General features: G+C 40.6%; 6 non-coding genes across 6 annotated transcripts; all 6 read left to right on the top strand.

The window, feature by feature from the left end:
* Positions 1-5032: 5032 nt before the first annotated feature.
* On the top strand, positions 5033-5106 carry TRNAT-UGU (transfer RNA threonine (anticodon UGU)). Its single transcript has one exon. It is a non-coding gene; the product is annotated as a tRNA-Thr (tRNA).
* A 29446-nt stretch (positions 5107-34552) lies between these two features.
* TRNAT-UGU (transfer RNA threonine (anticodon UGU)) lies at positions 34553-34626 on the top strand. The gene has a single exon. It is a non-coding gene; the product is annotated as a tRNA-Thr (tRNA).
* A 1525-nt stretch (positions 34627-36151) lies between these two features.
* Positions 36152-36225, top strand: TRNAT-UGU (transfer RNA threonine (anticodon UGU)). The gene has a single exon. It is a non-coding gene; the product is annotated as a tRNA-Thr (tRNA).
* Positions 36226-37546: 1321 nt separating this feature from the next.
* On the top strand, positions 37547-37620 carry TRNAT-UGU (transfer RNA threonine (anticodon UGU)). Its single transcript has one exon. It is a non-coding gene; the product is annotated as a tRNA-Thr (tRNA).
* A 5663-nt stretch (positions 37621-43283) lies between these two features.
* Positions 43284-43357, top strand: TRNAT-UGU (transfer RNA threonine (anticodon UGU)). Its single transcript has one exon. It is a non-coding gene; the product is annotated as a tRNA-Thr (tRNA).
* Positions 43358-60172: 16815 nt separating this feature from the next.
* TRNAT-UGU (transfer RNA threonine (anticodon UGU)) lies at positions 60173-60246 on the top strand. Its single transcript has one exon. It is a non-coding gene; the product is annotated as a tRNA-Thr (tRNA).
* The last annotated feature ends 11843 nt before the right edge of the window (positions 60247-72089 follow it).

Raw genomic sequence — 72089 nt, forward strand, 5'->3', positions numbered from 1 at the left:
TTTATAAAAGTTACAGCAGTGTTTTTTTTTACTATTCCACAAATTTCTCATTGTCCTTTTAAATAATGCTCTTCTAAATTTACTTGGTCTCTCAATTGCCAAGACTGAGAGTGACATCTTATTCCATGATTATGCTTTGCATGGAATACTACTCAAGCTTAATGTTGTTTTGCTCAGTTAACCACTTGAAATTATTAATTAGTGATTAAATACTCCCTGGCTTTCCCGCCCTCTTTGTCAGCTCGTGGTGCTGTGGCTTAGTTGATTATAGCGCCTGTCTTGTAAACAGAAGATCCTGAGTTCATATCTCAGCTCTGCCTTCTTTTCTGAGTAAAGATTTTAAACCTCAAAATGTGGACATCAATTGTGTACAAAATCGATCTCTGCGATAGTGCAATAGTGGGATTAAGAATCTTCTTTAAGTGCTAAAAAGGAAGAAAATGGGATGAAGCTTTAAAAAAGTTACAGCAGTGTTTTTTTTTTACTATTCTACAAATTTCTCATTGTCCTTTTAAATAATGCTCTTCTAAATTTACTTGGTCTCTCAATTGCCAAGACTGAGAGTGACATCTTATTCCATGATTATGCTTTGCATGGAATACTACTCAAGCTTAATGTTGTTTTGCTCAGTTAACCACTTGAAATTATTAATTAGTGATTAAATACACCCTGGCTTTCCTGTACTCTTTGTCAGCTTGTGGTGCTGTGGCTTACTTGGTTAAAGCTCCTGTCTTGTAAACAGAAAATCCTGAGTTCAAATCTCAGCACTGCCTTCTTTTCCGAGTAAAGCTTTTAAACCTCAAAATGTGGACTTCAATTGTGTACATCGATCTCTGCGATAGTGCAATGGTGGGATTAAGAATCTTCTCTAAGTGCTAAAAAGGAAGAAAATGGGATGAAGCTTTAAAAAAGTTACAGCAGTGTTTTTTTTTTACTATTCCACAAATTTCTCATTGTCCTTTTAAATAATGCTCTTCTATATTTACTTGGTCTCTCAATTGCCAAGACTGAGAGTGACATCTTATTCCATGATTATGCTTTGTATGGAATACTACTCAAGCTTAATGTTGTTTTGCTCAGTTAACCACTTGAAATTATTAATTAGTGATTAAATACTCCATGGCTTTCCTGTCCTCTTTTTCAGCTTGTGGTGCTGTGGCTTAGTTGGTTAAAGCTCCTGTCTTGTAAACAGAAAATCCTGAGCTCAAATCTCAGCACTGCCTTCTTTTCCGAGTAAAGCTTTTAAACCTCAAAATGTGGACTTCAATTTCGTACAACATCGATCTCTGCGATAGTACAATAGTGGGATTAAGAATCTGCTCTAAGTGCTAAAAAGGAAGAAAATGGGATGAAGCTTTAAAAAAGTTACAGCAGTCTTTTTTTTTTAGTATTCCACAAATTTCTCATTGTCCTTTTAAATAATGCTCTTCTAAATTTACTTGGTCTCTCAATTGCCAAGACTGAGAGTGACATCCTATTCCATGATTATGCTTTGCATGGAATACTACTCAAGCTTAATGTTGTTTTGCTCAGTTAACCACTTGAAATTATTAATTAGTGATTAAATCCTCCCTGGCTTTCCTGTCCTCCTTGTCAGATTGTGGTGCTGTGGTTAAGTTGGTTAAAACACCTGTCTTATAAACAGAAGATTCTGAGTTCAAATCTCAGCACTGCCTTCATTTCCGAGTAAAGCTTTTAAACCTCAAAATGTGGACTCCAATTGTGTACAAAATCGATCTCTACGATAGTGCAAGAGTGGGATTAAGAATCTGCTCTAAGTGTTAAAAGGAAGAAAATGAGATGAAGCTTAAAAAAAGTTACAGCAGTGTTTTTTTTTTTACTATTCCACAAATTTCTCATTGTCCTTTTAAATAATGCTCTTCTAAATTTACTTGGTCTCTCAATTGCCAAGACTGAGAGTGACATCTTATTCCATGATTATGCTTTGCATGGAATACTACTCAAGCTTAATGTTGTTTTGCTCAGTTAACTACTTGAAATTATTAATTAGTGATTAAATACTCCCTGGCTTTCCTGTCCTCTTTGTCAGCTCGTGGTGCTGTGGCTTAGTTGGTTAAAGCGCCTGTCTTGTAAACAGAAGATCCTGAGTTCATATCTCAGCTCTGCCTTCTTTTCCAAGTAAAGCTTTTAAACCTCAAAATGTGGATTTCACTTGTGTACTAGATCAACCTCTACGATAATGCAATAGTGAGATTAAGAATCTGCTGTAAGTGCTAAAAAGGAAGAAATATGGGATGAAGCTTTAAAAAAGTTACAGCAGTGGTTTTTTTTTACTATTCTACTAATTTCTCATTGTCCTTTTAAATAATGCTCTTCAAAAATTACTTGGTTTCTCAATTGCCAAGACTGAGAGCGACATCTTATTCCATGATTATGCTTTGCATGGAATACTACTCAAGCTTAATGTTGTTTTACTCAGTTAACCACCTGAAATTTTTAATTAGTGATTAAATCCTCACTGGCTTTAGTGTCCCACTCATCAGCTTGCGGTGCTGTGGCTGAGTTGGTTAAAGCTTCTGTCTTGTAAAAAGGAGATGCTGAGTTCAAATTTCAGCACTGCCTTCTTTTCTGAGTAAAGCTTTTAAACCTCAAAATGTGGACTTCAGTTGTGTACAACATCGATCTCTGCGATAATGCAATAGTGGGATTAAGAATCTGCTCTAAGTGCTAAAAAGTAAGAAAATGGGATGAAGCTTTAAAAAAGTTACAGCAGTGTTTTTTTTTTACTATCCAACAAATTTCTCATTGACCTTTTAAACAATTCTCTTCAAAATTTACTTGGTCTCTCAATTGCCAAGACTGAGAGTCACATTTTTTTCCATGATTATGCTTTGCATGGAACACTACTCAAGCTTAATGTTGTTTTGCTCAGTTAACCACTTGAAATTATTAATTAGTGATTAAATCCTCCCTGGCTTTCCTGTCCTCCTTGTCAGCTTGCGGTGCTGTGGCTGAGTTGGTTAAAGCTTCTGTCTTGTAAACAGAAAATCGTGAGTTCAAATCTCAGCACTGCCTTCATTTCCAAGTAAAGCTTTTAAACCTCAAAATGTGGACTTCAATTGTGTACAACATCGATCTCTACGATAGTGCAATAGTGGGATTAAGAATCTGCTCTAAGTGCTAAAAGGAAGAAAATGAGATAAAGCTTTAAAAAAGTTACAGCAGTGTTTATTTTATACTATTCCACAAATTTCTCATTGTCCTTTTAAATAATGCTCTTCAAAATTTACTTGGTCTCTCAATTGCCAAGACTGAGAGCGACATCTTATTCCATGATTATGCTTTGCATGGAATACTACTCAAGCTTAATGTTGTTTTGCTCAGTTAACCACTTGAAATTATTAATTAGTGATTAAATCCTCTCTGACTTTCCTGTCCTTCTTGTCAGCTTGTGGTGCTGTGGCTTACTTGGTTAAAGCGCTTGTCTTGTAAAGAGAAGATCCTGAGTTCAAATCTCAGCACTGCCTTCTTTTCCGAGTAACGCTTTTAAACCTCAAAATGTGGACTTCACTTGTGTACTAGATCGATCTCTACTATAGTGCAATAGTGAGATTAAGAATCTGCTCTAAGTGCTAAAAGGGAAGAAAGATGGGATGAAGCTTTAAAAAAGTTACAGCAGTTGTTTTTTTTTACTATTCTACAAATTTCTCATTGTCCTTTTAATTAATGCTCTTCAAAAATTACTTGGTTTCTCAATTGCCAAGACTGAGAGCAACATCTTATTCCATGATTATGCTTTGCATGGAATACTACTCAAGCTTAATGTTGTTTTGCTTAGTTAACCACTTGAAATTATTAACTAGTGATTAAGTCCTCCCTGGCTTTCCTGTCCTCATTAAAATCTTGTGGTGCTGTGGCTTAGTTGGAAAAAGTGCCTGTCTTATAAAAAGGAGATCCTGAGTTCAAATCTCAACAGTGCTGTCTTCTCAGGATGAAGCTCTTAATCCTTAAAACGTGAACTCGCTTGTGTACAACATCAAATTTTCCTTTCCCAAGTTTCCACCATAGTGCAATAGTGGGATTAAGATTCTGCTATAAGTGATAAAAAGGAAGAAAGATGGGATGAAGCTTTAAAAAAGTTACAGCAGTGTTTTTTTTTTACTATTCTACTAATTTCTCATTGTCCTTTTAAATAATGCTCTTCAAAAATTTCTTGGTTTCTCAATTGCCAAGACTGAGAGCGACATCTTATTCCATGATTATGCTTTGCAAGGAATACTACACAAGCTTAATGTTGTTTTGCTCAGTTAACCACTTGAAATTATTGATTAGTGATTAAATCCTACCTGGCTTCACTGTCCTCCTCATCAGCTTGTGGTGTTGTGGCTTAGTTGGTTATAGCAGCTTGTCTTGTCAAATAATGTCCTTTTAAATAATGCTCTTCAAAAATTTCTTGGTTTCTCAATTGCCAAGACTGAGAGCGACATCTTATTCCATGATTATGCTTTGCAAGGAATACTACACAAGCTTAATGTTGTTTTGCTCAGTTAACCACTTGAAATTATTGATTAGTGATTAAATCCTACCTGGCTTCACTGTCCTCCTCATCAGCTCTTGGTTCTGTGGCTTAGTTGGTTATAGCAGCTTGTCATGTAAACAGGAGATTCTGAGTTCAAATCTCAGCACTGCCTTCTTTTCCGAGTAAAGCTTTTAAAGCTGAAAATGTTTACTTCAATTGTGTACAACATCGATCTCTACGACAGCGCAATAGTGGGATTAAGATTCTGCTATAAGTGCTAAAAAGGAAGAAAGATGGGATGAAGCTTGAAAAAAGTTACAGCAGTGTTTTTTTTTTACTATTCTACAAATTTGTCATTGTCCTTTTAAATAATGCTCTTCAAAAATTACTTGGTTTCTCAAGTGCCAAGACTGAGAGTGACATGTTATTCCATGATTATGCTTTGCATGGAATACTACTCAAGCTTAATGTTGTTTTGCTCAGTTAACCACTTGAAATTTTTAATTAGCGATTAAATACTCACTGGCTTTCCTATCCTCCTCATCAGCTTGTGGTGCTGTGGCTTAGTTGGTTAAAGCACCTGTCTTGTAAACAGGAGATTCTGAGTTCAAATCTCAGCAGTGCGATCTGTTCCAAATAAAGCTTTTAAACATCAAAATGTTGACTTCGATTGTGTACAACATCGATCTTTACGATAGTGCAATAGTGGGATTAAGAATCTGCTCTAAGTGCTAAAAAGGAAGAAAGATGGGATGAAGCTTTAAAAAAGTTACAGCAGTGTTTTTTTTTTACTATTCTACAAATTTGTCATTTTCCTTTTAAATAATGCTCTTCAAAAATTGCTTGGTTTCTCAATTGCCAAGACTGAGAGTGACATCTTATTCCATGATTATGCTTTGCATGGAATAGTACTCAAGCTTAATGTTGCTTTGCTCAGCTAATCACTTGAAATTATTAATTAGTAACTAAATCCTTCATGGCTTTCCTGTCCCCTTCATCAGAGTGTGGTGCTGTGGCTTAGTTGGTTAAAGCCCCTGTCTCGTTAAAAGGAGATCCTGACTTCAAACCTCAGCAGTGCCGTCTGTTCCAAATAAAGCTATTAAACCTTAAAATGTGGACTTCGATTGTGTACAACATCGATCTCTACGATAGTGCAATAGTGGTATTAACAATCTTCTCTAAGTGCTAAAAAGGAAGAAAGACGGGATGAAGCTTTAAAAAAGTTACAGCAGTGTTTTTTTTTTACTATTCTACAAATTTCTCATTGTCCTTTTAAATAATGCTCTTCAAAAATTACTGGGTTTCTCAATTGCCAAGACTGAGAGCGACATCTTATTCCATGTTTATGCTTTGCAGGGAATACTACTCAAGCTTAATGTTGTTTTGCTCAGTTAACCACTTGAAATTATTAATTAGTAGTGTTGAGCGAACATGCTCGACACTGCTCGGTACTCGCCCGAGCATCACGCTACTCGGGATGTTCGGCGAGCACCGAGCATTTCCGGGTTACTCGGGCGGGAGCTCGGGTCTCCGCCCTGCATGTTTGGTGATCTTTACAGAGCCAATGAACATGCAGGGATTGCCAGCCAGTTACTGTAATGCCGCTGCCATGTTGTTTGTGGGCATTACAGTGATTGGCTGGCCGCACAGCGTCACCTCCCAGACGATCAGCCCGTCATGATTGGTGTGTGTGGGTGTCTGTGCGTGTGTCTGCGAGTGTGTGCGATGTCTGCGGGTGTGTGCGATGTCTGCGGGTATGAGCGGTGTCTGTGCGATGTGTGCGGGTGTGCGCGGTGTCTGTGCGATGTCTGCGGGTGTGTGCGGTGTCTGTGCGATGTCTACGAGTGTGTGCGGTGTCTGTGCGATGTGTGCGGGATGTGTGCTGGTGTGTGCGTGCAGGAAGACATAGGCCGATGTGACACTACTACTCCCATCGGCCTATGTCTGTCCCCCGTCCACTCGTGGCAGCAGGATCAGCTCGATGGGAGCAGTAGTTCCCATCAGCCTGATCCTGCTATATAAATTGCCCTACTGTGTCCCCAATAAATTTTAAATACATGTCATTGGTGGCCAGTGGTTACCTACAATAAATTAGTTCATACATTACCTGTTCCCGCCGATCGCCACCTAAAAAAAAGTAAAAAATAAAAAACTACACCTATACTCACCTTGACACCTAATTCCCCAAAACCATCGATCTCCTGTAATAAAATCTAAAATAATAAACCGCAACCTTATCCTTACCCCTCCGTAGTAGTCCACGAGTGTCCCACGATGATCTCCAGTTTAGAGCAGCCACATAGAATGTGACCGCCCTTTACTGCTGCCGCCGCTAGAATGACGGGGCCGTAAAGCAGCCCCGTCAATGCATAAGAGGGTTCGCCAGAGTTCAGGCAGCGCTGCTCCGGTTAGCTCCTTTACGGCCCTGCTGTATCGTGAGAAATTCCCACGGTACAGCAGTGCCGTAAAGGAGGTCTCCGGAGCTGCGCTGCCTGAATGCACTCCGGTGACCTCAGTCAGTGGCTCCCGCTGCCGGGAGCGGACGTGTTCCCGGCAGCATGAGCTTACAGCAGCCATGCACAGCTGTCACCATCTCCAGATGTGACAGCTGTGCATGGGAGATCAGCGCAGGAACGTGGACAGGTAACTATTTTTTTTTAGTAAACTAAGAATTAAATAAAATGGTGTGTTTTATTTCAAATAAATAATTTTTTTCTGGGTGAAGTGTGTTTTTTCTTTTTAACACTTTGTAGGTTAGCAATGGGGGTGTCTTATAGACGCCCATCATTACTAACCTGGGCTTCATGGCAGCTGGCGCTGACATGAACCCCAACCCTATTACCCCCTGCCACCGCACCAGGGCAGCGTGGATGAGCGAGGCTAAGTGCCAGAGTTGGCGCATCCTATGGATGCGCCATTTCTGGGACGGCTGACGGCTGGTGTTTCTAGCCTGGGAGGGGGCCAATATTCATGGCACCCTTCCTGGGCTATTAATATCAGCCCCCAGCTGTCTGCCTAGCCTTTGCTAGCTATTAAATAGGGGGTACACCACATCATTTTTTTTGGGGGTTCCCCCATTTTAATAGCTAGTAAAGGCTAGGTATTCAGCTGGGGGCTCATATTAGTAGTCTGGGAAGCTCGGTGGGTATTACCCCCTTCCCAGGCTTCAAACATCTACCCCAGCCGTCTGCTTAACCTCCGCTAGAGCCTAAAATTATGGGGGATCCCCACGCCAATTTTTTTTTAAATAAATCCTTTATTTTAACACTAAATTATATTTGAGGAGTTAATAAAGATGCAGTCCCTAAATTATTATTTATTTTTTAATTAATTTTTCCCAAAAATTTTGACGTGGGCTTTGCCATATTTTTGTATGCCAGCCAGGTACAACATCCAGCTTCTATGAACGTGCCATTTTCCGGGGTGGCTGCGGACTGCAATTTGCACTGGGGGGGCAGAAAGCTTGGGCCTCCCTGCGCTATAGATTCCATCCCCCAGCTGCCTAGTTGTACCTGGCTGGACACACAAATAGGGAGAAATCCCACGTATTTTTTTTTTTAATTATTTCATGAAATTCATGAAATAATAAAGAAAAAAAGGGCTTCCCTATATTGTTGTGTCCGGCCAGGTACAAATAGGCAGCTGGTGGTTGCGCGCAGCCCGTTCCTACCTGCTGTACCTGGCTGGACACAAATATAGTGCGAAGCCCCAAGTCAATTTTTTTTTAATTATTTCAGGAAATTCATGAAATAATTAAAAAAAAATTGATGTGGGGCTTCGCCCTATATTTGTGTCCAGCCAGGTACAGCAGGCAGGAACGGGCTGCGCCCAACCACCAGCTGCCTATTTGTACCTGGCCGGACGCAACAATATAGGGAAGCCCTTTTTTTAAAAAATTATTTCATGAAATAATTAAAAAAAAATTGACGTGGGGCTTCGCACTATATTTGTGTCCAGCCAGGTACAGCAGGCAGGAACGGGCTGCCCCCAACCACCAGCTGCCTATTTGTACCTGGCCGGACACAACAATATAGGGAAGGCCTTTTTTTCTTAATTATTTCATGAATTTCATGAAATAATTAAAAAAAAAATACGTGGGGCTTCGCCCTTTTTTTGTGTCCAGCCAGAAACAACTAGGCAGCTGGGGGCTGGAATCCGCAGCACAGGGAGGCCCAAGCTTTCTGGGCCCCACCCGCTGCAAATTGCAGTCCGCTGCCACCCCGGAAAATGGCGCGTTCATAGAAGCGCCATCTTCTGGCGCTGTACCCAACTCATCCAGGGCCCTGGTGTGGTGGCTCACTGGGTAATAAAGGGGTTAAGGCCAGCTTGGCATTATCAGCTGGCCCTAAGCCCGAAATTCTTGGGGTCACGCCAATATTAGACATGACCACCATGAATTTCTAATAAAGTATTTAAAAAAAACACAACACCCAGAAAAAAGTCCTTTAATTGAAATAAACACACAATTCTTTATTGTTCTAAATTAAACTATACTTACCATCACGCCCATTCCAGCTGAAGCCAACAATCTCCTGCAATAAAAGAAAAATAATAAAGCAACCTCATCCTTACCTTTCCATGGTTCCCACGACAGCTTCAGCTCTGCTACAACAAGATGACAGGCTGGACCGCAGCAGAACGCTGCCATCCAGCCTGTCATCCCGCAGACACTGAGAAGCGCAGGATTGCTTGCGCTCCTCAGTGTCTCTCTGTGACGGCATAAAGATGAGCCGAGGTCATGTCCAATGAACTCGGCTCACCTCATGCACGTCACTGACAACGTGGAAAAATTCTCCTGCACTTAGCTCTTCAGCGTGAGAATTTTCCCACGCTGTCAGTGACGTGAATGAGGTGAGGTCATGTCCAATGAACTCAGCTCACCTCATGCACATCACTGACAGCGTGGGAAAATTCTCACGCTGAAGTGCTGAGTGCAGGAGAATTTTCCCACGCTGTCAGTGACGTGCATGAGGTGAGCCGAGTTCAATGGACATGACCTCGGCTCATCTTTATGCCGTCACAGAGAGACACTGAGGAGCGCAAGCAAGCCTGCACTTCTCAGTGTCTGCGGGATGACAGGCTGGGTGGCAGCGTTCTGCTGCGGTCCAGCCTGTCATCTCGATGTAGCAGAGCTGGAGCTGTCCTGGGAACAATGGAAAGGTAAGGATGATGTTGCTTTATTATTTTTGTTTTATTGCAGGAGATCGTTGGCTTCAGCTGGAATGGGCGTGATGGTAAGTAGAGTTTAATTTAGAACAATAAAGAATTGTGTCTTTATTTCAATTAAAGGACTTTATTCTGGGTGTTTGTGTTTTTTTTTTAACTTTGACTATGGGGTTAGTAATGGGGGTGTCTTATAGACGCCTCTCCATTACTAACCTGGGCTTGATGTCAGCTGGCATTATAAGCTGACATCAACCCCAACCCTATTTCCCCACTGATACCGCTACAGGGCAGTGGGAAGAGCGAGGCTAAGTGCCAGAATTAGCACATCCTATGGATGCGCCATTTCTGGGGCGGCTGACGGCTGGTGTTTCTAGCCTGGGAGGGGGCCAATATTCATGGCACCCTTCCTGGGCTATTAATAGCAGCCCCCAGCTGTCTGCCTAGCCTTTGCTAGCTATTAAGTTAGGGGGGACCCCACGTCATTTTTTTGAGGGGGTCCCCCATTTTAATAGCTAGTAAAGGCTAGGTATTCAGCTGGGGGCTGATATTAGTAGCCTGGGAAGCTCCGTGGGTATTACCCCCTTCCCAGGCTTCAAACATCTGCCCCAGCCGTCTGCTTAACCTCCGCTAGAGACTAAAATTAAGGGGAACCCCACGCCAATTTTTTTTTAAATAAATCCTTTATTTTAACACTAAATGACAAGTACAGTAATCAACACTGTCACTGTACTTCATATATATGTGACTGACATGTTTCTATCTATATAATCTATGTGTGATTCTCTATTCCTTATATTCTAAATTGTCGGGTACAGATGCTGAATTGCCGGCCGGCTTTTTTAAAGAGACGGTGCATGAAAACACTATTATATTTTTAAAGAAATCCTTTACACTAAATGACAAGTACAGTAAGAAACACTGTCACTGTACTTCTTATATATGTGACTGACATGTTTCAATCTATCTAATCTATGTGTGAAGCTCTATTCTGTCTGTTATAAATTGTCGGGTACCGCAGCTGAATTGCCGGCCGGCTTTTTTAAAGAGACAGTGCATGAAAACACAATTATTTTTTTAAATAAATCCTTTACACTAAATGACAAGTACAGTAAGCAACACTGTCACTGTACTTCATATATATGTGACTGACATGTTTCTATATTTCTAATCTATGTGTGAAGCTCTATTCTTTCTGTTGTAAATTGTCGGGTAACGGTGTATGCCGCTGATGAATTGCCGGCTTTTCGCGTAATACATTCTACATTATTCTTAGTTGTTTTACTTCATGTAGAATTAACCTACAAGGAAAGAAAGGGTTTATTTTCATTCCGATATTTGTGTCCCATTGACTTGCATTGGTTTCCTGTATCGGAATCGGCGATATCCGATACTTTTTGGGCATCGGTCCGATCCAATCCGATATGATATTTCCTGATATCGGAAGGTATCGCTCAACACTATCCTTAACATATTTCACAGGAAAGCACTTTCACTTTCGTTTTTGAACGTTTTATTTTGAGCCTGTAAAAGTGTATTAATACCTCTGACCACGTTGTTGAAAGCAGTGACCTGGGGGTCAGAAATGCTTCCAGGGGCAATCCCCATGCTGTCCCCATGTCATTTGAGCACTGTCACTATCATTTTGGGCACTTGTTAGGCTTTTAAAAGACTGCTGGGGGAGCCGCCGCAAAAATGCTTGAGTCTCCCATAGACTAACATTGGGCTGGTTGTTCGGGTCGAGCACCCGAGTATCACGGCGAGCTCGGCCCGAACTTCGAGCACCCGAGCATTTTAGTGCTCGATCAACACTATTAATTAGTGATTAAATCCTCCCTGGTTTTCCTGTCCTCATCAAAATCTTGTGGTGCTGTGGCTTAGTTGGTTAAAGTGACTGTCTTGTAAAAAGGAGATCCTGAGTTCAAATCTCAGCAGTGCTATCTTCTCAGGATGAAGCTTTTAATCCTCAAAAAGTGAACTCGCTTGTGTACAACATCAAATTTTCCTTTCCCAAGTTTCCACGAAAGTGCAATAGTGGGATTAAGATTCTGCTCTAAGTGCTAAAAAGGAAGAAAGATGGGATGAAGCTTGAAAAAAGTTAAAGCAGTGGTTTTTTTTATGATTCTACAAATTTCTCATTTTCCTTTTAAATAATGCTCTTCAAAAATTACTTGGTTTCTCAATTGCCAAGACTGAGAGCGACATCTTATTCCATGATTATGCTTTGCATGGAATACTACACAAGCTTAATGTTGTTTTGCTCAGTTAACCACTTGAAATTATTGATTAGTGATTAAATCCTCCCTGGCTTCTCTGTCCTCCTCATCAGCTTGTGGTGCTGTGGCTTAGTTGGTTATAGCAGCCTGTCTTGTAAACAGGAGATCCTGAGTTCAAATCTCAGCGCTGCCTTCTTTTCCGAGTAAAGCTTTTAAAACTGAAAATGTTGACTTCAATTGTGTACAACATCGATCTCTACGATAGTGGAATAGAGGGATTAAGAATATGCTCTAAGTGCTAAAAAGGAAGAAAGATGGGATGAAACTTTAAAAAAGTTACAGAAGTGTTTTTTTTTTAACTATTCTACAAATTTCTCAATGTCCTTTTAAATAATGCTATTCAAAAAATTACTTGGTTTCTCAATTGCCAAGACTGAGAGTGACATCTTATTCAGTGATTATGCTTTGCATGGAATGGAACTCAAGCTTAATGTTGCTTTGCTCCGTTAAGCACTAGAAATTTTTAATTAGTGATTAAATCCTCACTGGCTTTCCTGTCCTCCTCATCAGCTTGTGGTGCTGTGGCTTAGTTGGTTAAAGCGCCTGTCTTGTAAACAGGAGATGCTGAGTTCAAATCTCAGTACTGCCTTCTTTTTCGAGTAAAGCTTTTAAACCTCAAAATGTGGACTTCAATTGTGTACAACATCGATCTCTACGATAGTGCAATAGTGGGATAAAGAATCTGCTCTTAGTGCTAAAAAGGAAGGAAGATGAGATGAAGCTTTAAAAAAGTTACAGAAGTGTTTTTTTTTAACTATTCTACAAATTTCTCATTGTCCTTTTAAATAATGCTCTTCAAAAATTACTTGGTTTCTCAATTGCCAAGACTGAGAGCGACATCTTATTCCATGATTATGCTTTGCATGGAATACTACTCAAGCTTAATGTTGTTTTGCTCAGTTAACCACATGAAATTTTTAATTAGTGATTAAATCCTCACTGGCTTTCCTGCCCTCCTCATCAGGTTGTGATGCTGTGGCTTAGATGGTTAAAGCACCTGTCTTGTAAACAAGAGATCCTGAGTTTAAATTTCAGGGCTGCCTTCTTTTCCGAGTAAAGCTTTTAAATCTCAAAATGTGGACTTCAATTGTGTACAACATCGATCTCTACGATAGTGCAATAGTGGGATTAAGAATCTGCTCTAAGTGCTAAAAAGGAAGAAAGACGGGATGAAGCTTTAAAAAGGTTACAGCAGTGTTTTTTTTTTTTACTATTCTACAAATTTCTCATTGTCATTTTAAATAATGCTCTTCAAAAATTACTTGGTTTCTCAATTGCCAAGACTGAGAGCGACATCTTATTCCATGATTATGCTTTGCAGGGAATACTACTCAAGCTTAATGTTGTTTTGCTCAGTTAACCACTTGAAATTATTAATTAGTAGTGTTGAGCGAACATGCTCGACACTGCTCGGAACTCGCCCGAGCATCACGCTACTCGGGATGTTCGGCGAGCACCGAGAATTTCCGGGTTACTCGGGCGGGAGCTCGGGTCTCCGCCCTGCATGTTTTGTGCTCTTTACAGAGCCAATGAGCATGCAGGAATTGCCAGCCAGTCACTGTAATGCCGCAGCTATGTTGTTTGTGGGCATTACAGTGATTGGCTGGCCGCACAGCGTCACCTCCCAGACGATCAGCCCGTCATGATTGGTGTGTGTGGGTGTCTGTGCGTGTGTCTGCGAGTGTGTGCGATGTCTGCGGGTGTGTGTGGTGTCTGCGGGTGTGTGCGATGTCTGCGGGTATGTGCGGTGTCTGTGCGATGTGTGCGGGTGTGCGCAGTGTCTGTGCGATGTCTGCGGGTTTGTGCGGTGTCTGTGCGATGTCTGCGAATGTGTGCGGTGTCTGTGCGATGTGTGCGGGATGTGTGCGGGTGTGTGCATGCAGGCAGACATAGGCCGATGTGACACTACTACTCCCATCGGCCTATGTCTGTCCCCCGTCCACTCGTGGCAGCAGGATCAGCTCGATGGGAGCAGTAGTTCCCATCAGCCTGATCCTGCTATATAAATTGCCCTACTGTGTCCCCAATAAATTTTAAATACATGTCATTGGTGGCCAATGGTTACCTACAATAAATTAGTTCATACATTACCTGTTCCCGCCGATCGCCACCTAAAATAAAGTAAAAAATATAAAACTACACTTATACTCACCTAGACACCTAATTCCCCGAAGCCATCGATCTCCTGTAATAAAATCTAAAATAATAAACCACAACCTTATCCTTACCCCTCCGTAGTAGTCCACGAGTGTCCCACGATGATCTCCAGTTTAGAGCAGCCACATAGAATGTGACCGCTCTGAACCGCTGCCGCCGCTAGAATGACGGGGCCGTAAAGCAGCCCCGTCACTGCATAAGCGGGTTCGCCGGAGTTCAGGCAGCGCTGCTCCAGTTAGCTCCTTTACAGCCCTGCTGTATCGTGAGAAATTCCCATGGTACAGCAGTGACGTAAAGGAGGTCTCCGGAGCTGCACTGCCTGAATGCACTCCGGTGACCTCAGTCAGTGGCTCCCGCTGCCGGGAGCGGACGTGTTCCCGGCAGCGTGAGCATACAGCAGCCATGCACAGCTGTCACTATCTCCAGATGTGACAGCTGTGCATGGGAGATCAGCGCTGGAACGTGGACAGGTAATTATTTTTTTTTTGTAAACTAAGAATTAAATAAAATGGTGTGTTTTATTTCAAATAAATAATTTTTTTCTGGGTGAAGTGTGTTTTTTCTTTTTAACACTTTGTAGGTTAGTAATGGGGGTGTCTTATAGACGCCCATCATTACTAACCTGGGCTTCATGGCAGCTGGCGCTGACATGAACCCCAACCCTATTACCTCCTGCCACCGCACCAGGGCAGCGTGGATGAGCGAGGCTAAGTGCCAGAGTTGGCGCATCCTATGGATGCGCCATTTCTGGGGCGGCTGACGGCAGGTGTTTCTAGCCTGGGAGGGGGTCAATATTCATGGGACCCTTCCTGGGCTATTAATATCAGCCCCCAGCTGTCTGCCTAGCCTTTGCTAGCTATTAAATAGGGGGTACCCCACGTCATTTTTTGGGGGGTTTCCCCCATTTTAATAGCTAGCAAAGGCTAGGTATTCAGCTGGGGGCTCATATTAGTAGTCTGGGAAGCTCCGTGGGTATTACCCCCTTCCCAGGCTTCAAACATCTGCCCCAGCCGTCTGCTTAACCTCCGCTAGAGCCTAAAATTATGGGGGATCCCCATGCCAATTTTTTTAAATAAATCCTTTATTTTAACACTAAATAACATTTGAGGAGTTAATAAAGATGCAGTCCCTAAATTATTATTTATTTTTTAATTAATTTTTCCCAAAAATTTTGACGTGGGCTTTGCCATATTTTTGTATGCCAGCCAGGTACAACATCCAGCTTCTATGAATGCGCCATTTTCCGGGGTGGCTGCGGACTGCAATTTGCACCGGGGGGGCAGAAATCTTGGGCCTCCCTGCGCTGTAGATTCCATACCCCAGCTGCCTAGTTGTACCTGGCTGGACACACAAATAGGGAGAAGTCCCACGTATTTTTTTTTTAAATTATTTCATGAAATTCATGAAATAATAAAGAAAAAAAGGGCTTCCCTATATTGTTGTGTTCGGCCAGGTACAAATATGCAGCTGGTGGTTGGGCGCAGACCATTCCTACCTGCTGTACCTGGCTGGACACAAATATAGTGCGAAGCCCCAAGTCAATTTTTTTTTAATTATTTCAGGAAATTCATGAAATAATAAAAAAAAAATTGATGTGGGGCTTTGCCCTATATTTGTGTCCAGCCAGGTACAGCAGGCAGGAACGGGCTTCGCCCAACCTCCAGCTGCCTATTTGTACCTGGCCGGACGCAACAATATAGGGAAGCCCTTTTTTTCAAAAGTTATTTCATGAAATAATTTAAAAAAAATTGACGTGTGGCTTCGTACTATATTTGTGTCCAGCCAGGTACAGCAGGCAGGAACGGGCTGCCCCCAACCACCAGCTGCCTATTTGTACCTGGCCGGACACAACAATATAGGGATGGCCTTTTTTTCTTAATTATTTCATAAATTTCATGAAATAATTAAAAAAAAAAATACGTGGGGCTTCGCCCTATTTTTGTGTCCAGCCAGGTACAACTAGGCAGCTGGGGGCTGGAATACGCAGCGCAGGGAGGCCCAAGCTTTCTGGGCCCCACCCGCTGCAAATTGCAGTCCGCTGCCACCACGGAAAATGGCGCGTTCATAGAAGCGCCATCTTCTGGCGCTGTACCCAACTCATCCAGGGCCTTGGTGCGGTGGCTCACTGGGTAATAAAGGGGTTAAGGCCAGCTTGGCATTATCAGCTGGCCCTAAGCACGAAATTCATGGGGTCACGCCAATATTAGACATGACCACCATGAATTTCTAGTAAAGTATTTAAAAAAAACACAACACCCAGAAAAAAGTTCTTTAATTGAATTAAACAAACAATTCTTTATTGTTCTAAATTAAACTATACTTACCATCACGCCCATTCCAGCTGAAGCCAACAATCTCCTGCAATAAAAGAAAAATAATAAAGCAACCTCATCCTTACCTTTCCATGGTTCCCACGACAGCTTCAGCTCTGCTACAACAAGATGACAGGCTGGACCGCAGCAGAACGCTGCCATCCAGCCTGTCATCCCGCAGACACTGAGAAGCGCAGGATTGCTTGCGCTCCTCAGTGTCTCTCTGTGATGGCATAAAGATGAGCCAAGGTCATGTCCAATGAACTCGGCTCACCTCATGCACGTCACTGACAGCGTGGAAAAATTCTACTGCACTTAGCGCTTCAGCGTGAGAATTTTCCCACGCTGTCAGTGACGTGAATGAGTTGAGGTCATGTCCAATGAACTCAGCTCACCTCATGCACGTCACTGACAGCGTGGGAAAATTCTCACGCTGAAGTGCTGAGTGCAGGAGAATTTTCCCACGCTGTCAGTGACGTGCATGAGGTGAGCCGAGTTCATTGGACATGACCTCGGCTCATCTTTATGCCGTCACAGAGAGACACTGAGGAGCGCAAGCAAGCCTGCACTTCTCAGTGTCTGCGGGATGACAGGCTGGATGGCAGTGTTCTGCTGCGGTCCAGCCTGTCATCTCGATGTAGCAGAGCTGGAGCTGTCCTGGGAACCATGGAAAGCTAAGGATGATGTTGCTTTATTATTTTTGTTTTATTGCAGGAGATCGTTGGCTTCAGCTGGAATGGGAGTGATGGTAAGTAGAGTTTAATTTAGAACAATAAAGAATTGTGTCTTTATTTCAATTAAAGGACTTTATTCTGGGTGTTTGTGGTTTTTTTTTAACTTTGACTATGGGGTTAGTAATGGGGGTGTCTTATAGACGCCTCTCCATTACTAACCTGGGCTTGATGTCAGCTGTCATTATAAGCTGACATCAACCCCAACCCTATTTCCCCACTGTTACCACTACAGGGCAGTGGGAAGAGCGAGGCTAAGTGCCAGAATTGGCACATCCTATGGATGCGCCATTTCTGGGGCGGCTGACGGCTGGTGTTTCTAGCCTGGGAGGGGGCCAATATTCATGGCACCCTTCCTGGGCTATTAATAGCAGCCCCCAGCTGTCTGCCTAGCCTTTGCTAGCTATTAAATTAGGGGGGACCCCACGTCATTTTTTTGAGGGGGTCCCCCATTTTAATAGCTAGTAAAGGCTAGGTATTCAGCTGGGGGCTGATATTAGTAGCCTGGGAAGCTCCGTGGGTATTACCCCCTTCCCAGGCTTCAAACATCTGCCCCAGCCGTCTGCTTAACCTCCGCTAGAGACTAAAATTAACGCTAACCCCACGCCAATTTTTTTTTAAATAAATTCTTTATTCTAACACTAAATGACAAGTACAGTAATCAACATTGTCACTGTACTTCATATATATGTGACTGACATGTTTCTATCTATATAATCTTTGTGTGATTCTCTATTCCTTATATTCTAAATTGTCGGGTACAGATGCTGAATTGCCGGCCGGCTTTTTTAAAGAGACGGTGCATGAAAACACTATTATATTTTTAAAGAAATCCTTTACACTAAATGACAAGTACAGTAAGCAACACTGTCACTGTACTTCTTATATATGTGACTGACATGTTTCTATATTTCTAATCTATGTGTGAAGCTCTATTCTTTCTGTTGTAAATTGTCGGGTAACGGTGTATGCCGCTGATGAATTGCCGGCTTTTCGCGTAATACATTCTACATTATTCTTAGTTGTTTTACTTCATGTAGAATTAACCTACAAGGAAAGAAAGGGTTTATTTTCATTCCGATATTTGTGTCCCATTGACTTGCATTGGTTTCCTGTATCGGAATCGGCGATATCCGATACTTTTTGGGTATCGGTCCGATCCAATCCGATACGATATTTCCTGATATCGGAAGGTATCACTCAACACTATACTTAACATATTTCACAGGAAAGCACTTTCACTTTCGTTTTTGAATGTTTTATTTTGAGCCTGTAAAAGTGTATTAATAACTCTGACCACGTTGTTGACAGCAGTGACCTGGGGGTCAGAAATGCTTCCAGGGGCGATCCCCATGCTGTCCCCATGTCATTTGAGCACCGTCACTATCGTTTTGGGCACTTGTTAGGCTTTTAAAAGACTGCCGGGGGAGCCGCCGCAAAAATGCTCGAGTCTCCCATAGACTAACATTGGGCTCGTTGCTCGGGTCGAGCACCCGAGTATCACGGCGAGCTCGGCCCGAGCTTCGAGCACCAGAGCATTTTAGTGCTCGCTAAACACTATTAATTAGTGATTAAATCCTCCCTGGTTTTCCTGACCTCATCAAAATCTTGTGGTGCTGTGGCTTAGTTGGTTAAAGTGCCTTTCTTGTAAAAAGGAGATCCTGAGTTCAAATTTCAGCAGTGCTATCTTCTCAGGATGAAGCTTTAATCCTCAAAACGTGAACTCGCTTGTGTACAACATCAAATTTTCCTTTCCCAAGTTTCCACGATAGTGCAATAGTGAGATTAAGATTCTGATCTAAGTGATAAAATGGAAGAAAGATGGGATGAAGCTTGAAAAAAGTTACAGCAGTGGTTTTTTTTTACGATTCTACAAATTTCTCATTTTCCTTTTAAATAATGCTCTTCAAAAATTACTTGGTTTCTCAATTGCCAAGACTGAGAGCGACATCTTATTCCATGATTATGCTTTGCATGGAATACTACACAAGCTTAATATTGTTTTGCTCAGTTAACCACTTGAAATTATTGATTAGTGATTAAATCCTAGTTGGTTATAGCAGCCTGTCTTGTAAACAGGAGATCCTGAGTTCAAATCTCAGCACTGCCTTCTTTTCCAAGAACAGCTTTTAAAACTGAAAATGTTGACTTCAATTGTGTACAACATCGATCTCTACGATAGTGCAATAGAGGGATTAAGAATCTGCTCTAAGTGCTAAAAAGGAAGAAAGATGGGATGAAGCTTTAAAAAATTTACAGCAGTGTTTTTTTTTTAACTATTCTACAAATTTCTCATTGTCCTTTTAAATAATGCTATTCAAAAAATTGCTTGGTTTCTCAATTGCCAAGACTGAGAGTGACATCTTATTCAGCGATTATGCTCTGCATGGAATGGAACTCAAGCTTAATGTTGCTTTGCTCCGTTAAGCACTAGAAATTTTTAATTAGTGATTAAATCCTCACTGGCTTTCCTGTCCTCCTCATCAGCTTGTGATACTGTTGCTTAGTTGGTTAAAGCACCTGTCTTGTAAACAGGAGATCCTGAGTTCAAATCTCAGCAGTGCCATCTTTTCCAAATAAAGCTTTTTAACTTCAAAATGTGGACTTAGATTGTATACAACATCGATCTCTACAATAGTGGGATTAAGAATCTGCTCTAAGTGCTAAAACGGAAGAAAGATGGGATGAAGCTTTAAAAAAGTTACAGCAGTGTTTTTTTTTTACTATTCTACAAATTTGTCATTGTCCTTTTAAATAATGCTCTTCAAAAATGACTTGGTTTCTCAAGTGCCAAGACTGAGAGCGACATGTTATTTCATGATTATGCTTTGCAGGGATTACTACTCAAGCTTAATGTTGTTTTGCTCAGTTAACCACTTGAAATTTTTAATTAGTGATTAAATCCTCACTGGCTTTCCTGTCCTCCTCATCAGCTCGTGCTGCTGTGGCTTAGTTGGTTAAAGCACCTGTTTTGTTAAAAGGAAATACTAAGTTCAAATCTCAGCAGTGCCGTCTGATCCAAATAAACCTTTTAAACCTTAAAATGTGGACTTCGATTGTGTACAACATCGATCTCTACGATAATTCAATAGTGGGATTAAGAATCTGCTCTAAGTGTTAAAAAGGAAGAAAGGTGGGATGAAGCTTTAGAAAAGTTACAGCAGTGTTTTTTTTTTACTATACTACAAATTTGTCATTGTCCTTTTAAATAATGCTCTTCAAAAATTACTTGGTTTCTCAATCGCCAAGACTGAGAGCGTCATATTATTCCACTTGTGTACAACATCAAATTTGCCTTTCCCAAGTTTCCACGATAGTGCAATAGTGGGATTACGATTCTGCTCTAAGTGCTAAAAAGGAAGAAAGATGGGATGAAGCTTTAGAAAAGTTACAGCAGTGTTTTTTTTTTTACTAGTCTACAAATTTCTCATTGTCCTTTTAAATAATGCTCTTCAAAAATTACTTGGTTTCTCAATTGCCAAGACTGAGAGCGACATCTTATTCCATGATTATGCTTTGCATGGAATACTACTCAAGCTTAATGTTGTTTTGCTTAGTTAACCAGTTGAAATTATTAATTAGTGATTAAACCCTCACTGGATTTCCTGTCTTGCTCATGAGCTTGTGGTGCTGTGGCTCAGTTGGTTAAAGCACATGTCTTGTAAACAGGAGATACTGAGTTCAAATCTCAGCAGTGCTTTCTTTTCCGAGTAAAGATTTACACCTCAAAATGTGGACTTCAATTGTGTACAACATCGATCTATACGATAGTGCAATAGTGGGATTAAGAATCTAAGTGCTAAAAAGGAAGAAAGATGGGATGAAGCTTTAAAAAAGTTACAGCAGTGTTTTCTTTTTACTATTCTACAAATTTCTCATTGTCCTTTTATATAATGCTCTTCAAAAATTACTTGGTCTCTCATTTGACAAGACTGAGAGTGACATCTTATTCCATGATTATGCTTTGCATGGAATACTACCCAAGCTTAATGTTGTTTTTCTCAGTTAACCACTTGAAATTTTTAATTAGTGATTAAACCCTCACTGGATTACCTGTCTTTCTCATCAGCTTGTGGTGTTGTGGCTTAGTTGGTTAAAGCACATGTCTTGTAAACATGTCTCTTCCGAGTAAAGCTTTTAAACCTCAAAATGTGGACTACAATTGTGTACAACATCGATCTCTACGATAGTGCAATAGTGGGATTAAGAATCTGCTCTAAGTGCTAAAAAGGAAGAAAATGGGATGAAGCTTTAAAAAAGTTACAGCAGTGTTTTTTTTTTACTATTCTACAAATTTCTCATTGTCCTTTTATATAATGCTCTTCAAAAATTACTTGGTTTCTCAATTGCCAAGACTGAGAGCGACATCATAATCCATGATTATGCTTTGCATGGAATACTACTCAAGCTTAGTGTTGTTTTGCTCAGTTAACCACTTGAAATTTTTAATTAGTGATTAAACCCTCACTGGATTTCCTGTCTTGCTCATCAGCTTGTGGTGCTGTGGCTTAGTTGGTTAAAGCACATGTCTTGTAAACAGGAGATACTGAGTTCAAACCTCAGCAATGCCTTCTTTTCCGAATAAAGCTTTTAATCCTCAAAATGTGGACTTTAATTGTGTACAACATCGATCTCTACGATAGTGCAATAGTGGGATTAAGAATCTGCTCTAAGTGCTAAAAAGCAAGAAAGATGGGATGAAGCTTTAAAAAAGTTACAGCAGTGGTTTTTTTTTACTACTCTACAAATTTCTCATTGTCCTTTTAAATAATGCTCTTCAAAAATTACTTGGTTTCTCAATTGCCAAGACTGAGAGCGACATCTTATTCCATGATTATGCTTTGCATTGAATACTACTGAAGCCTAATGTTGTTTTGTTCAGTTAACCACTTGAAAGTTTTAATTAGTGATTAAATCCTCCCTGGCTTTCCTGTCCTCATCATAAGCTTGTGGTGCTGTGGCTTAGTTGGTTAAAGTGCCAGTCTTGTAAACAGGATATACTGAGTAGAGATGAGCGTTGTTCTACTCGAACTGTTCGCCAATCTCAAATTCGAGCTGTTTTGGGCGGTGTTCGAGCCGTTCGGTGAACACGAACAATTTGAGAAAAATTCGGTTGTTCGAGGTTATGTTCGATAACTGTTCGTGCACCAAAATCATAACTGGACTTTTTCTCAGTAATGATGAAAATTAATGTTAATACGCAGTTTGAGTGTACAGCGGGGAGGGGCAGGGGATGGATCTCTGCAGGAACAATGAAGATCTTCATTTTTTTTTCTCTTTCCCGCATTTGCAGTGGGGAGGTGCAATCTGTCAGCCTATCAGCAGCGCACACACGGAGCGAAGTGCTTTTTTTCACACAAGCAAGGGCATGTGTCATTGGCAGTGTATGTCACATGTCCTTGCCCTATAAGACCAAGCCATTTTCCCCGTCGCCACCATTTTCTCACTGCTGCAGCTGCGTGTTAGACGGCACCGCTGTTGCTGTGTGCGCTATACCTTGATAATTTCAAGCCGATTTTCGCACAAATCTACAGATAGCTTGGGAGTAGGGAATAGTTGTGATTGCAGTCCTTTTAAGGACTAGGTTACAGCATTTCCTACGACTTTTATCAGGCAGGTCTGTGCTCTTAAATAGATAGATTGTGGGAGTAAAGACTAATTGTAATTGGAGTCCTTTTCAGGACTAGGTTACATCATTTCCTATCAGTTTTTGCCAGGCAGGTCTGTGCCAGTGCTGTACAAGTTTTTTTCACAGCATTTGGCTGAATCTAGCAAAGCTAATCCTTTTTGGCCTATTGCAGAGTGTGTTAGTCAGTGGAGTAGCCTATCTGTGTTGCAAGATATACCACCTGTGTAGAGAATACCAATTTTTTTACTGCACCTAGTGAAGTAAAATCTTTTGGGCATAGCATCATTCTATTAGTCCATCTATACTGACCTCCATCAGGTTGCAAATTGAATATAATTTTTTTCTGCATCTAGCTCTGAAAAAATATTGGGCTTCTAGCTGTGTGTGGGACTTGTTCTATTAATCCATCTATACAGACCTCCATCAGGTTGCAAACTGAATATATTTTTTTCTGCATCTACCTCTGAAAAAATATTGGGCTTCTAGCTGTGTGTGGGACTTGTTGTATTAGTCCATCTATACTGACCTCCATCAGGTTGCAAACTGAATATATTTTTTTCTGCATCTACCTCTGAAAAAATATTGGGCTTCTAGCTGTGTGTGGGACTTGTTCTATTAATCCATCTATACAGACCTCCATCAGGTTGCAAACTGAATATATTTTTTTCTGCATCTAGCTTTGAAAAAATATTGGGCTTCTAGCTGTGTGTGAGACTTGTTCTATTAATCCATCTATACAGACCTCTATCAGGTTGCAAACTGAATATATTTTTTTCTGCATCTACCTCTGAAAAAATATTGGGCTTCTAGCTGTGTGTGGGACTTGTTCTATTAATCCATCTATACAGACCTCCATCAGGTTGCAAACTGAATATATTTTTTTCTGCATCTAGCTCTGAAAAAATATTGGGCTTCTAGCTGTGTGTGGGACTTGTTCTATTAATCCATCTATACAGACCTCCATCAGGTTGCAAACTGAATATATTTTTTTTCTGCATCTACCTCTGAAAAAATATTGGGCTTCTAGCTGTGTGTGGGACTTGTTGTATTAGTACATCTATACTGACCTCCATCAGGTTGCAAACTGAATATATTTTTTTCTGCATCTACCTCTGAAAAAATATTGGGCTTCTAGCTGTGTGTGGGACTTGTTCTATTAATCCATCTATACAGACCTCCATCAGGTTGCAAACTGAATATATTTTTTTCTGCATCTACCTCTGAAAAAATATTGGGCTTCTAGCTGTGTGTGGGACTTGTTCTATTAATCCATCTATACAGACCTCCATCAGGTTGCAAACTGAATATATTTTTTTCTGCATCTACCTCTGAAAAAATATTGGGCTTCTAGCTGTGTGTGGGACTTGTTCTATTAATCCATCTATACAGACCTCCATCAGGTTGCAAACTGAATATATTTTTTTCTGCATCTAGCTTTGAAAAAATATTGGGCTTCTAGCTGTGTGTGAGACTTGTTCTATTAATCCATCTATACAGACCTCTATCAGGTTGCAAACTGAATATATTTTTTTCTGCATCTACCTCTGAAAAAATATTGGGCTTCTAGCTGTGTGTGGGACTTGTTCTATTAATCCATCTATACAGACCTCCATCAGGTTGCAAACTGAATATATTTTTTTCTGCATCTAGCTCTGAAAAAATATTGGGCTTCTAGCTGTGTGTGGGACTTGTTCTATTAATCCATCTATACAGACCTCCATCAGGTTGCAAACTGAATATATTTTTTTTCTGCATCTACCTCTGAAAAAATATTGGGCTTCTAGCTGTGTGTGGGACTTGTTGTATTAGTCCATCTATACTGACCTCCATCAGGTTGCAAACTGAATATATTTTTTTCTGCATCTACCTCTGAAAAAATATTGGGCTTCTAGCTGTGTGTGGGACTTGTTCTATTAATCCATCTATACAGACCTCCATCAGGTTGCAAACTGAATATATTTTTTTCTGCATCTAGCTCTGAAAAAATATTGGGCTTCTAGCTGTGTGTGGGACTCGTTCTATTAATCCATCTATACAGACCTCCATCAGGTTGTAAACTGAATATATATTTTTTCTGCATCTACCTCTGAAAAAATATTGGGCTTCTAGCTGTGTGTGGGACTTGTTTTATTAGTCCATCTATACTGACCTCCATCAGGTTGCAAACTGAATATATTTTTTTCTGCATCTACCTCTGAAAAAATATTGGGCTTCTAGCTGTGTGTGGGACTTGTTCTATTAATCCATCTATACAGACCTCCATCAGGTTGCAAACTGAATATTTTTTTTCTGCATCTACCTCTGAAAAAATATTGGGCTTCTAGCTGTGTGTGGGACTTGTTCTATTAATCCATCTATACAGACCTCCATCAGGTTTCAAACTGAATATATTTTTTTTGGCATCTACCTCTGAAAAAATATTTTGCTTCTAGCTGTGTGTGGGACTTGTTCTATTAATCCATCTATACAGACCTCCATCAGGTTGCAAACTGAATATATTTTTTTCTGCATCTACCTCTGAAAAAATATTGGGCTTCTAGCTGTGTGTGGGACTTGTTCTATTAATCCATCTATACAGACCTCCATCAGGTTGCAAACTGAATATATTTTTTTCTGCATCTACCTCTGAAAAAATATTGGGCTTCTAGCTGTGTGTGGGACTTGTTCTATTAATCCATCTATACAGACCTCCATCAGGTTGCAAACTGAATATATTTTTCTCTGCATCTACCTCTGAAAAAATATTGGGCTTCTAGCTGTGTGTGGAACTTGTTCTATTAATCCATCTATACAGACCTCCATCAGGTTGCAAACTGAATATATTTTTTTCTGCATCTACCTCTGAAAAAATATTGGGCTTCTAGCTGTGTGTGGGACTTGTTGTATTAGTCCATCTATACTGACCTCCATCAGGTTGCAAACTGAATATATTTTTTTCTGCATCTACCTCTGAAAAAATATTGGGCTTATAGCTGTGTGTGGGACTTGTTCTATTAATCCATCTATACAGACCTCCATCAGGTTGCAAATTGAATATAATTTTTTTCTGCATCTAACCCAGCCAATAGTTTTGGCCTAATTCCACAGTTTGGCCACTCAGCTCTGCTCGGTTCCCATCCATTGTTTTTTTGTGCAAACAACTCCAGAGTTGTGAATTAGTTAACCACCAAAATGAGTGGAAAAATGCCTGCTGCTGGTGGAAAGGGGAATAGGCGTGTTGGGAAGGGGAAAAAAGGTTGTGTCCGTGGGGTAGGTGTTAAAGCAACAGTAACATCTGCAGAAGAAAGACCATCTTCCAGCCAAACTAAAACGTCTACTTCTTTTAGCGGACAATGTGATAAGATCCCTTTCTTACGGCCACGCCAATCGCTACAAATTCCAGATGAGGCACAAAAACAGCAGGTGCTTCAACGGATATCAAGTGCTCCTTTAAGTGGGCTCTCCTCCACATCAACTTCAACATCACAAATACTCCAGTCCTCAAAGGTGTCACCCCAATCGCACTTGCTTCCTCACAGCTCCCAAATCTCCAGCTGCCCATCTGAGTATGAGGTAGAATAGATGGTTGAGTCTGCAGAGCTGTTTACTCATACTATAGCCTGGGAATCAGAGGTCGACTCCAGCGCTTCTGTGAATCCAGACGAGGAAATGATCTGCACTGATGCCCAGAATCTTTATGAGTCGGATCCAGGACCAGACGTAGAAGGTTCTGACCATAATGTAGACCCTCATTCCCAAACTGTAACTCCTGTTGGTGGAGACAATGAGGAAGACGATGATAAGACTCAAATACCTGATTGTAGCGACAACTTTAGTTTTTTGTCAGGGCAGGAACAGGTTGGCTCTGAGGACGACGGGTGTGATAACGCACAGGGTGATGATGATGAGGTTGGAGATCCCACTTACTGTCAACCCACAGTCAGCCAAGAGATGAGGTCAGCAGAGGAGGTGGAGGAAGATGCTAGTGACGACGAGGTCAGGTTGCGCCTTCCTGGACAGAGACGTGGTACTGGAAGTACGTCAACAACTGCATCCTCAAACACAACTCTGCCTCTCACCACAAGTCGTGGTGGCTCTTCAGGTCGCATGGGTGCTAAGCCTTGCATAGCCTGGGCATTTTTTCAGATCGATAAAGATGACCCAACTCGTGTTATCTGTAACATTTGTCAGCAAAAGCTAAGTAGAGGCCAAAAAATACATAGTTTGAGTACTTCATGCTTGAACCGGCACATGGACATGAAGCATAAGTTGCAGTGGGAAGCTCAGTGTGCTACAATGCGGCCTAGCCGGCCGGGCCAACCACCGTCTGCCATATCTTGTGCATCCGCGGCCTCTTCATCCTCTGTGACTGGGGGGACAGCAGTCACACCTCTTTTGGGGCGCAGATCTGCCACCTCTTTACCCGCAACAGCCAGCGTGATTGGCAGGTCATCATTTTCATTGGAGGTGGTAACACCAGCTGGTGTTGAGCGCTGTCCGACATCGATAGCACCACCTTTGGATCAAGGCAACCTAACATGTCCGCCTGCATCTTCCTCACAGACCGGCAGTTTGCCGGGGACACCCTTATCAACCCCGTCTAAGCACAATAGCCAGCCCTCGGTCCCTCAGATGTGGACAAGTAAAAGACCATTTCCTCCTAGCCATGAGAAAGCTAAGAGGTTGAATTTCACCATCTGCAAGCTCTTGGCTACAGAAATGCTGCCTTTCCGCCTGGTGGACACAGAGGATTTTCGAGACCTTATGTCCGTCGCAGTGCCCCAGTACCAGATGCCCAGTCGGCACTACTTCTCAAAGAAAGGTGTGCCTGCGCTCCACCAGCATGTCGCACACAACATCACCGCTTCTTTGAGAAACTCTGTGTGTGACAGGGTGCATTTCACCACAGACACTTGGACGAGTAGGCATGGACAGGGGCGTTACATGTCGCTGACTGGGCACTGGGTAACTATGGTGACAGCAGGACAAGGGGCTGCTGTCCAAGTCTTGCCGTCCCCACGAGTTGTGCGTCAATCCTCTTTATGTCAAAGTTCCTCCACTGCTTCTGCCTCCTCAACCTCCTCTCGGTCTTCCACCTGCACCCAAAGCCTGTCTGGTCATGCCACAAGCTTTCTAACTGCGCAGAAGGGATCCTGCACACCTTCTTACTATGCTGGCGGTAGGGCTCAACGTCATCAGGCGGTTTTTACATTGAAATGTCTGGGAAATGTGAGTCACACAGCTGAGGAGTTGTGGTCAGCTCTGGAGAACCAATTTCATGAATGGTTGTCTCCACTGGACCTGAAACCAGGGAAGGCCGTGTGCGACAATGCTGCAAACCTGGGTGCGGCCCTTCGCCGGGGCAATGTCACACACGTGCCTTGTATGGCTCACGTGTTGAACCTGGTTGTCCAGCAATTTTTAGCCCACTATCCCAGACTAGATGGCCTTCTGCAGAGGGCACGGTCGCTGTGTGCTCACTTCCGCCGTTCGCATCCCGCAGCTCAGCGACTTACATCTCTACAGAAGTCGTTGGGCCTGCCACTTCACCGGCTAAAATGCGATGCGCCTACCCGGTGGAATTCAACTCTGCACATGTTGCAGCGACTGTGGCAGCACCGACAAGCCCTGGTGCAATACGTTCTGACGTATAGCCTGGGCCAACGAGATTCAGAGGTGGGGCAAATCACGCTGGAGGAGTGGTCTCAGATCAGGGACCTATGCACCCTTCTGCACAGTTTTGAAATGGCGACGAAGATGTTTAGTGCTGACGATGCCATTATCAGCATGACTATTCCGGTGATTTACATGCTGGAGCACATGTTAAACAGAATTCGGAGTCAGGTGGTGGCACAAGAGGAGGTGGAGGAAGTAGAGGAGGAGGAGTTGTATGCGGAAGGGCTAACATCTGCAAGGTCCAGACGGTCGGCAGCACCAAGGCGGCAGGCATGTGAGGGTGGGGGAGATGGTTTTACCAGGGCGCATGGTAGCAGCCAAACTAGTGAGGAAGGTGCAGGAGCCCAGGAAGAAGTGGAGGACGAACTGATGGAAGACTCATCAGATGAGGGAGACCTTGATCACATTTCTGTTGTGCGAGGTTGGGGGGAGAGGACAGAGGAAGGAAGCATGATTGTTACCTCGCCACCAACACAACAGGGACTTGGTGCTCCTGGATGCGCAACACACATGAGTGCCTTCTTGCTGCACTACCTGCAACATGACCCTCGAATTGTGAGAATTAGAAATAATCCTGACTACTGGGTTGCCACACTGTTAGGTCCCCGGTACAAAAGTAAATTTGCAGAAATTATTCCTGCCATAGAAAAGGATGCACGCATGCAGAAGTATCAGCAGAGACTGTTGCAGAATCTTACATGTGCTTTTCCACAAAATACCAGTGGTGCACGTAGTGAATCTCACAGTTCCAACTTGCCAACCGTGGGACCGTCAAGTGTTCAGCACTCAAACCGTAACAGAACCACAGTATCTGCTGGTAACATCAATTTTGCGGAATCATTTCACCACTTTTTTAGCCCATCCTTTGCAAGGCCACAGGAGACAAGAAGTCTGACACATAGTCAACGCCTAGAGACGATGGTACAGGAGTATCTCCAAGTAAACATTGAAGCCACGACTGTGTCACTGGACCCTTGCTGTTTTTGGGCTTCCAATCTGGATAAATGGCCGAAGCTAGCCACTTACGCCTTGGAGATCTTGTCATGCCCCGCAGCCAGCGTTCTGTCTGAACGTGTGTTCAGCGCTGCTGGTGGTGTGCTGACAGATAAGCGCACGCGGCTCTCCACTGATAATGTAGACAGACTTACGTTCATAAAGATGAACAAATCATGGATCCGAAATGACTTTTCTACCCCTGTGTCATCCTGGGGAGAGTAAAAGCTTGATGATTGGTTAAAATCACCCTACCAACCGTTTTAAGCTTTCAAATTACTAATCATGTTTATCTGTATCTTGGCTGGAAAATAATTTGGGCTTTGTAGCAGTGTGCAGCACTGATTCTATTAGGCCATCTATAATAAGCTCCACCAGATTTAAAATTACTAATCATGTTTATCTGTATCTTGACTGGAAAATAATTTGAGCTTTGTAGCAGTGTGCAGCACTGATCCTATTAGGCCATCTATACTAAAGCTTCACCAGATTTAAAATTAATAATAATTTTTAGCTGCATCTAGCCTGGAAAATAATTTTGGGGCTCCGAGATGCGCAAGACACATAAGTGCCTTCTTGCTGCACTACCTGCAGCATGACCCTCATATTGTCAGAATTCGAAGTAATCATGACTACTGGGTTGCCACACTCTTAGATCCCCCAAACTTTTCGATCAACCTTTTCATTTTAATAAAGACCAAAAAAATGGTCATTTTTGAAATTATAAGCATTAGCAGGTTGTTAGAAACTGAAATCAAACAGTTTTCAACTCAAAACTTTATTCTAGGTGATGTTACATTTTCACATAGGACCCCTTGTTCGAAAGGAGCTTCTGAACTCTCTCGTCCATTGAATTTGTCAGGTTTTGGATGGTTTCTGCTTCAATTGTTTTGCATGAGGACAGAATACCCTCCCAGAGCTGTTGCTTAGATGTGAACTGCCTCCCGCCATCATAGACACTCCTTTTAATGATGCTCCAAAGGTTCTGAATGGGGTACAGGTCAGGGGAGCATGGGGGTCACACCATAAGTTTGTCCCCTTTTATGCCCATATCAGCCAGAGATGCAGATGTTTTATGTGCAGCATGAGATGGTGCATTATCATGCAGAAAAATGATCTTGCTGTGAAATACACGGTTCTTCTTCTTGAACCATGGCAGGAAGTGCTGTTTGAGAAAATCCACATACATTATGGAGTTCATCTTTAGCGCCTTCAGGGATCCTAAAGGGGCCGACAATCTCTCTCCCCATGATTCCAGCCCAAAACATTACTCCACCTCCTCCTTGTTGGCGCTGTAGCCGTGTTTGCGTGGGGTGTCCATCAACCAGCCATCCTCCACTCCATCCATCTGGACCATCGAGCGCTGCACAGCACTCATCCATGAACAAAACAGTTTTGAAATCAGTCTTCATGTAATGTTTGGCCCACTGGAGCCGTTTCTGCTTGTGTGAAGTGGATAGAGGAGGTCGACAGGATGGCGTATGCACAGCTGCAAACCTCTGAAGGACCCTGCATCTTGTTGTTCGGGGGACGTTGGAGGCACAAGCAGCTTCAAAAACTTGTCTGCTGCTATGACAAGGCTTTTTTGCCGCTGCTCTTTCAACCTGACGTAATTGCCTGTAGGAAAGAGTCCTCAATTTGCCCTTATCAGCACGCACACGTGTGTACTGTGAATCAGCTACATACTTCTTGATTGCCAAGACACTTCATCCTGATCATAGCACAATGTTGATTGTAGTCATGCCTTGACTTAAACACTCCACAATTTGTTGCTTCTCAGCAGCCGACACATCCTTTTTCTTTCCCATTTTGGCAGAAAATGTAGGCTGCTTAATAATGTGAGACAACCTTCTTAAGTAGTCTTGCCTTTCATTGGACACACCTGCCAAACTAATTAGCACAGGTGTCTGCAATTGCTTACAGTGATATAAAGAGCCCTGACACACATCACCATCAATGAGTTTAACTGACAAACAAACAAATTCTTCCCTTATCACTCCTAAATACTTTTTGCATAATAATTTGGAACGCAGTGTACATGTGCTTTTCCACAAAACACCAGTGGTTCACGTAGTGAATCTTACAGTTCTAACTTGCCAACCGTGGTCTGTATGGAGTTGTTCAATAAAGGGCCCAAAATTAAGATAACATAGATGGGAGTGGTCTCTATGAATAGGAATTCCTAAGTATTTGATACCCTGTGAGGGCCAGGCAAAGGGAAAGTTGGACTGCATGGAATCCTATATGGATTTGGGGAGGGAGACATCAAGGGCCTCAGACTTCGCTGCATTGATTTTAAAATTTGACCATGTAACAAAGTGATCTATTTCAGCCATAACAGCATGGATGGATATATGTGATTGAGTGATATATACTAGGACATCATCAGCAAATAGAGAGCACTTGTACTCGGTGCCTCCCACCTCAATCCACCTAATATTGGGGTTATGGCGAATTGATGAGAGCAGGTGCTCCGTCACTAGGATGTATAAGAGAGGGGACAGAGGACATCCCTGCCTTGTCCCATTGGTGATTGTGAAAGGTGATGAAAATGTTCTGATGCACCCCCTGGGCCTTGGGAAACCCGGAGCCGGACCATTTTTGGTGGATGCTGGTGGTTGTAGTCTTCGTGGCGGCGACCCGGTTCCGTGGCTCAGGGTGGTCAAACCAGTGGCGGAACTATTTATGTGGTTTTGATGTTTTAATGTCCGACTACGCCACCCGTGGATTGCGGTCAGAGTGAACCGCCGCTGCAGGGCAGACCGCTGAGGCTGGTGTTGTGGGTGCAGCAGAGCGTAGCATAACTCCCCACGGGAGGAGTATAGCCTCAGGGCAGTGTATGCGGAGGATGGGGGTGATGGTGCAGGGCAGCAGCAGTAACGACACGGAGTCAGTGATGCAGTCCAGGGCCTTTACTCACAGTTCTTATTATCCAGACCACGTCTGCAGGTAACGGCTGCCCACGTCGTACTGTGCTCACCAGGTGAGGGGTTCAGACAACTCCCAGATAACTTTGGAGCGCTTCACAGGACCCCCTTTGTGTGTCCTTTGTCTGGCCTTTCTTACCAACCCTTCTGTCCGGCTGCCTCGGGCCTCCTCTTGGTAAACTTGGCGCCAGTTTCCCTGACCCTATGTGGTGCCTTCCTAGCGGGTGTAGCGAGATGCTGCGCCACATAAAATGTCACAGCCTCCGGTTTCTAGCTGAGGGTCGTTTCCTGCCTCCACTAGTTTCGGGGACCGGTCTCCCCCTTTGGCTTGATCCCTCCACGCAGGTGGATTCGGGCGTGCGGTGGCGACTCGCCCGTCCGCACCCCTGGGATCCCTTCATTCCTCGTTCCTGGAGCCTTCTCCGCTCCTCTTCCTTCCTTCTCCCTCTTCCAGGCCTGGGCCTCTGTTACTAGGCCCGCTTCCGGAGCAGAGCTCATGCAGAGCCCCTGCTCCCTGCCACTTCTGCTCAGACTTCTCTGCACTGAACTAAGATGGTGCCCACCTTTTATACTCCCTTCTCAATGCACCCAGGAACTGCTTCCTCCCTGCTCCTGCACTACAGGGTTCCCCTTCCTCAGTGTTCCCTCCCCCCACTCCAGCCAGGGACAGGGACTGTCGTGCCCATCTCAGAGGCATATTGGTCGCCCTGCCCCAGGGCAATGTGGTGTAATGCATGCAGGTGTCGGGTCCTGATCCACACTCCATCCTTACCTGAGAGTGAGATATCACACCTCTGGGTGAGGTGCAATACCTCTGTAGCAACCGAGCCCTCAGGGTGCTACAGTTCCATTTATCTTCAGCCTAGGTGACGTATTGTGATACAGGGCCGTGATTTTGGCTATAAAAGGGTCCCCTAGACCCCTACCCCAAGCTTTTTAAGAGAATCATATATGGCGTGCCAGGAGACTCTATGGAATGCTTTCTCAGCATCCAACGAGAGTATCTAATTACAAATTTTTAACTGCATCTAGCCCAGGAAATGCTTTGTGCCTAGTAGCAGTGTCTGCTAGTCAGCGGATTATCCCGGCTGTTAAGCAAGCTACACCACCTGTAGTTTAGACACTTAATTTTTTCAAAGGAAATGCTTCGGGACCATGGGATACTCAGTGAAGAGCATCAGGAGGCACCCCAAGGCATAGGGGCAGGGACTGGCAGTAGGATGCCTTGCGGTGGACAGCCGAGCTCGATCCTTATAAAAGCTTTTTAACTGCAGCAGCCTTAGTGGTCGCTACTGGAGCTGGAATTATGCGGCTGCTGGCATGAGACTTGCCCTCCAATAGATCCTTTTAAATGGATTTAAAGTGTATTCATTCAAATTAGAGAGACAATTTAAATTAAAAAGCTTAGAGCTGCCTCCACCACAGGGGGGCTCGCTCGACCCACCAGCGGACAGGCACCAGTATTGGGAGAGGGGGGCTGGCCATCAGGGTTCACCGCGGCTCTGGCACAAACCCGGCGACACGGAGGTGGCACGGGCAGGAGCGGACTGGCCGTGTCGGCTTCTCACTTTTTGGATTTTAGAAGGGCATGACATGCCTATATCTGTGTCTCCCCCTCCTTTTACTCCTCCACCTCTTTTATTTTCGCATGACTATATGTACTTGTCACTTTTCCATGTGTTAGTTATGTCTTCTGAGCAGTTTGTCATCTTTTGGACACCTTTGAAGGTGTTTTCTATGTGTTTCTATGTGTTTTTGTTTGCCTGCCATTGGTTTTAACGGTGTTCGGCGAACAGTTCGGCGAACCGAACCGAACACTACGGGGGTGGCTCAACATTAATTCTGAGTTCAAATCTCAGCAGTGCTATCTTCTCAGGATGAAGCTTTTAATCCTGAAAACGTGAACTCACTTGTGTACAACATCAAATTTGCCTTTCCCAAGTTTCCACGATAGTGCAATAATGGGATTAAGAATCTGCTATAAGTGCTAAAAAGGAAGAAAGTTTTTTTTATACTATTCTACAAATTTCTCATTGTCCTTTTATATAATGCTCTTCAAAAATTGCTTGGTCTCTCAATTGCCAAGACTGAGAGCGACATCTTATTCCATGATTATGCTTTGCATGGAATACTACTCAAGCTTAATGTTGTTTTGCTCAGTTAACCACTTGAAATTTTTAATTAGTGATTAAATCCTCACTGGTTTTCCTGTCCTACTCATTAGCTTGTGGTGCTGTGGCTTAGTTGGTTAAAGCACTTGTCTTGTAAACAGGAGATCCTGAGTTCAAATCTCAGCAGTGCCATCTGTTCCAAATAAATCTTTTAAACCTCAAAATGTGGACTTCAATTGTGTACTACATCGATCTCTACGATAGTGCAATAGTGGGATTAAGAATCTGCTCTAAGTGCTAAAAAGGAAGAAAGATGGGATGAAGCTTTAGAAAAGTTACAGCAGTGTTTTTTTTTTACTATTCTACAAGTTTCTCATTGTCCTTTTAAATAATGCTCTTCAAAAATTACTTGGTTTCTCAATTGCCAAGACTGAGAGCGACATCTTATTCCACTTGTGTACAACATCAAATTTGTCTTTCCTAAGTTTCCACGATAGTGCAATAGTGGGATTAAGATTCTGCTCTAAGTGCTAAAAAGGAAGAAAGATGGGATGAAGCTTTAGAAAAGTTACAGCATTGTTTTTTTTTTTACTAGTCTACAAATTTCTCATTGTCCTTTTAAATAATGCTCTTCAAAAATTACTTGGTTTCTCAATTGCCAAGACTGAGAGTGACATCTTAATCCATGATTATGCTTTGCATGGAATACTACTCAAGCTTAATGTTGTTTTGCTTAGTTAACCAGTTGAAATTATTAATTAGTGATTAACCTCTCACTGGATTTCCTCTCTTGCTCATCAGCTTGTGGTGCTGTGGCTCAGTTGGTTAAAGCACATGTCTTGTAAACAGGAGATACTGAATTCAAATCTCAGCACTGCCTTCTTTTCCGAGTAAAGCTTTTAAACCTCAAAATGTGGACTTCAATTGTGTACAACATCGATCTCTACGATAGTGCAATAGTGGGATTAAGAATCTGCTCTAAGTGCTAAAAAGGAAGAATGATGGGATGAAGCTTTAAAAAATTTACAGCAGTGATTTTTTTTTTTACTATACTACAAATTTCTCATTGTCCTTTTAAATAATGCTCTTCAAAAATTACTTGCTTTCTCAATTGCCAAGACTGATAGCGACGTTTTATTCCATGATTATGCTTTGCATGGAATACTACTCAAGCTTAATGTTGTTTTGCTCAGTTAATCACTTGAAATTATTAATTAGTGATTAAATCCTCCCTGGCTTTCCTGTCACCCTTATCAGAGTGTGGTGCTGTGGCTTAGTTGGTTAAAACGCCTGTCTTGTAAACAGGAGATACTGAGTTCAAATCTCAGCACGGCCTTATTTTCCAAGTAAAGCTTTTAAACCTCAAAATGTGGACTTCAATTGTGTACAACATCGATCTCTACGATAGTGCAATAGTGGGATTAAGAATCTGCTCTAAGTGCTAAAAAGGAAGAAAGGTGGGATGAAGCTTTAAAAAAGTTACAGCAGTGTTTTTTTTTTTACTATACTACAAATTTGTCATTGTCCTTTTAAATAATGCTCTTCAAAAATTACTTGGTTTCTCAATTGCCAAGACTGAGAGCGACATCTTATTCCATGATTATGCTTTGCATGGAATACTACTCAAGCTTAATGCTGCTTTGCTCAGTTAACCAGTTGAAATTTTTAATTAGTGATTATATCCTCACTGGCTTTCCTGTCTTTCTCATCAGCTTGTGGTGCTGTGGCTTAGTTAGTTAAAGCGCCTGTCTTGTAAACAGGAGACTCTGAGTTCAAATCTCAGCAGTGTCATCTGTTCCAAATAAAGCTTTTAAACCTCAAAATGTGGATTTCAATTGTGTACAACATCGATCTCTATGATAGTGCAATAGTGGGATTAAGAATCTGCTCTAAGTGCTAAATTGGAAGAAAGATGGGATGAAGCTTTAGAAAAGTTACAGCAGTGTTTTTTTTTTTACTATTCTACAAATTTCTCATTGTCCTTTAATATGATGCTCTTCAAAAATTACTTGGTTTCTCAATTGCCAAGACTGAGAGCGACATCTTATTCCATGATTATGCTTTGCATGGAATATTACTGAAGCCTAATGTTGTTTTGTTCAGTTAACCACTTGAAAGTTTTAATTAGTGATTAAATCCTCCCTGGCGTTCCTGTCCTCATTATAAGCTTGTGGTGCTGTGGCTTAGTTGGCTCAAGTGCCTGTCTTGTAAACAGGAGATCCTGAGTTCAAATCTCAGCAGTGTTGTCTACTCAGGATGAAGCTTTTAATCCTTAAAACGTGAACTCACTTGTGTACAACATCAAATTTGCCTTTCCCCAAATTTCCGCAATAGTGCAATAGTGGGATTAAGATTCTGCTCTAAGTGCCAAAAAGGAAGAAAGATGGGATGAAGCTTTAGAAAAGTTACAGCAGTGTTTTTTTTTTACTATTCTACAAATTTCTCATTGTCCTTTTAAATAATGGTCTTCAAAAATTACTTGGTTTCTCAATTGCCAAGTCTGAGAGCGACATGTTATTCCATGATTATGCTTTGCATGGAATACTACTCAAGTCTAATGTTGATTTGTTCAGTTAACTACGTGAAAGTTTTAATTAGTGATTAAATCCTACCTGGCATTCCTGTCCTCATTATAAGCTTCTGGTGCTGTGGCTTAGTTGGTTAAAGTGCCTGTCTTGTAAACAGGAGATCCTGAGCTCAAATCTCAGCAGTGCTATCTACTCAGGGTGAAGCTTTTAATCCTTAAAACGTGAACTCACTTGTGTACAACATCAAATTTGCCTTTCCCCAAATTTCCACGATAGTGCAATAGTGGGATTAAGATTATGCTCTAAATGCTAAAAAGGAAGAAAGATGGGATGAAGCTTTAAAAATTTACAGCAGTGTTTTTTTTTTTACTATACTACAAATTTGTCATTGTCCTTTTAAATAATGCTCTTCAAAAATTACTTGGTTTCTCAATTGCCAAGACTGAGAGCGACATCTTATTCCATGATTATGCTTTGCATGGAATACTACTCAAGCTTAATGTTGTTTTGCTTAGTTAAACAGTTGAAATTATTAATTAGTGATTAAACCCTCACTGGATTTCCTGTCCTGCTCATAAGCTTGTGGTGCTGTGGCTTAGTTGGTTAAAGCTCCTGTCTTGTAAACAGGAGATACTGAGTTCAAATCTCAGCAGCGCCATCTGTTCCAAATAAAGTTTTAAATCATCAAAATGTTGACTTACATTGTGTACAACATCAATCTCTACGATATTGTAATAATGGGATTAAGAATCTTTTTAAGTGCTAGAAAGGAAGAAAGATGGGATGCAGCATTAAAAAAGTTACAGCAGTGTTTTTTTTTTACTATTCTACAAATTTGTCATTGACCTTTTCAATAATGCTCTTCAAAAATTACTTGGTTTCTCAATTGCCAAGACTGAGAGCGACATCTTATTCCATGATTATCCTTTGCATGGAATACTACTCAAGCTTAATGTTGTTTTGCTTAGTTAACCAGTTGAAATTATTAATTAGTGATTAAACCCTCACTGGATTTCCTGTCCTGCTCATCAGCTTGTGGTGCTGTGGCTGAGTTGGTTAAAGCTCCTGTTTTGTAAATAGGAAATACTGAGTTCAAATATCAGCACTGCCTTCTTTTCCGAGTAAAGCTTTTAAACCTCAAAATGTGGACTTCAATTGTGTACAACATTGATCTCTACGATAGTGCAATATTGAAATTAAGAATCTGCTCTAAGTGCTAAAAAGGAAGAAAGATGGGATGAAGCTTTAGAAAAGTTACAGCAGTGTTTTTTTTTTACTATTCTACAAATTTCTGATTGTCCTTTTAAATAATGCTCTTCAAAAATTACTTGTTTTCTCAATTGCCAAGACTGATAGCGACGTTTTATTCCATGATTATGCTTTGCATGGAATACTACTCAAGCTTAATGTTGTTTTGCTCAGTTAATCACTTGAAATTATTAATTAGTTATTAAATCCTCCCTGGCTTTCCTGTCACCCTTATCAGAGTGTGGTGCTGTGGCTTAGTTGGTTAAAATGCCTGTCTTGTTAACAGGAGATCCTGAGTTCAAATCTCAGCCCTAACTTCTTTTCCAAGTAAAGATTTTAAACCTCATAATGTGGACTTCAATTGTGTACAACATCGATCTCTACGATATTGCAATAGTGGGATTAAGAATCTGCTATAAGTGCTAAAAAGGAAGAAAGGTGGGATAAAGCTTTAAATAAGTTACAGCAGTGTTTTTTTTTTTTTACTATACTACAAATTTGTCATTGTCCTTTTAAATAATGCTCTTCAAAAATTACTTAGTTTCTCAATTGCCAAGACTGAGAGCGACATCTTATTCCACTTGTGTACAAAATCAAATTTGCCTTTCCCAAGTTTCCACGATAGTGCAATAGTGGGAATAAGATTCTGCTCTAAGTGCTAAAAAGGAAGAAAGATGGGATGAAGCATTAAAAAAGTTACCACAGTGGTTTTTTTTTTACTATACTACAAATTTGTCATTGTCGTTTTAAATAATGCTCTTCAAAAATTACTTGGTTTCTCAATTGCCAAGAATGAGAGCGACATCTTATTCCATGATTATGCTTTTGCATGGAATACTATACAAGCTTAATGTTGTTTGGCTCAGTTAACTACTTGAAATTTTTAATTAGTGATTAATTCCTCACTGGCTTTCCTGTCCTCCTCATCAGCTTGTGGTGGTGTGGTTTAGTTGGTTAAAGTGCCTGTCTTGTAAACAGGAGATACTGAGTTCAAATCTCAGCACTGCCTTCTTTTCCAAATAAAGCTTTTAAACCTCAAAATGTGGACTTCAATTGTGTACAACATCGATCTCTACGATACTGCAATAGTGGGATTAAGAATCTGCTCTAAGTGCTAAAAAGAAAGAAAGATGGGATGAAGCTTTAGAAAAGTTACAGCAGTGTTTTTTTTTTTTACTATACTAAAAATTTCTCATTGTCCTTTTAAATAATGCTCTTCAAAAATTACTTGGTTTCTCAATTGCCAAGACTGAGAGCGACATCTTATTTCATGATTTTGCTTTTGCATGGAATACTACTCAAGCTTAATGTTGTTTTGCTCAGTTAACCACTTGAAATTTTTAATTAGTGATTAAATCCTCACTGGCTTTCCTGTTCTCCTTATCAGCTTGTGGCGCTGTGGCTTAGTTAGTTAAAGCGCCTGTCTTGTAAACAGGAGATACTGAGTTCAATCTCAGCACTGCCTTCTTTTCCAAATAAAGCTTTTAAACCTCAAAATGTGGACTTCAATTGTGTACAACATCGATCTCTACGATAGTGCAATAGTGGGATTAAGAATCTGCTCTAAGTGCTAAAAAGGAATAAAGATGGGATGAAGCTTTAGAAAAGTTACAGCAGTGTTTTTTTTTTTTACTATACTACAAATTTTTCATTGTCCTTTTAAATAATGCTCTTCAAAAATTACTTGGTTTCTCAATTGCCAAGACTGATAGCGACATTTTATTCCATGATTATGCTTTGCATGGAATACTACTCAAGCTTAATGTTGTTTTGCTTAGTTAACCAGTTGAAATTATTAATTAGTGATTAAACCCTCACTGGATTTCCTGTCCTGCTCATCAGCTTGTGGTGCTGTGGCTTAGTTGGTTTAAGCTCCTGTCTTTTAAACAGGAGATCCTGAGTTCAAATCTCAGCAGTGCTTTCTTCTCACGATGAAGCTTCTAATCCTCAAAACGTGAACTCACTTGTGTACAAAATCAAATTTGCCTTTCCCAAGTTTCCACGATAGTGCAATAGTGGGAATAAGATTCTGCTCTAAGTGCTAAAAAGGAAGAAAGATGGGATGAAGCGTTAGAAAAGTTAGAGCAGTGTTTTTGTTTTTACTATACTACAAATTTCTCATTGTCCTTTTAAATAATGCTCTTCAAAAATTACTTGGTTTCTCAATTGCCAAGACTGAGAGCGACATCTTATTTCATGATTATGCTTTTACATGGAATACTACTCAAGCTTAATGCTGTTTTGCTCAGTTAACCACTTGAAATTTTTAATTAGTGATTAAATCCTCACTGGTTTTCCTGTCCTCCTCATCAGCTTGTGGTGCTGTGGCTTAGTTGGTTAAAGCACCTGTCTTGTAAACAGGAGATACTGAGTTCAAATCTCAGCACTGCCTTCTTTTCCGAGTAAAGCTTTAAAACCTCAAAATGTGGACTTCAATTGTGTACAACATTGATCTCTACGATAGTGCAATAGTGGGATTAAGAATCTGCTCTAAGTGCTAAAAAGGAAGAAAGATGGGATGAAGCTTTAGAAAAGTTAAAGCAGTGGTTTTTTTTTTTACTATACTAAAAATTTCTCATTGTCCTTTTAAATAATGCTCTTCAAAAATTACTTGGTTTCTCAATTGCCAAGACTGAGAGCGACATCTTATTTCATGATTTTGCTTTTGCATGGAATACTACTAAAGCTTAATGTTGTTTTGCTCAGTTAACCACTTGAAATTTTTAATTAGTGATTAAATCCTCACTGGCTTTCCTGTCCTCCTTATCAGCTTGTGGTGCTGTGGCTTAGTTGGTTAAAGCGCCTGTCTTGTAAACAGGAGATACTGAGTTCAAATCTCAGCACTGCCTTTTTTTTCCGAATAAAGCTTTTAAACCTCAAAATGTGGACTTCAATTGTGTACAACATCGATCTCTACAATAGTGCAATAGTGGGATTAAGAATCTGCTCTAAGTGCTAAAAAGGAAGAAAGATGGGATGAAGCTTTAGAAAAGTTACAGCAGTGTTTTTTTTTTTTTACTATACTACAAATTTTTCATTGTCCTTTTAAATAATGCTCTTCAAAAATTACTTGGTTTCTCAATTGCCAAGACTGATAGCGACATTTTATTCCATGATTATGCTTTGCATGGAATACTACTCAAGCTTAATGTTGTTTTGCTTAGTTAACCAGTTGAAATTATTAATTAGTGATTAAACCCTCACTGGATTTCCTGTCCTGCTCATCAGCTTGTGGTGCTGTGGCTTAGTTGGTTTAAGCTCCTGTCTTTTAAACAGGAGATCCTGAGTTCAAATCTCAGCAGTGCTTTCTTCTCACGATGAAGCTTCTAATCCTCAAAACGTGAACTCATTTGTGTACAAAATCAAATTTGCCTTTCCCAAGTTTCCTCAATAGTGCAATAGTGGGAATAAGATTCTGCTCTAAGTGCTAAAAAGGAAGAAAGATGGGATGAAGCGTTAGAAAAGTTACAGCAGTGTTTTTGTTTTTACTATACTACAAATTTCTCATTGTCCTTTTAAATAATGCTCTTCAAAAATTACTTGGTTTCTCAATTGCCAAGACTGAGAGCGACATCTTATTTCATGATTATGCTTTTACATGGATTACTACTCAAGCTTAATGCTGTTTTGCTCAGTTAACCACTTGAAATTTTTAATTAGTGATTAAATCCTCACTGGTTTTCCTGTCCTCCTCATCAGCTTGTGGTGCTGTGGCTTAGTTGGTTAAAGCACCTGTCTTGTAAACAGGAGATACTGAGTTCAAATCTCAGCACTGCCTTCTTTTCCCAGTAAAACTTTTAAACCTCAAAATGTGGACTTCAATTGTGTACAACATCGATCTCTACGATAGTGCAATAGTGGAATTAAGAATCTGATCTAAGTGCTAAAAAGGAAGAAAGATGGGATGAAGCTTTAGAACAGTTACAGCAGTGTTTTTTTTTTTACTATACTACAAATTTGTCATTGTCCTTTTAAATAATGCTCTTCAAAAATTACTTGGTTTCTCAATTGCCAAGACTGAGAGCGACATTTTATTCCATGATTATGCTTTGCATGGAATACTACTCAAGCTTAATGTTGTTTTGCTTAGTTAACCAGTTGAAATTATTAATTAGTGATTAAACCCGCACTGGATTTCCTGTCCTGCTCATCAGCTTGTGGTGCTGAGGTTTAGTTGGTTAAAGCGCCTGACTTGTAAACAGGAGATACTGAGTTCAAATCTCAGCACTGCCTTCTTTTCCAAGTAAAGCTTTTAAACCTCAAAATGTGGACTTCAATTGTGTACAACATCGATCTCTACGATAGTGCAATAGTGGGATTAAGAATCTGCTCTAAGTGCTAAAAAGGAAGAAAGATGGGATGAAGCTTTAGAAAAGTTAAAGCAGTGGTTTTTTTTTTTACTATACTAAAAATTTCTCATTGTCCTTTTAAATAATCCTCTTCAAAAATTACTTGGTTTCTCAATTGCCAAGACTGAGAGCGACATCTTATTTCATGATTTTGCTTTTGCATGGAATACTACTAAAGCTTAATGTTGTTTTGCTCAGTTAACCACTTGAAATTTTTAATTAGTGATTAAATCCTCACTGGCTTTCCTGTCCTCCTTATCAGCTTGTGGTGCTGTGGCTTAGTTGGTTAAAGCGCCTGTCTTGTAAACAGGAGATACTGAGCTCAAATCTCAGCACTGCCTTTTTTTTCCGAATAAAGCTTTTAAACCTCAAAATGTGGACTTCAATTGTGTACAACATCGATCTCTACGATAGTGCAATAGTGGGATTAAGAATCTGCTCTAAGTGCTAAAAAGGAAGAAAGATGGGATGAAGCTTTAGAAAAGTTACAGCAGTGTTTTTTTTTTTTACTATACTACAAATTTGTCATTGTCCTTTTAAATAATGCTCTTCAAAAATTACTTGGTTTCTCAATTGCCAAGACTGAGAGCGACATCTTATTCCATGATTATGCTTTGCATGGAATACTACTCAAGCTTAATGTTGTTTTGCTTAGTTAAACAGTTGAAATTATTAATTAGTGATTAAACCCTCACTGGATTTCCTGTCCTGCTCATAAGCTTGTGGTGCTGTGGCTTAGTTGGTTAAAGCTCCTGTCTTGTAAACAGGAGATACTGAGTTCAAATCTCAGCAGCGCCATCTGTTCCAAATAAAGTTTTAAATCATCAAAATGTTGACTTACATTGTGTACAACATCAATCTCTACGATATTGTAATAATGGGATTAAGAATCTTTTTAAGTGCTAGAAAGGAAGAAAGATGGGATGCAGCATTAAAAAAGTTACAGCAGTGTTTTTTTTTTACTATTCTACAAATTTGTCATTGACCTTTTCAATAATGCTCTTCAAAAATTACTTGGTTTCTCAATTGCCAAGACTGAGAGCGACATCTTATTCCATGATTATCCTTTGCATGGAATACTACTCAAGCTTAATGTTGTTTTGCTTAGTTAACCAGTTGAAATTATTAATTAGTGATTAAACCCTCACTGGATTTCCTGTCCTGCTCATCAGCTTGTGGTGCTGTGGCTGAGTTGGTTAAAGCTCCTGTTTTGTAAATAGGAAATACTGAGTTCAAATATCAGCACTGCCTTCTTTTCCGAGTAAAGCTTTTAAACCTCAAAATGTGGACTTCAATTGTGTACAACATTGATCTCTACGATAGTGCAATATTGAAATTAAGAATCTGCTCTAAGTGCTAAAAAGGAAGAAAGATGGGATGAAGCTTTAGAAAAGTTACAGCAGTGTTTTTTTTTTACTATTCTACAAATTTCTGATTGTCCTTTTAAATAATGCTCTTCAAAAATTACTTGTTTTCTCAATTGCCAAGACTGATAGCGACGTTTTATTCCATGATTATGCTTTGCATGGAATACTACTCAAGCTTAATGTTGTTTTGCTCAGTTAATCACTTGAAATTATTAATTAGTTATTAAATCCTCCCTGGCTTTCCTGTCACCCTTATCAGAGTGTGGTGCTGTGGCTTAGTTGGTTAAAATGCCTGTCTTGTTAACAGGAGATCCTGAGTTCAAATCTCAGCCCTAACTTCTTTTCCAAGTAAAGATTTTAAACCTCATAATGTGGACTTCAATTGTGTACAACATCGATCTCTACGATATTGCAATAGTGGGATTAAGAATCTGCTATAAGTGCTAAAAAGGAAGAAAGGTGGGATAAAGCTTTAAATAAGTTACAGCAGTGTTTTTTTTTTTTTACTATACTACAAATTTGTCATTGTCCTTTTAAATAATGCTCTTCAAAAATTACTTAGTTTCTCAATTGCCAAGACTGAGAGCGACATCTTATTCCACTTGTGTACAAAATCAAATTTGCCTTTCCCAAGTTTCCACGATAGTGCAATAGTGGGAATAAGATTCTGCTCTAAGTGCTAAAAAGGAAGAAAGATGGGATGAAGCATTAAAAAAGTTACCACAGTGGTTTTTTTTTTACTATACTACAAATTTGTCATTGTCGTTTTAAATAATGCTCTTCAAAAATTACTTGGTTTCTCAATTGCCAAGAATGAGAGCGACATCTTATTCCATGATTATGCTTTTGCATGGAATACTATACAAGCTTAATGTTGTTTGGCTCAGTTAACTACTTGAAATTTTTAATTAGTGATTAATTCCTCACTGGCTTTCCTGTCCTCCTCATCAGCTTGTGGTGGTGTGGTTTAGTTGGTTAAAGTGCCTGTCTTGTAAACAGGAGATACTGAGTTCAAATCTCAGCACTGCCTTCTTTTCCAAATAAAGCTTTTAAACCTCAAAATGTGGACTTCAATTGTGTACAACATCGATCTCTACGATACTGCAATAGTGGGATTAAGAATCTGCTCTAAGTGCTAAAAAGAAAGAAAGATGGGATGAAGCTTTAGAAAAGTTACAGCAGTGTTTTTTTTTTTTACTATACTAAAAATTTCTCATTGTCCTTTTAAATAATGCTCTTCAAAAATTACTTGGTTTCTCAATTGCCAAGACTGAGAGCGACATCTTATTTCATGATTTTGCTTTTGCATGGAATACTACTCAAGCTTAATGTTGTTTTGCTCAGTTAACCACTTGAAATTTTTAATTAGTGATTAAATCCTCACTGGCTTTCCTGTTCTCCTTATCAGCTTGTGGCGCTGTGGCTTAGTTAGTTAAAGCGCCTGTCTTGTAAACAGGAGATACTGAGTTCAATCTCAGCACTGCCTTCTTTTCCAAATAAAGCTTTTAAACCTCAAAATGTGGACTTCAATTGTGTACAACATCGATCTCTACGATAGTGCAATAGTGGGATTAAGAATCTGCTCTAAGTGCTAAAAAGGAATAAAGATGGGATGAAGCTTTAGAAAAGTTACAGCAGTGTTTTTTTTTTTTACTATACTACAAATTTTTCATTGTCCTTTTAAATAATGCTCTTCAAAAATTACTTGGTTTCTCAATTGCCAAGACTGATAGCGACATTTTATTCCATGATTATGCTTTGCATGGAATACTACTCAAGCTTAATGTTGTTTTGCTTAGTTAACCAGTTGAAATTATTAATTAGTGATTAAACCCTCACTGGATTTCCTGTCCTGCTCATCAGCTTGTGGTGCTGTGGCTTAGTTGGTTTAAGCTCCTGTCTTTTAAACAGGAGATCCTGAGTTCAAATCTCAGCAGTGCTTTCTTCTCACGATGAAGCTTCTAATCCTCAAAACGTGAACTCACTTGTGTACAAAATCAAATTTGCCTTTCCCAAGTTTCCACGATAGTGCAATAGTGGGAATAAGATTCTGCTCTAAGTGCTAAAAAGGAAGAAAGATGGGATGAAGCGTTAGAAAAGTTAGAGCAGTGTTTTTGTTTTTACTATACTACAAATTTCTCATTGTCCTTTTAAATAATGCTCTTCAAAAATTACTTGGTTTCTCAATTGCCAAGACTGAGAGCGACATCTTATTTCATGATTATGCTTTTACATGGAATACTACTCAAGCTTAATGCTGTTTTGCTCAGTTAACCACTTGAAATTTTTAATTAGTGATTAAATCCTCACTGGTTTTCCTGTCCTCCTCATCAGCTTGTGGTGCTGTGGCTTAGTTGGTTAAAGCACCTGTCTTGTAAACAGGAGATACTGAGTTCAAATCTCAGCACTGCCTTCTTTTCCGAGTAAAGCTTTAAAACCTCAAAATGTGGACTTCAATTGTGTACAACATTGATCTCTACGATAGTGCAATAGTGGGATTAAGAATCTGCTCTAAGTGCTAAAAAGGAAGAAAGATGGGATGAAGCTTTAGAAAAGTTAAAGCAGTGGTTTTTTTTTTTACTATACTAAAAATTTCTCATTGTCCTTTTAAATAATGCTCTTCAAAAATTACTTGGTTTCTCAATTGCCAAGACTGAGAGCGACATCTTATTTCATGATTTTGCTTTTGCATGGAATACTACTAAAGCTTAATGTTGTTTTGCTCAGTTAACCACTTGAAATTTTTAATTAGTGATTAAATCCTCACTGGCTTTCCTGTCCTCCTTATCAGCTTGTGGTGCTGTGGCTTAGTTGGTTAAAGCGCCTGTCTTGTAAACAGGAGATACTGAGTTCAAATCTCAGCACTGCCTTTTTTTTCCGAATAAAGCTTTTAAACCTCAAAATGTGGACTTCAATTGTGTACAACATCGATCTCTACAATAGTGCAATAGTGGGATTAAGAATCTGCTCTAAGTGCTAAAAAGGAAGAAAGATGGGATGAAGCTTTAGAAAAGTTACAGCAGTGTTTTTTTTTTTTTACTATACTACAAATTTTTCATTGTCCTTTTAAATAATGCTCTTCAAAAATTACTTGGTTTCTCAATTGCCAAGACTGATAGCGACATTTTATTCCATGATTATGCTTTGCATGGAATACTACTCAAGCTTAATGTTGTTTTGCTTAGTTAACCAGTTGAAATTATTAATTAGTGATTAAACCCTCACTGGATTTCCTGTCCTGCTCATCAGCTTGTGGTGCTGTGGCTTAGTTGGTTTAAGCTCCTGTCTTTTAAACAGGAGATCCTGAGTTCAAATCTCAGCAGTGCTTTCTTCTCACGATGAAGCTTCTAATCCTCAAAACGTGAACTCATTTGTGTACAAAATCAAATTTGCCTTTCCCAAGTTTCCTCAATAGTGCAATAGTGGGAATAAGATTCTGCTCTAAGTGCTAAAAAGGAAGAAAGATGGGATGAAGCGTTAGAAAAGTTACAGCAGTGTTTTTGTTTTTACTATACTACAAATTTCTCATTGTCCTTTTAAATAATGCTCTTCAAAAATTACTTGGTTTCTCAATTGCCAAGACTGAGAGCGACATCTTATTTCATGATTATGCTTTTACATGGATTACTACTCAAGCTTAATGCTGTTTTGCTCAGTTAACCACTTGAAATTTTTAATTAGTGATTAAATCCTCACTGGTTTTCCTGTCCTCCTCATCAGCTTGTGGTGCTGTGGCTTAGTTGGTTAAAGCACCTGTCTTGTAAACAGGAGATACTGAGTTCAAATCTCAGCACTGCCTTCTTTTCCCAGTAAAACTTTTAAACCTCAAAATGTGGACTTCAATTGTGTACAACATCGATCTCTACGATAGTGCAATAGTGGAATTAAGAATCTGATCTAAGTGCTAAAAAGGAAGAAAGATGGGATGAAGCTTTAGAACAGTTACAGCAGTGTTTTTTTTTTTACTATACTACAAATTTGTCATTGTCCTTTTAAATAATGCTCTTCAAAAATTACTTGGTTTCTCAATTGCCAAGACTGAGAGCGACATTTTATTCCATGATTATGCTTTGCATGGAATACTACTCAAGCTTAATGTTGTTTTGCTTAGTTAACCAGTTGAAATTATTAATTAGTGATTAAACCCGCACTGGATTTCCTGTCCTGCTCATCAGCTTGTGGTGCTGAGGTTTAGTTGGTTAAAGCGCCTGACTTGTAAACAGGAGATACTGAGTTCAAATCTCAGCACTGCCTTCTTTTCCAAGTAAAGCTTTTAAACCTCAAAATGTGGACTTCAATTGTGTACAACATCGATCTCTACGATAGTGCAATAGTGGGATTAAGAATCTGCTCTAAGTGCTAAAAAGGAAGAAAGATGGGATGAAGCTTTAGAAAAGTTAAAGCAGTGGTTTTTTTTTTTACTATACTAAAAATTTCTCATTGTCCTTTTAAATAATCCTCTTCAAAAATTACTTGGTTTCTCAATTGCCAAGACTGAGAGCGACATCTTATTTCATGATTTTGCTTTTGCATGGAATACTACTAAAGCTTAATGTTGTTTTGCTCAGTTAACCACTTGAAATTTTTAATTAGTGATTAAATCCTCACTGGCTTTCCTGTCCTCCTTATCAGCTTGTGGTGCTGTGGCTTAGTTGGTTAAAGCGCCTGTCTTGTAAACAGGAGATACTGAGCTCAAATCTCAGCACTGCCTTTTTTTTCCGAATAAAGCTTTTAAACCTCAAAATGTGGACTTCAATTGTGTACAACATCGATCTCTACGATAGTGCAATAGTGGGATTAAGAATCTGCTCTAAGTGCTAAAAAGGAAGAAAGATGGGATGAAGCTTTAGAAAAGTTACAGCAGTGTTTTTTTTTTTTACTATACTACAAATTTTTCATTGTCCTTTTAAATAATGCTCTTCAAAAATTACTTGGTTTCTCAATTGCCAAGACTGATAGCGACATTTTATTCCATGATTATGCTTTGCATGGAATACTACTCAAGCTTAATGTTGTTTTGCTTAGTTAACCAGTTGAAATTATTAATTAGTGATTAAACCCTCACTGGATTTCCTGTCCTGCTCATCAGCTTGTGGTGCTGTGGCTTAGTTGGTTTAAGCTCCTGTCTTTTAAACAGGAGATCCTGAGTTCAAATCTCAGCAGTGCTTTCTTCTCACGATGAAGCTTCTAATCCTCAAAACGTGAACTCACTTGTGTACAAAATCAAATTTGCCTTTCCCAAGTTTCCACGATAGTGCAATAGTGGGAATAAGATTCTGCTCTAAGTGCTAAAAAGGAAGAAAGATGGGATGAAGCATTAAAAAAGTTACCGCGGTGGTTTTTTTTTTACTATACTACAAATTTGTCATTGTCGTTTTAAATAATGCTCTTCAAAAATTACTTGGTTTCTCAATTGCCAAGAATGAGAGCGACATCTTATTCCATGATTATGCTTTTGCATGGAATACTATTCAAGCTTAATGTTGTTTTGCTCAGTTAACCACTAGTGTTGAGCCACCCCCGTAGTGTTCGAGTTCGGTTCGGTTCGTCGAACACCTGTGTGTTCTCCGAACTGTTCGTCGAACTGTTCGTCGAACACCTTCGAACACCGTTAAAACCAATGGCAGGCAAACAAAAACACATAGAAACACATAGAAAACACCTTCAAAGGTGTCCAAAAGCTGACAAACTGCTCAGAAGACATAACTAACACATGGAAAAGTGACAAGTACATATAGTCATGCGAAAATAAAAGAGGTGGAGGAGTAAAAGGAGGGGGAGACACAGATATAGGCATGTCATGCCCTTCTAAAATCCAAAAAGTGAGAAGCCAACACGGCCAGTCCGCTCCTGCCCGTGCCACCTCCGTGTCGCCGGGTTTGTGCCAGAGCCGCGGTGAACCCTGACGGCCAGCCCCCCTCTCCCAATACTGGTGCCTGTCCGCTGGTGGGTCGAGCGAGCCCCCCTGTGGTGGAGGCAGCTCTAAGCTTTTTAATTTAAATTGTCTCTCTAATTTGAATGAATACACTTTAAATTCATTTACAAGGATCTATTGGAGGGCAAGTCTCATGCCAGCAGCCGCGGTAATTCCAGCTCCAGTAGCGTCCACTAAAGCTGCTGCAGTTAAAAAGCTTTTATAAGGATCGAGCTCGGCTGTCCACCGCAAGGCATCCTACTGCCAGTCCCAGCCCCTATGCCTTGGGGTGCCTCCTGATGCTCTTCACTAAGTATCCCATGGTCCCGAAGCATTTCCTTTGAAAAAATTAAGTGTCTAAACTACAGGTGGTGTAGCTTGCTTAACAGCCGGGATAATCCGCTGACTAGCAGACATTGCTACTAGGCACAAAGTATGTCCTGGGCTAGATGCAGTTAAAAATTTGTAATTAGATACTCTCGTTGGATGCTGAGAAAGCATTCCATAGAGTCTCCTGGCACGCCATATATGATTCTCTTAAAGAGCTTGGGGTAGGGGTCTAGGGGACCCTTTTATAGACAAAATTACGGCCCTGTATCGCAATACGTCACCTAGGCTGAAGATAAATGGAACTGTAGCACCCTGAGGGCTCGGTTGCTACAGACGTATTGCACCTCACCCAGAGGTGTGATATCTCACTCTCAGGTAAGGATGGAGTGTGGATCAGGACCTGACACCTGCATGCATTACACCACATTGCCGTGGGGCAGGGCGACCAATATGCCCCTGAGATGGGCACGACAGTCCCTGTCCCTGGCTGGAGTGGGGGGAGGGAACACTGAGGAAGGGGAACCCTGTAGTGCAGGAGCCGGGAGGAAGCAGTTCCTGGGTGCATTGAGAAGGGAGTATAAAAGGTGGGCACCATCTTAGTTCAGTGCAGAGAAGTCTGAGCAGAAGTGGCAGGGAGCAGGGGCTCTGCATGAGCTCTGTTCCGGAGGCGGGCCTAGTAACAGAGGCCCAGGCCTGCAAGAGGGAGAAGGAAGGAAGAGGAGCGGAGAAGGCTCCAGGAACGAGGAATGAAGGGATCCCAGGGGTGCGGACGGGCGAGTCGCCACCGCACGCCCGAATCCACCTGCGTGGAGGGGTCAGGCCAAGGGGGGAGACCAGTCCCCGAACTAGTGGAGGCAGGAAACGACCCTCAGCTAGAAACCGGAGGCTCTGACATTTTATGTGGCGCAGCCCCTTGCTCCACCCGCTAGGAAGGCACCACATAGGGTCATCGAAACTGGCGCCAAGTTTACCAAGAGGAGGCCCGAGGCAGCCGGACAGAAGTGTTGGTAAGAAAGGCCAGACAAAGGACACACAAAGGGGGTCCTGTGAAGCGCTCCAAAGTTATCTGGGAGTTGTCTGAGCCCCTCACCTGGTGAGCACAGTACGACGTGGGCAGCCGTTACCTGCAGACGTGGTCTGGATAATAAGAACTGTGAGTAAAGGCCCTGAACTGCATCACTGACTCCGTGTCGTTACTGCTGCTGCCCTGCACCATCACCCCCATCCTCCGCATACACTGCCCTGAGGCTATACTCCTCCCGTGGGGAGTTATGCTACGCTCTGCTGCACCCACAACACCAGCCTTAGCGGTCTGCCCTGTAGCGGCGGTTCACTCTGACCGCAATCCACGGGTGGTGTAGTCGGACATTTAAACATCAAAACCACATAAATAGTTCCACCACTGGTTTGACCGCCCTGAGCCACGGAACCGGATCGCCGCCACGAAGACTACAACCACCAGCATCCACCAAAAAGGGTCCGGCTCCGGGTGTCCCAAGGCACAGGGGGTGCGTCAGAACATTTTCATCACCTTTCACAATCACCAATGGGACAAGGCAGGGATGTCCTCTGTCCCCTCTCTTATACATCCTAGTGACGGAGCACCTGCTCTCATCAATTCGCCATAACCCCAATATTAGGTGGATTGAGGTGGGAGGCACCGAGTACAAGTGCTCTCTATTTGCTGATGATGTCCTAGTATATATCACTCAATCACATATATCCATCCCTGCTGTTATGGCTGAAATAGATCACTTTGTTACATGGTAAAATTTTAAAATCAATGCAGCGAAGTCTGAGGCCCTCGATGTCTCCCTCCCTAAATCCATATAGGATTCCATCCAGTCCAACTTTCCCTTTGCCTGGCCCTCACAGGGTATCAAATACTTAGGAATTCCTATTCATAGAGACCTCTCCCATCTATGTTATCTTAATTTTGGGCCCTTTATTGAACAATTCCATACAGACCACGGTTGGCAAGTTAGAACTGTAAGATTCACTACGTGAACCACTGGTGTTTTGTGGAAAAGCACATGTACACCGCGTTCCAAATTATTATGCAAAAAGTGTTTAGGAGTGATAAGGGAAGAATTTGTTTGTTTGTCAGTTAAACTCATTGATGGTGATGTGTGTCAGGGCTCTTTATATCACTGTAAGCAATTGCAGACACCTGTGCTAATTAGTTTGGCAGGTGTGTCCAATGAAAGGCAAGACTACTTAAGAAGGCTCTCTCACATTATTAAGCAGCCTACATTTTCTGCCAAAATGGGAAAGAAAAAGGATGTGTCGGCTGCTGAGAAGCAACAAATTGTGGAGTGTTTAGGTCAAGGCATGACTACAATCAACATTGTGCGATGATCAGGATGAAGTGTCTTGGCAATCAAGAAGTATGTAGCTGATTCACAGTACACACGTGTGCGTGCTGATAAGGGCAAATTGAGGACTCTTTCCTACAGGCAATTACGTCAGGTTGAAAGAGCAGCGGCAAAAAAGCCTTGTCATAGCAGCAGACAAGTTTTTGAAGCTGCTTGTGCCTCCAACGTCCCCCGAACAACAAGATGCAGGGTCCTTCAGAGGTTTGCAGCTGTGCATGCGCCATCCTGTCGACCTCCTCTATCCACTTCACACAAGCAGAAACGGCTCCAGTGGGCCAAACATTACATGAAGACTGATTTCAAAACTGTTTTGTTCACGGATGAGTGCCGTGCAGCGCTCGATGGTCCAGATGAATGGAGTGGAGGATGGCTGGTTGATGGACACCCCACGCAAACACGGCTACAGCGCCAACAAGGAGGAGGTGGAGTAATGTTTTGGGCTGGAATCATGGGGAGAGAGATTGTCGGCCCCTTTAGGATCCCTGAAGGCGCTAAAGATGAACTCCATAATGTATGTGGATTTTCTCAAACAGCACTTCCTGCCATGGTTCAAGAAGAAGAACCGTGTATTTCACAGCAAGATCATTTTTCTGCATGATAATGCACCATCTCATGCTGCACATAAAACATCTGCATCTCTGGCTGATATGGGCATAAAAGGGGACAAACTTATGGTGTGACCCCCATGCTCCCCTGACCTCTACCCCATTCAGAACCTTTGGAGCATCATTAAAAGGAGTGTCTATGATGGCGGGAGGCAGTTCACATCTAAGCAACAGCTCTGGGAGGGTATTCTGTCCTCATGCAAAACAATTGAAGCAGAAACCATCCAAAATCTGACAAATTCAATGGACGAGAGAGTTCAGAAGCTCCTTTCGAACAAGGGGTCCTATGTGAAAATGTAACATCACCTAGAATAAAGTTTTGAGTTGAAAACTGTTTGATTTCAGTTTCTAACAACCTGCTAATGCTTATAATTTCAAAAATGACCATTTTTTTGGTCTTTATTAAAATGAAAAGGTTGATCGAAAAGTTTGGGGGATCTAAGAGTGTGGCAACCCAGTAGTCATGATTACTTCGAATTCTGACAATATGAGGGTCATGCTGCAGGTAGTGCAGCAAGAAGGCACTTATGTGTCTTGCGCATCTCGGAGCCCCAAAATTATTTTCCGGGCTAGATGCAGCTAAAAATTATTTTTAATTTTAAATCTGGTGAAGCTTATTATAGATGGCCTAATAGGATCAGTGCTGCACACTGCTACAAAGCCCAAATTATTTTCCAGTCAAGATACAGATAAACATGATTAGTAATTTGAAAGCTTAAAACGGTTGGTAGGGTGATTTTAACCAATCATCAAGCTTTTACTCTCCCCAGGATGATACAGGGGTAGAAAAGTCGTTTCGGATCCATGATTTGTTCATCTTTATGAACGTGAGTCTGTCTACATTATCAGTGGAGAGCCGCGTGCGCTTATCTGTCAGCACACCACCAGCAGCGCTGAACACACGTTCAGACAGAACGCTGGCTGCGGGGCATGACAAGATCTCCAAGGCGTAAGTGGCTAGCTCCGGCCATTTATCCAGATTGGAAGCCCAAAAAGAGCAAGGGTCCAGTGACACAGTCGTGGCTTCAATGTTTACTTGGAGATACTCCTGTACCATCGTCTCTAGGCGTTGACTATGTGTCAGACTTCTTGTCTCCTGTGGCCTTGCAAAGGATGGGCTAAAAAAGTGGTGAAATGATTCCGCAAAATTGATGTTACCAGCAGATACTGTGGTTCTGTTACGGTTTGAGTGCTGAACACTTGACGGTCCCACGGTTGGCAAGTTGGAACTGTGAGATTCACTGCGTGCACCACTGGTATTTTGTGGAAAAGCACATGTAAGATTCTGCAACAGTCTCTGCTGATACTCCTGCATGCGTGCATCCCTTTCTATGGCAGGAATAATTTCTGCAAATTTAATTTTGTACCGGGGATCTAACAGTGTGGCAACCCAGTAGTCAGGATTATTTCTAATTCTCACAATTCGAGGGTCATGTTGCAGGTAGTGCAGCAAGAAGGCACTCATGTGTGTTGCGCATCCAGGAGCACCAAGTCCCTGTTGTGTTGGTGGCGAGGTAACAATCATGCTTCCTTCCTCTGTCCTCTCCCCCCAACCTCGCACAACAGAAATGTGATCAAGGTCTCCCTCATCTGATGAGTCTTCCATCAGTTTGTCCTCCACTTCTTCCTGGGCTCCTGCACCTTCCTCACTAGTTTGGCTGCTACCATGCGCCCTGGTAAAATCATCTCCCCCACCCTCACATGCCTGCCGCCTTGGTGCTGCCGACCGTCTGGACCTTGCAGATGTTAGCCCTTCCGCATACAACTCCTCCTCCTCTACTTCCTCCACCTCCTCTTGTGCCACCACCTGACTCCGAATTCTGTTTAACATGTGCTCCAGCATGTAAATCACCGGAATAGTCATGCTGATAATGGCATCGTCAGCACTAAACATCTTCGTCGCCATTTCAAAACTGTGCAGAAGGGTGCATAGGTCCCTGATCTGAGACCACTCCTCCAGCGTGATTTGCCCCACCTCTGAATCTCGTTGGCCCAGGCTATACGTCAGAACGTATTGCACCAGGGCTTGTCGGTGCTGCCACAGTCGCTGCAACATGTGCAGAGTTGAATTCCACCGGGTAGGCACATCGCATTTTAGCCGGTGAAGTGGCAGGCCCAACGACTTCTGTAGAGATGTAAGTCGCTGAGCTGCGGGATGCGAACGGCGGAAGTGAGCACACAGCGACCGTGCCCTCTGCAGAAGGCCATCTAGTCTGGGATAGTGGGCTAAAAATTGCTGGACAACCAGGTTCAACACGTGAGCCATACAAGGCACGTGTGTGACATTGCCCCGGCGAAGGGCCGCACCCAGGTTTGCAGCATTGTCGCACACGGCCTTCCCTGGTTTCAGGTCCAGTGGAGACAACCATTCATGAAATTGGTTCTCCAGAGCTGACCACAACTCCTCAGCTGTGTGACTCACATTTCCCAGACATTTCAATGTAAAAACCGCCTGATGACGTTGAGCCCTACTGCCAGCATAGTAAGGAGGTGTGCAGGATCCCTTCTGCGCAGTTAGAAAGCTTGTGGCATGACCAGACAGGCTTTGGGTGCAGGTGGAAGACCGAGAGGAGGTTGAGGAGGCAGAAGCAGTGGAGGAACTTTGACATAAAGAGGATTGACGCACAACTCGTGGGGACGGCAAGACTTGGACAGCAGCCCCTTGTCCTGCTGTCACCATAGTTACCCAGTGCCCAGTCAGCGACATGTAACGCCCCTGTCCATGCCTACTCGTCCAATTGTCTGTGGTGAAATGCACCCTGTCACACACAGAGTTTCTCAAAGAAGTGGTGATGTTGTGTGCGACATGCTGGTGGAGCGCAGGCACACCTTTCTTTGAGAAGTAGTGCCGACTGGGCATCTGGTACTGGGGCACTGCGACGGACATAAGGTCTCGAAAATCCTCTGTGTCCACCAGGCGGAAAGGCAGCATTTCTGTAGCCAAGAGCTTGCAGATGGTGAAATTCAACCTCTTAGCTTTCTCATGGCTAGGAGGAAATGGTCTTTTACTTGTCCACATCTGAGGGACCGAGGGCTGGCTATTGTGCTTAGACGGGGTTGATAAGGGTGTCCCCGGCAAACTGCCGGTCTGTGAGGAAGATGCAGGCGGACATGTTAGGTTGCCTTGATCCAAAGGTGGTGCTATCGATGTCGGACAGCGCTCAAGACCAGCTGGTGTTACCACCTCCAAAGAAAATGATGACCTGCCAATCACGCTGGCTGTTGCGGGTAAAGAGGTGGCAGGTCTGCGCCCCAAAACAGGTGTGACTGCTGTCCCCCCAGTCACAGAGGATGAAGAGGCCGCAGATGCACAAGATATGGCAGACGGTGGGTAGCCCGGCCGGCTAGGCCGCATTGTAGCACACTGAGCTTCCCACTGCAACTTATGCTTCATGTCCATGTGCCGGTTCATGCATGAAGTACTCAAACTATGTATTTTTGGCCTCTACTTAGCTTTTGCTGACAAATGTTACAGATAACACGAGTTGGGTCATCTTTATCGATCTGAAAAAATGCCCAGGCTATGCAAGGCTTAGCACCCATGCGACCTGAAGAGCCACCACGACTTGTGGTGAGAGGCAGAGTTGTGTTTGAGGATGCAGATGTTGACGTGCTTCCAGTACTACGTCTCTGTCCAGGAAGGCGCAACCTGACCTCGTCGTCACTAGCATCTTCCTCCACCTCCTCTGCTGACCTCATCTCTTGGCTGACTGTGGGTTGACAGTAAGTGGGATCTCCGACCTCATCATCATCACCCTGTGCGTTATCACACCCGTCGTCCTCAGAGCCAACCTGTTCCTGCCCTGACAAAAAACTAAAGTTGTCGCTCCAATCAGGTATTTGAGTCTTATCATCGTCTTCCTCATTGTCTCCACCAACAGGAGTTACAGTTTGGGAATGAGAGTCTACATTATGGTCAGAACCTTCTGCGTCTGGTCCTGGATCCGACTCATAAAGATTCTGGGCATCAGTGCAGATCATTTCCTCGTCTGGATTCACAGAAGCGCTGGAGTCGACCTCTGATTCCCAGGCTATAGTATGAGTAAACAGCTCTGCAGACTCAACCATCTGTTCTACCTCATACTCAGACGGGCAGCTGGAGATTTGGGAGCTGTGAGGAAGCAAGTGCGATTTGGGTGACACCTTTGAGGACTGGAGTATTTGTGATGTTGAAGTTAATGTGGAGGAGAGCCCACTTAAAGGAGCACTTGATATCCGTTGAAGCACCTGCTGTTTTTGTGCCTCATCTGGAATTTGTAGCGATTGGCGTGGCCGTAAGAAAGGGATCTTATCACATTGTCCGCTAAAAGAAGTAGACATTTTAGTTTGGCTGGAAGATGGTCTTTCTTCTGTACCTACCCCACGGACACAACCTTTTTTCCCCTTCCCAACACGCCTATTCCCCTTTCCACCAGCAGCAGGCCTTTTTCCACTCATTTTGGTGGTTAACTAATTCACAACTCTGGAGTTGTTTGCACAAAAAAACAATGGATGGTAACCGAGCAGAGCTGAGTGGCCAAACTGTGGTATTAGGCCAAAACTATTGGCTGGGTTAGATGCAGAAAAAAATTATTTTTAATTTGCAACCTGATGGAGGTCAGTATAGATGGACTAATAGACCAAGTCCCACACACCGCTAGAAGCCCAAATATTTTTTCAGAGCTAGATGCAGAAATTTTTTTTATTCAATTTGCAACCTGATGGAGGTCAGTATAGATGGACTAATAGACCAAGTTCCACACACTGCTAGAAGCCCAAATATTTTTTCAGAGCTAGATGCAGAAAAAAATTATTTTTAATTTGCAACCTGATGGAGGTCAGTATAGATGGACTAATAGACCAAGTCCCACACACCGCTAGAAGCCCAAATATTTTTTCAGAGCTAGATGCAGAAAATTTTTTATTCAATTTGCAACCTGATGGAGGTCAGTATAGATGGACTAATAGACCAAGTCCCACACACTGCTAGAAGCCCAAATATTTTTTCAGAGCTAGATGCAGAAAAAAATTATTTTTAATTTGCAACCTGATTTAGGTCAGTATAGATGGACTAATAGACCAAGTCCCACACACTGCTAGAAGCCCAAATATTTTTTCAGAGCTAGATGCAGAAAAAAATTATTTTTAATTTGCAACCTGATGGAGGTCAGTATAGATGGACTAATAGACCAAGTCCCACACACCGCTAGAAGCCCAAATATTTTTTCAGAGCTAGATGCAGAAAAAAATTATATTCAATTTGCAACCTGCTGGAGGTCAGTATAGAAGGACTAATAGAACAAGTCCCACACACTGCTAGAAGCCCAAATATTTTTTCAGAGCTAAATGAAGAAAAAAATTATTTTTAATTTGCAACCTGATGGAGGTCAGTATAGATGGACTAATAGACCAAGTCCCACACACTGCTAGAAGCCCAAATATTTTTTCAGAGCTAGATGCAGAAAAAAATTATTTTTAATTTGCAACCTGATGGAGGTCAGTATAGATGGACTAATAGAACAAGTCCCACACGCTGCTAGAAGCCCAAATATTTTTTCAGAGATAAATGAAGAAAAAAATTATTTTTAATTTGCAACCTGATGGAGGTCAGTATAGATGGACTAATAGACCAAGTCCCACACACTGCTAGAAGCCCAAATATTTTTTCAGAGCTAGATGCAGAAAAAAATTATTTTTAATTTGCAACCTGATGGAGGTCAGTATAGATGGACTAATAGACCAAGTCCCACACACCGCTAGAAGCCCAAATATTTTTTCAGAGCTAAATGAAGAAAAAAATTATTTTTAATTTGCAACCTGATGGAGGTCAGTAAAGATGGACTAATAGACCAAGTCCCACACACTGCTAGAAGCCCAAATATTTTTTCAGAGCTAAATGAAGAAAAAAATTATTTTTAATTTGCAACCTGATGGAGGTCAGTAAAGATGGACTAATAGACCAAGTCCCACACACTGCTAGAAGCCCAAATATTTTTTCAGAGCTAAATGCAGAAAAAAATTATATTCAGTTTGCAACCTGATGGAGGTCAGTATAGATGGAGTAATAGAATGATGCTATGCCCAAAAGATTTTACTTCACTAGGTGCAGTAATAAAATTGGTATTCTATACACAGGTGGTATATCTTGCAACACAGATAGGCTTCTCCACTGACTAACACACTCTGCAATAGGCCAAAAAGGATTAGCTTTGCTAGATTCAGCCAAATGCTGTGAAAAAAACTTGCACAGCACTGGCACAGACCTGCCTGGCAAAAACTGATAGGAACTGATGTAACCTAGTCCTGAAAAGGACTCCAATTACAATTAGTCTTTACTCCCACAATCTATCTATTTAAGAGCACAGACCTGCTTGATAAAAGTCGTAGGAAATGCTGTAACCTAGTCCTTAAAAGGACTGCAATCACAACTATTCCCTACTCCCAAGCTATCTGTATATTTGTGCGAAAATTGGCTTGAAATTAACAAGGTATAGCGCACACAGCAACAGCGGTGCCGTCTAACACGCAGCTGCAGCAGTGAGAAAATGGTGGCGACGGGGAAAATGGCTTGGTCTTATAGGGCAAGGACATGTGACATACACTGCCAATCACACATGCCCTTGCTTGTGTGAAAAAAAGCACTTCGCTCCGTGTGTGCGCTGCTGATAGGCTGACAGATTGCACCTCCCCACTGCAAATGCGGGAAAGAGAAAAAAAAATGGAGATCTTCATTGTTCCTGCAGAGATCCATCCCCTGCCCCGCTGTACACTCAAACTGCGTATTAACATTAATTTTCATCATTACTGAGAAAAAATCCAGTTATGATTTTGGTGCACGAACAGATATCGAACATAACCTCGAACAGCCGAATTTTTCTCAAATTGTTCGTGTTCGCCGACCGGCTCGAACACCGCCCAAAACAGCTCGAATTTGAGATTGGCGAACAGTTCGAGTAGAACAGCGCTCATCTCTATTAACCACTTGAAATTTTTAATTAGTGATTAATTCCTCACTGGCTTTCCTGTTCTCCTTATCAGCTTGTGGCGCTGTGGCTTAGTTGGTTAAAGCGCCTGTCTTGTAAACAGGAGATACTGAGTTCAAATCTCAGCACTGCCTTCTTTTCCGAATAAAGCTTTTAAACCTCAAAATGTGGACTTCAATTGTGTACAACATCGATCTCTACGATAGTGCAATAGTGGGATTAAGAATCTGCTCTAAGTGCTAAAAAGGAAGAAAGATGGGATGAAGCTTTAGAAAAGTTACAGCAGTGTTTTTTTTTTTTACTATACTACAAATTTTTCATTGTCCTTTTAAATAATGCTCTTCAAAAATTACTTGGTTTCTCAATTGCCAAGACTGATAGCGACATTTTATTCCATGATTATGCTTTGCATGGAATACTACTCAAGTTTAATGTTGTTTTGCTTAACCAGTTGAAATTATTAATTAGTGATTAAACACTCACTGGATTTCCTGTCCTGCTCATCAGCCTGTGGTGCTGTGGCTTAGTTGGCTTAAGCTCCTGTCTTTTAAACAGGAGATCCTGAGTTCAAATCTCAGCAGTGCTTTCTTCTCACGATGAAACTTCTAATCCTCAAAACGTGAACTCACTTGTGTACAAAATCAAATTTGCCTTTCCCAAGTTTCCACGATAGTGCAATAGTGGGAATAAGATTCTGCTCTAAGTGCTAAAAAGGAAGAAAGATGGGATGAAGCGTTAGAAAAGTTACAGCAGTGTTTTTTTTTTTACTATACTACAAATTTCTCATTGTCCTTTTAAATAATGCTCTTCAAAAATTACTTGGTTTCTCAATTGCCAAGAATGAGAGCGACATCTTATTTCATGATTATGCTTTTACATGGAATATTACTCAAGCTTAATGCTGTTTTGCTCAGTTAACCACTTGAAATTTTTAATTAGTGATTAAATCCTCACTGGTTTTCCTGTCCTCTTCATCAGCTTGTGGTGCTGTGGCTTAGTTGGTTAAAGCACTTGTCTTGTAAACAGGAGTTACTGAGTTCAAATTTCAGCACTGCCTTCTTTTCCAAGTAAAACTTTTAAACCTCAAAATGTGGACTTCAATTGTGTACAACATCGATCTCTACGATAGTGCAATAGTGGAATTAAGAATCTGCTCTAAGTGCTAAAAAGGAAGAAAGATGGGATGAAGCTTTAGAAAAGTTACAGCAGTGTTTTTTTTTTTACTATACTACAAATTTGTCATTGTCCTTTTAAATAATGCTCTTCAAAAATTACTTGGTTTCTCAATTGCCAAGACTGAGAGCGACATTTTATTCCATGATTATGCTTTGCATGGAATACTACTCAAGCTTAATGTTGTTTTGCTTAGTTAACCAGTTGAAATTATTAATTAGTGATTAAACCCTCACTGGATTTCCTGTCCTGCTCATCAGCTTGTGGTGCTGTGGTTTAGTTGGTTAAAGCGCCTGTCTTGTAAACAGGAGATACTGAGTTCAAATCTCAGCACTGCCTTATTTTCCGAGTAAAGCTTTTAAACCTCAAAATGTGGACTTCAATTGTGTACAACATCGATCTCTACGATAGTGCAATAGTGGGATTAAGAATCTGCTCTAAGTGCTAAAAAGGAAGAAAGATGGGATGAAGCTTTAGAAAAGTTACAGCAGTGTTTTTTTTTTTTTACTATACTACAAATTTGTCATTGTCCTTTTAAATAATGCTCTTCAAAAATTACTTGGTTTCTCAATTGCCAAGACTGAGAGCGACATCTTATTTCATGATTATGCTTTTGCATGGAATACTACTCAAGCTTAATGTTGTTTTGCTCAGTTAACCACTTGAAATTTTTAATTAGTGATTAAATCCTCACTGGTTTTCCTGTCCTCCTGATCAGCTTGTGGTGCTGTGGTTTAGTTGGTTAAAGCGCCTGTCTTGTAAACAGGAGATACTGAGTTCAAATCTCAGCACTGCCTTCTTTTCCGAGTAAAGCTTTTAAACCTCAAAATGTGGACTTCAATTGTGTACAACATCGATCTCTACGATAGTGCAATAGTGGGATTAAGAATCTGCTGTAAGTGCTAAAAAGGAAGAAAGATGGGATGAAGCTTTAGAAAAGTTACAGCAGTGTTTTATTTTTTTTACTATACTAAAAATTTCTCATTGTCCTTTTAAATAATGCTCTTCCAAAGTTACTTGGTTTCTCAATTTCCAAGACTGAAATCGACATCTTATTTCATGATTATGCTTTTGCATGAAATACTACTCAAGCTTAATGTTGTTTTGCTCAGTTAACCACTTGAAATTTTTAATTAGTGATTAAATCCTCACTGGCTTTCCTGTCTTCCTCATCAGCTTGTGGTGCTGTGGCTTAGTTGGTTAAAGCGCCTGTCTTGTAAACAGGAGATACTGAGTTCAAATCTCAGCACTGCCTTCTTTTCCGAATAAAGCTTTTAAACCTCAAAATGTGGACTTCAATTGTGTACAACATCGATCTCTACGATAGTGCAATAGTGGGATTAAGAATCTGCTCTAAGTGTTAAAAAGGAAGAAAGATGGGATGAAGCTTTAGAAAAGTTACAGCAGTGTTTTTTTTTTTTACTATACTACAAATTTGTCATTGTCCTTTTAAATAATGCTCTTCAAAAATTACTTGGTTTCTCAATTGCCAAAACTGAGAGCGACATTTTTTTCCATGATTATGCTTTGCATGGAATACTACTCAAGCTTAATGTTGTTTTTCTTAGTTAACCAGTTGAAATTATTAATTAGTGATTAAACCCTCACTGGATTTCCTGTCCTGCTCATCAGCTTGTGGTGCTGTGGCTTAGTTGGTTCAAACTCATGTCTTCTAAACAGGAGATCCTGAGTTCAAATGTTAGCAGTGACTTCTTCTCACGATGAAGCTTCTAATCCTCAAAATGTGAACTCACTTGTGTACAAAATCAAATTTGCCTTTCCCAAGTTTCCACGATAGTGCAATAGTGGGAATAAGATTCTGCTTTAAGTGCTAAAAAGGAAGAAAGATGGGATGAAGCTTTAGAAAAGTTACAGCAGTGTTATTTTTTTAACTATACTACAAATTTCTCATTGTCCTTTTAAATAATGCTCTTCAAAAATTACTTGGTTTCTCAATTGCCAAGACTGAGAGCGACATCTTATTTCATGATTACGCTTTTGCATGGAATACTACTCAAGCTTAATGTTGTTTTGCTCAGTTAACCACTTGAAATTTTTAATTAGTGATTAAATCCTCACTGGTTTTCCTGAACTCCTCATCAGCTTGTGGTGCTGTGGCTTAGTTGGTTAAAGCAACTGTCTTGTAAACAGGAGATACAGAGTTCAAATTTCAGCACTGCCTTCTTTTCCGAGTAAAACTTTTAAACCTCAAAATGTGGACTTCAATTGTGTACAACATCGATCTCTACGATAGTGCAATAGTGGGATTAAGAATCTGCTCTAAGTGCTAAAAAGGAAGAAAGATGGGATGAAGCTTTAGAAAAGTTACAGCAGTGTTTTTTTTTTACTATACTACAAATTTGTCATTGTCCTTTTAAATAATGCTCTCCAAAAATTACTTGGTTTCTCAATTGCCAAGACTGAGAGCGACATTTTATTCCATGATTATGCTTTGCATGGAATACTACTCAAGCTTAATGTTCTTTTGCTTAGTTAACCAGTTGAAATTATTTATTAGTGATTAAACCCTCACTGGATTTCCTGTCCTGCTCATCAGCTTGTGGTGCTGTGGTTTAGTTGGTTAAAGCACTTGTCTTGTAAACAGGAGATACTGAGTTCAAATCTCAGCACTGCTTTCTTTTCCAAATAAAGCTTTTAAACCTCAAAATGTGGACTTCAATTGTGTACAACATCGATCTCTACGATAGTGCAATAGTGGGATTAAGAATCTGCTCTAAGTGCTAAAAAGGAAGAAAGATGGGATGAAGCTTTAGAAAAGTTACAGCAGTGTTTTATTTTTTTTACTATACTACAAATTTGTCATTGTCCTTTTAAATAATGCTCTTCAAAAATTACTTGGTTTCTCAATTGCCAAAACTGAGAGCGACATTTTATTCCATGATTATGCTTTGCATGGAATACTACTCAAGCTTAATGTTGTTTTGCTTAGTTAACCAGTTGAAATTATTAATTAGTGATTAAACCCTCACTGGATTTCCTGTCCTGCTCATCAGCTTGTGGTGCTGTGGCTTAGTTGGTTCAAACAAATGTCTTGTAAACAGGAGATCCTGAGTTCAAATCTTAGCAGTGCCTGCTTCTCACGATGAAGCTTCTAATCCTCAAAATGTGAACTCACTTGTGTACAAAATCAAATTTGCCTTTCCCAAGTTTCCACGATAGTGCAATAGTGGGAATAAGATTCTGCTTTAAGTGCTAAAAAGGAAGAAAGATGGGATGAAGCTTTAGAAAAGTTACAGCAGTGTTTTTTTTTTAACTATACTACAAATTTCTCATTGTCCTTTTAAATAATGCTCTTCAAAAATTACTTGGTTTCTCAATTGCCAAGACTGAGAGCGACATCTTATTTCATGATTACGCTTTTGCATGGAATACTACTCAAGCTTAATGTTGTTTTGCTCAGTTAACCACTTGAAATTTTTAATTAGTGATTAAATCCTCACTGGTTTTCCTGTACTCCTCATCAGCTTGTGGTGCTGTGGCTTAGTTAGTTAAAGCAACTGTCTTGTAAACAGGAGATACAGAGTTCAAATTTCAGCACTGCCTTCTTTTCCGAGTAAAACTTTTAAACCTCAAAATGTGGACTTCAATTGTGTACAACATCGATCTCTACGATAGTGCAATAGTGGGATTAAGAATCTGCTCTAAGTGCTAAAAAGGAAGAAAGATGGGATGAAGCTTTAGAAAAGTTACAGCAGTGTTTTTTTTTTTACTATACTACAAATTTGTCATTGTCCTTTTAAATAATGCTCTCCAAAAATTACTTGGTTTCTCAATTGCCAAGACTGAGAGCGACATTTTATTCCATGATTATGCTTTGCATGGAATACTACTCAAGCTTAATGTTCTTTTGCTTAGTTAACCAGTTGAAATTATTTATTAGTGATTAAACCCTCACTGGATTTCCTGTCCTGCTCATCAGCTTGTGGTGCTGTGCTTTAGTTGGTTAAAGCACTTGTCTTGTAAACAGGAGATACTGAGTTCAAATCTCAGCACTGCTTTCTTTTCCAAATAAAGCTTTTAAACCTCAAAATGTGGACTTCAATTGTGTACAACATCGATCTCTACAATAGTGCAATAGTGGGATTAAGAATCTGCTCTAAGTCCTAAAAAGGAAGAAAGATGGGATGAAGATTTAGAAAAGTTACAGCAGTGTTTTTTTTTTTACAATACTACAAATTTGTCATTCTCCTTTTAAATAATGCTCTTCAAAAATTACTTGGTTTCTCAATTGCCAAGACTGAGAGCGACATTTTATTCCATGATTATGCTTTGCATGGAATACTACTCAAGCTTAATGTTGTTTTGCTTAGTTAACCAGTTTAAATTATTAATTAGTGATTAAACCCTCACTGGATTTCCTGTCCTCATCATCAGCTTGTGGTGCTGTGGCTTAGTTTTGTTCAGTTAACCACTTAAAATTTTTAATTAGTGATTAAATCCTCACTGGCTTTCCTGTCCTCCTCATCAGCTTGTGGTGCTGTGACTTTGCTGGTTAAAACGCCTGTCCTGTAGACAGAAAATCCTGAGTTCAGAACTCAGCAGTACAATCTGTTTCAAATAAAGCTTTTAAACCTCAAAATGCGGACTTCAATTGTGTACAACATCGATCTCTATGATAGTGCAATAGTGGGATTAAGAATCTGCTCTAAGTGCTAAAAAGGAAGAAAGATGGGATGAAGCTTTATAAAAGTTACAGCAGTGTTTTTATTTTACTATTCTACAAATTTCTCAATGTCCTTTTAAATAATGCTCTTGAAAAATTACTTGGTCTCTCAATTGCCAAGACTGAGAGCGACATCTTATTCCATGATTATGCTTTGCATGGAATACTACTCAAGCTTAATGTTGTTTTGTTCAGTTAACCACTTGAAATTTTTAATTAGTGATTAAATCCTCCCTGGCTTTCCTGTCCTCATCATCAGCTTGTGGTGCTGTGGCTTATTTGGCTAAAGCACCTGACTTGTAAAAAGGAGATCCTGAGTTCAAATCTCAGCAGTGCTATCTTCTCAGATTGAAGCTTTTAATCCTCAAAACGTGAACTCACTGGTGTACAATATCAAATTTGTTTTTCCCAAGTTTCCACGATAGTGCAATAGTGGGATTAAGAATCTGTTCTAAGTGCTAAAAAAGGAAGAAAGATGGGATGAAGCTTTAGAAAAGTTACAGCAGTGTTTTTTTTTTTACTATTCTACAAATTTCTCATTGTCCTTTTAAATAATGCTCTTCAAAAATTACTTGGTTTCTCAATTGCTATGACTGAGAGCGACATCTTATTCCATGATTATGCTTTGCATGGAATACTACTCAAGCTTTATGTTGTTTTGCTCAGTTAACAACTTGAAATTATTAACTAGTGATTAAATTCTCCTTGGCTTTCCTGTCCTCCTCATAGGCTTGTGGTGCTGTGGCTTAGTTGGTTAAAGCGCCAGTCTTGTTAACAGAAGATCTTGAGTTCAATTCTCAGCACTGCCTGCTTTTCCGAGTAAATCTTTTAAACCTCAAAATGTGGACTTCAATTGTGTACATCATCGATCTTTACAATAGTGCAATAGTGAGATTAAGAATCTGCTCTAAGTGCTAAAAAGGAAGAACGATGGGATGAAACTTTAAAAAAGTTACAGCAGTGTCTTTTTTAACTATTCTAAAATTTCTCATTGTCCTTTTAAATAATGCTTTTCAAAAATTACTTGGTTTCTCAAGTGCCAAGACTGAGAGCGACATCTTATTCCATGATTATGCCTTGCATGGAATACTACTCAAGCTTAATGTTGTTTTGCTCAGTTAACCACTTGAAATTTTTAATTAGTGATTACATCCTCACTGGCTTTCCTGTCCTTCTCATCAGCTTGTGGTGCTGTGGCTTAGTTGGTTAAAGCACCTGTTTTGTAGACAGGAGATCCTGAGTTCAAATCTCAACATTGCCTTCTTTTCCGAGTAAAGCTTTTAAACCTCAAAATGCTGACTTCAATTGTGTACAACATCGATCTCTACGATAGTACGATAGTGCAATAGTGGGATTAAGAATCTGCTCTAAGTGCCAAAAAGGAAGAAAGATGGGATGAAGCTTTAAAAAAGTTAGAGCAGTGTCTTTTTTAACTATTCTACAATTTTCTCATTGTCCTTTTAAATAATGCTCTTCAAAAATTACTTGGTTTCTCAATTTCCAAGACTGAGAGAGACATCTTATTCCATGATTATGCTTTGCTTGGAATACTACTCAAGCTTAATGTTGTTTTGCTCAGTTAACAACTTGAAATTATTAACTAGTGATTAAATCCTCTCTGGCTTTCCTATCTTCCTCATAAGCTTGTGATGCTGTGGCTTAGTTGGTTAAAGCGCCTGTCATGTTAACAGAAGATCCTGAGCTCAAATCTCAGCACTGCCTGCTTTTCTGAGTAAAGCTTTTAAACCTCAAAATGTGGACTTCAATTGTGTACAACTTCGATCTTTACGATAGTGCAATAGTGAGATTAAGAATCTGCTCTAAGTGCTAAAAAGGAAGAACGATGGGATGAAGCTTTAAAAAAGTTACAGCAGTGTCTTTTTTAACTATTCTACAAATTTCTCATTGTCCTTTTAAATAATGCTTGTCAAAAATTACTTGGTTTCTCAAGTGCCAAGACTGAGAGCGACATCTTATTCCATGATTACGCTTTGCATGGAATACTACTCAAGCTTAATGTTGTTATGCTCAGTTAACCACTTGAAATTTTTAATTAGTGATTAAATCCTCACTGTCTTTCCTGTCCTTCTCATCAGCTTGTGGTGCTGTGGCTTAGTTGGTTGAAGCGCCTGTTTTGTAAACAGGAGATCCTGAGTTCAAATCTCAATACTGCCTTCTTTTCCAAGTAAAGCTTTTAAACCTCAAAATGTGGACTTCAATTGTGTACAACATCGATATCTACGATAGTTCAATAGTGGGATTAAGAATCTGCTCTAAGCGCTAAAAAGGAAGAAAGATGGGATGAAGCTTTTAAAAAGTTACAGCAGTGGATTTTTTTTTTACTATACTACAAATTTGTCATTGTGTTTTAAATAATGCTCTTCAAAAATTACTTGGTTTCTCAATTGCCAAGACTGAGAGCGGCATCTTATTCCATGATTATGCTTTGCATGGAATACTACTCAAGCTTAATGTTGTTTTGTTCAGTTAACCACTTGCATTTTTTACTTAGTGATTAAATCCTCCCTGGCTTTCCTGTCCTCATCATCAGCTTGTGGTGCTGTTGGTTAGTTGGTTAAAGCGCATGTCTTGTATACAGGAGATCCTGAGTTCAATTCTCAGCAGTGCTATTTTCTCAGGATGAAGCTTTTAATTCTCAAAACGTGAACTCACTTGTGTACAGCATCAAATTTGCCTTTCCGAAGTCTCCACGATAGTGCAATAGTGGGATTAAAATTGTGCTCTAAGTGCTAAAAAGGAAGAAAGAGGGAATGAAGCTTTAAAAAAGTTAGAGCACTGATTTTTTTTTACTATTCTACAAATTTCTCATTGTCCTTTTAAATATTGCTCTTCAAAAATTACTTGGTCTCTCATTGGCCAAGACTGAGAGCGACATCTTATTCCTTGATTATGCTTTGCATGGAATACTACTCAAGCTTAATGTTGTTTTGCTCAGTTAACCACTTGAAATGATTAATTAGTGATTAAATCCTCCCTAGCTTTCCTGTCCTCCCGATCAGCTTGTGGTGCTGTGGCTTAGTTGGTTAAAGCACCTGTCTTCTTAACAGAAGATCCTGAATTCAAATCACAGCACAGCCTTCTTTTCCAAGTAAAGCTTTTAAACCTCAAAATTTGGACTTCAATTGTGTACAACATCGATCTCTACGATAGTGCAATATTGAAATTAATAATCTGCTCTAAGTGCTAAAAAGGAAGAACGATGTGATGAAGCTTTAAAAAAGTTACAGCAGTGGATATCTTTTTAATATTCTACAAATTTCTCATTGTACTTTTAAATAATTCTCTTCAAAAATTACTTGGTTTCTCAATTGCCAAGACTGAGAGCGACATCTTATTCCATGATTATACTTTGCATGGAATATTACTCAAGATTAATGTTGTTTTGCTCAGTTAACCTCTTGAAATTTTGAATTAGTGATTAAATCCTCCCTGGCTTTCCTGTCCTCCTCATAAGATTGTGGTGCTGTGGCTTAGTTGGTTAAAGCGCCTGTCTTGTTAACAGAAGATCCTGAGTTCAAATTTCAGCACTGCCTGCTTTTCCTAGTAAAGCTTTTAAACCTCAAAATGTGGACTTCAATTGTGTACATTATCGATCTTTACAATAGTGCAATAGTGAGATTAAGAATCTGCTCTAAGTGCTAAAAAGGAAGAACGATGGGATGAAGCTTTAAAAAAGTTACAGCTGTGTCTTTTTTAACTATTCTACAAATTTCTCATTGTCCTTTTAAATAATGCTTTTCAAAAATTACTTGGTTTCTCAAGTGCCAAGACTGAGAGCGACATCTTATTCCATGATTATGCTTTGCAAGGAATACTACTCAAGCTTAATGTTGTTTTGCTCAGTTAACCACTGGAAATTTTTAATTAGTGATTAAATCCTCACTAGCTTTCCTGGCTTTCACATCACCTTGTGGTGCTGTGGCTTAGTTGTTTGAAGCGCCTGTTTTGTAAACAGGAGATCCTGAGTTCAAATCTCAGCACTGCTTTTTTTTCCGAGTAAAGCTTTTAAACCTCAAAATGCTGACTTCAATTGTGTACAACATCGATCTCTACGATAGTGCAATAGTGGGATTAAGAATGTGCTCTAAGTGCTAAAAAGGAAGAACGATGGGATGAAGCTTTAAAAAAGTTACAGCAGTGTCTTTTTTAACTATTCTACAATTTTCTCATTGTCCTTTAAATAAATAACCTTCAAAAATTACTTGGTTTCTCAAGTGCCAAAACTGATAGCGACATCTTATTCCATGATTATACTTTGCATGGAATGGAACTCAAGATTAATGTTGTTTTGGTCAGTTAACCACTTGAAATTTTGAATTAGTGATTAAATCCTCACTGGCTTTTCTGTCCTCCTCATTAGCTTGTGGTGCTGTGGCTTAGTTGGTTAAAGCACCTGTCTTGTTAACAGAAGATCCTGAGATCAAATCTCAGCACTGCCTTCTTTTCCGAGTAAAGCTTTTAAACCTGAAAATGTGGACTTCAATTGTGTACAACATCGATCTTTACGATAGTGCAATAGTGGGATTAAGAATCTGCTCTAAGTGCTAAAAAGGAAGAACGATGGGATGAAGCTTTAAAAAAGTTACAGCAGTGTCTTTTTTAACTATTCTACAAATTTCTCATTGTCCTTTTAAATAATGCTTTTCAAAAATTACTTGGTTTCTCAAGTGAAAAGAATGAGAGCAGCATCTTATTCCATGATTATGCTTTGCATGGAATATTACTCAATCTTAATGTTGTTTTGCTCAGTTAACCACTGGAAATTTTTAATTAGTGATTAAGTCCTCACTGGCTTTCCTGGCTTTCGCATCAGCTTGTGGTGCTGTGGCTTAGTTGATTGAAGTGCCTGTTTTGTAAACAGGAGATCCTGAGTTCAAATCTCAGCACTGCTTTCTTTTCCGAGTAAAGGTTTTAAACCTCAAAATGCTGACTTCAATTGTGTACAACATCGATCTCTACGATAGTGCAATGGTGGGATCAAGAATCTGCTCTAAGTGCTAAAAAGGAAGAAAGATGGGATGAAGCTTTAAAAAAGTTACAGCAGTGTCTTTTTTAACTATTCTACAATTTTCTCATTGTCATTTAAATAAATAACCTTCAAAAATTACTTGGTTTCTCAAGTGCCAAGATTGAGAGCGACATCTTATTCCATGATTATGCTTTGCATGGAATACTACTCGAGCTTAATGTTGTTTTGCTCAGTTAGCCACTTAAAATTTTTAATTAGTGATTAAATCCTTACTTTCTTTCCTGTCCTTCTCATCATCTTGTGGTGCTGTTGCTTAGTTGGGTAAAGCACCTGTCTTGTAAATAGGAGATCCTGAGTAGAGATCTCAGCAGTACAATCTGTTCCAAATAAAGCTTTTAAACCTCAAAATGTGGACTTCAATTGTGTACAACATCGATCTCTATGACAGTGCAATAGTGGGATTAACAATCTGCTCTAAGTGCTAAAATGGAAGAACGATGGGATGAAGCTTTAAAAAAGTTACAGCAGTGTTTTTTTTTTTACTATTCTACAAATTTCTCATTGTCATTTTAAATAATGCTCTTCAAAAATTACTTGGTTTCTCAAGTGCTAAGACTGAGAGCGACATCTTATTCCATGATTATACTTTGCATGGAATATTACTCAAGATTAATGTTGTTTTGCTCAGTTAACCTCTTGAAATTTTGAATTAGTGATTAAATCCTCACTGGCTTTTCTGTGCTCCTTATTAGCTTGTGGTGCTGTGGCTTAGTTGGTTTAAGCGCCTATCTTGTAAATAGGAGATCTTGAGTTCAGATCTCAGCAGTACAATCTGTTCCAAATAAAGCTTTTAAACCTCAAAATGTGGACTTCAATTGTGTACAACATCGATCTCTATGATAGTGCAATAGTGGGATTAAGATTCTGCTCTAAGTGCTAAAAAGGAAGAAAGATGGGATGAAGCTTTAAAAAAGTTGCAGCAGTGTTTTTTTTTACTATTCTACAAATTTCTCATTGTCCTTTTAAATAATGCTCTTCAAAAATTACTTGGTCTCTCAATTGCCAAGACTGAGAGCAACATCTTATTCCATGATTATGCTTTGCATTTAATACTTCTCAAGCTTAATGTT

This window comes from Phyllobates terribilis, unplaced genomic scaffold (assembly GCF_046119375.1).
Source record: "Phyllobates terribilis strain yellow unplaced genomic scaffold, ASM4611937v1 Scaffold_9__5_contigs__length_417890890, whole genome shotgun sequence".
NCBI classification, from domain to species: Eukaryota; Metazoa; Chordata; class Amphibia; order Anura; family Dendrobatidae; genus Phyllobates; species Phyllobates terribilis.